Source organism: Hakea prostrata, chromosome 9, assembly GCF_041222555.1.
Source record: "Hakea prostrata isolate BN-2017 chromosome 9, UWA_Hpros_2, whole genome shotgun sequence".
Lineage (NCBI taxonomy): Eukaryota > Viridiplantae > Streptophyta > Magnoliopsida > Proteales > Proteaceae > Hakea > Hakea prostrata.
The window spans coordinates 63,180,756-63,252,844 of record NC_142608.1 but is presented as its reverse complement, the minus strand read 5'-3'; the positions used below and the strand labels follow the sequence as shown (position 1 = coordinate 63,252,844).

At 40.1% G+C, this 72,089-nt stretch overlaps 1 long non-coding RNA gene and 1 pseudogene across 2 annotated transcripts; both read left to right on the top strand.

The window, feature by feature from the left end:
- Positions 1 to 47,859: 47,859 nt before the first annotated feature.
- Positions 47,860 to 50,115, top strand: LOC149006060 (putative disease resistance protein At5g66900; annotated as a pseudogene).
- A 12,060-nt stretch (positions 50,116 to 62,175) lies between these two features.
- On the top strand, positions 62,176 to 63,974 carry LOC149006059 (uncharacterized). Of its 2 annotated transcripts, none has more exons than XR_016175721.1 (3): positions 62,176 to 62,536; positions 62,787 to 62,968; positions 63,799 to 63,974. It is a non-coding gene; the product is annotated as an uncharacterized LOC149006059 (long non-coding RNA). The 2 variants fall into 2 exon arrangements; XR_016175720.1 differs by lacking the exon at positions 63,799 to 63,974 and having other exon boundaries at positions 62,787 to 62,849; positions 62,928 to 63,166.
- The last annotated feature ends 8,115 nt before the right edge of the window (positions 63,975 to 72,089 follow it).

Genomic DNA, 72,089 nt, shown 5'->3' with positions numbered 1-72,089 from the left:
AACCGGCTCGAAACCGTTAGGCCCAGCCCGAAACCGGCCCAACCCGAACCATTGACACCCCTAGGATATATGGTGATGGAAATTTGAAAAGGTGTTTTGAAAAATATTAAATCTTGGTTAAATAATATAGAGAAATTATAAATTGTAAACTTTCAAAATTATAAGTTGCATACTCCTAATATTCCATATAAGATTCTGTTAAGTCATGAGTAAAATGATCGTGTTATCCTCATTAGAATCAAATGACATAACTACACTCTTTTAAACTCTCTCATACTCAACCCTTAGGTGGGTAAAGAGATTCTCCCTTCACCCATCTTTTACTTACACCTCGCTGCCACCGTAAACCACCCATCGCCATCTTCGGAAACCACCCTAACCCCTACCCCTGCCGGTGACCATCGCCTTCACCTAAGATTATCTTTATTTTTTTTTGGATAGAATGTTAGAAATTTGCAACTTATAATTTTGAAAGTATGCAATTTGTAATTTAGGTCACTAAAGTGTACAACAAAGAGTTTAAACCCCACTAAAGTATGCAATTTGTAATTTTCTCAAGACCATATTCTCTTGATGTTACATGGCTTAGTATGAAGCTTTTCCTCTTGTCTCTGTAATTTTCCCATAACATATTCTCCTGATGTTACATGACTTTGTATGAAGCTTTTCCTATCATCAGTTGAAAGTGATGAAAATCTCCCCTATTGTGTCTCAAAGATTTGGCAATGAAATCATATCCACTATGTGGTTAATAGGAAATTGAAAAAGAAAAAAAAGTGAAAGGATGATCCTTGTTTTTTATTTCACCTAAACCTAAAAGTGCTTTCATGCTTAACTTTATAAGGTGGATGAAAGAAATATCCCTTCAATCATATTCTATTTTTTTCTTCTCAAACCCAAAACAAAATGTACGACTACCCTATTGTGGAGACATACCATCACCATATTAGTACAAATGTGCTAAAATGATTTATTTGGACCATCTAACCAAATTTCAAAATTATATAAGACTGCTTCCTCCCATAAATCATCCCAAATGATTTAAATAGCATCAAATAGAAATATATAAGATCTAAGGTTAAAAACCTTTATGAGGGAAGTTTCTTCTCTACCATTCTCACGATAGGAAGTATCTTATTTATATTGGAATTTAGGGAGAGTTACAAGTGTATTACAATTTAGGGAAATTCAGTTGAGTTTGATTGAGACTCAAATTTGTGAACTTGGTGGTTGAGTTTTTAACGTGTCTGACTCTGTCAATGGAACGTTCAAATTTTGAATTTTTGAATGTTCCGTTACAGGTCCTGAGCATTTCTTACTCGCCAAGGCCTAGAGGTTTCACATATTTTGCAGAATGAGTGGCTTGGCTTTGTTTGTTTGTCTCCTTCTCTTTTATTTCCCCCTTTTTTCTTTTCTTTTTCCTCGGTTCTAGGTTCCAACTCCTATTCGAGCTAGAAAATGACTCTTGAAACATCAGATTGGGAAAATTTTAGGAGGTGGACTTTGCAAGAGATTGTGGTTTTCGTAGGGATTTTGCTTGATTAGTTATCGTGTGTTCCTTTGAAACTCAACTTTTTTTTTCTACTTCTGTTTCTTTTTGATGTCCATCATTTATAGTTTAACACCAAGGACTGAGGAAGTTCAGGGCAATGCAAGCCCTGACTGGCAACGGTGATGATTATCGCTCAATCACCTCATGCAATGGTGTCCCTCAGTTGATCTAGTGGGATCTTCTCCACCCAATCTGCCCCTCCACTCATCCATTCACACTTATATGAAGTAGTGTGACTCACACTACATGTGAATGTGAATGAATAAGTGGAAAAATAGACTAGGTGGAGAAGATCTAGACTCCAGTTGATTGCTATACCACTACTAATGTTGACCTAACAGTTTCTTGCGGAGCGACAGATGGTTTAGGAGTGAATTCAATTAAAAATATTTCAAACCATTTGGGATCACTAAATTCATTGACTTGGTCTCATCCTACTTATGTGACATCCGGTTGGTTTGCAACTTCCACTTCTCCTGCCCCAAACCATAATTCACGTGAGCCACTCGGACGATGAGTTGTTATTGTTGTGATGCCGACATCAAGCCATGTTTCGTGCATGGAGGTTTGGGATTAGCATTGATGTTACCTGATATGGGAAAAATATCGTTGAACAGGGTCCATTCTTGGTTCAACCCTTGACCCTGGTCGGGGACGAACAGACCGACTCGTACGAACCGGGTTTGAAGATAGCGTGCTAAGGAAGAAACCTTACATGATCAGCAGGCAAGCACTAGTCCGAGATTCTCGGGATGGATAGCTCGTCAGGAGACGGTTATCAGCACTCATGGGAGCAGACGATCGTGCAAACTTGGATAACTGCCACACCTGCAGCAAAAGATCGTGTGATCAAGGGAAGTTGTCCATCACCCCACTAATGGGTCTAACCGCCAAGACCTAACGGTCACCAGAAGAAGGCTCGAACGAGTTCAATGGACAGGATTAGAAGGTACACACTATATAAGTCATAATGTACGTACGAAGAAGGTAACTGAATCGTATTCCCAGTAATCGTATTCATACTTTAGCTTTGCAATTAGCCAGAGCCTTTGTGATTAGTTCATTAACTGACTTAGCCATCGGAGGTGGACTCCCGAACCCACGGTCGGGCCACATCTGACGATTATTTTGCAGGTCATTCATCAGTGATTTAAGGGCTGAGTAGATTTTGGACGCATAATTTGGCGCCGTCTGTGGGAAGTGCTTCAGAAAGTCATGGTTACCAGGTCAGCAGCAACAGCTGCGGCGGCACAGCGAGAGCCTGGCATTCGACTTCTAGAAGGGAACACTCCAAAAGATATCCCTGATGGAAGTCGTGCTCGTGAGGTACGTGAAGATGAAGGATTGGGCAGTAATGAATGTTTGAACCCTCCAAATCCTCTCCAACAGCAGTTGGATCAAATGCAACTCCAATTTTTGGAGATGAACCAGACGCTTCGTACACTAGTCAGAAGAGTGGTGGCTCCCCAGGCTCCTGACCATCAGGAGGCCAAAAGGCATGCGGGAGACACAGAGACGCTCATACCGCTGCTGTGAGGGCATTCCCCACAAGGAGATAGGCAATCGGCAGGAGGCCAAAATTATGGCCCAAATCTATGAGGGGATTCCTGAGAGCGAGACAGAGATCAGAGAACTGGGTAACTAACCAGAAGGAACAATCAGCGTGAATGGCCACAAACAAGCCGAACCCGGTCAGTGACGAGATTGGGCAGAGGAGTATGCACTCACTCGCCAACCTCAAAACGTTCGGGGTGTGAAAGCTATCAGACAGGTGGGGTACGTTCGGTCCACATCGGTCAGGAGCTTGCCGATATCAATCAAAGGTTGGGATTTCTCTCCCGAGGGAGGATGGCCGGTGACATCTATTCAGTCATCAGAAAGACCCCTTTCGTTGAGGCAATAGCTGGATTTGTATTTCCTCACAATTTCCGGCTCCCAACTTTCTCTTCGTTTGACGGTTTAGGAGATCCCATCACCCTTATCAGTTATTATCAGCAGACTATGGCTGTAGTCGGTAATTCTGATGAAATCCTTTGCAGGGTGTTTGGTTCCTCTTTGACTGGAGTGGCACAAAAGTGGTTTTCAAATCTTCCTTCGAGAAGAATTGTTGATTTCGAGGAATTGGCGCGGAAGTTTATTGGTCGTTTCTAGAGTGGGATTCAGATCAAGAAGACGAAGGAGACCCTATTCACCATAAAGCAAGGGAAGAATGAGTCAATTTGGGAGTACTTGAAAAGATTCAACAAGGTTACTATGGAGATTGAGAATCTGGATGAATAGGTAGCTAAAACTGCTCTATTCACTAGACTCACAAACCGGAGACTCTTGGAGTTATTACTTCAAGGCATGCCAACCACCTATGCCGAACTGGTGCAAAGGTGTCAAAAGCAAGCGGAGGTGACCGAGATTCTAGATGAGCGTCAGGGAGAAACGAAGGCCTCCACCAAAGAACGGAAGGCTCCTGAAATAAAGCAGAAGCCTAGGCAGCCCAACCATGATCGAGCAAGAAAGCCCCGTTTGGCATGGAGGCAGCATTCTCTAGATCAAAGCAAGTACACACCATTGAATACTTCTCGATCGGAGATTCTGAATATCATCAAAAGGCAATATATTTTGAAATGGCCACCGAAGGTCATATCCAAACTTGGAGAGTGTAACATGGAGAAGTATTGCCATTTTCACAAAGATTACGGGCATTACACCAATGATTGCAAGGCACTGAAGGCCGACATTGAAAGATTGATATCTTAGAGCCATCTCTCTAGTTTCATTAAAGGGCGACAAATGGAGCCAAGAGCTGCTGTCGAGAAGAGGGACCGTTCGGGAAGTCGAGAATGACAGGTCGAGGTTCCCAAATCAAAGAAGGGAAAGGAGGTGGTTGATGCTAGTTGGTCTCCTATCCTAACTATATGTGAGTGACCCGAACCGGAGTCCCTCCGAAAGCTAAAGGCCAAATCTAAGTTCGTTGGAACTGGAGAGGCGCAGAAACAGAAGAGACCGAATGGTGAAAGTTCGATCACTGTCGATGATGAGTATGAAAGAGGTATTTGCACACCTCACGATGATGCCATAGTAATCAAGGTGGAGATTGGATGACAGGAGGTGCATAGAGTACTGGTCGATACAGGCTCTTCCGTAGATGTTTTGTCCTATGAAGCTTATCAGAAACTAAAGATCGAGAAGGACTTGATGGAGCCATCATCCACGCACTTATATGGATTTGTTGGGTTGTCGGCCATAGCCGAAGGATCAGTTCAACTGGACCTTTCGATGGAAATTTCCCCAAGGAAACTACCCTTCGGGTGAATTTCCTGGTGGTTTGGGAGCTTCCAGCTTACAATGTTATCCTCGGCAGGCTATCCCTAACAAAGCTAGGAGCAGTAGTCTCAACGAAGCATATGAAGATCAAGTTCCCAACTGATAAGGGAATTGGTCAGGTATCTTCCAATCAAGAGAATCTCCCAGAGTGATATGTAGCGTATTTGAAGGACAAGGATGGCCCGAAGAAGGCCACGACATTACCGATTGAGATACGTGACGATCGGAATGAGGAAGAGATGCAAAGACCTGAGACAGTATAGAAATTGGAATGAATCCAGCTAGATCCCGATGATGAAAAAAGAACAACTTATATTGGATCCGAACAACTGGAGGAGTTCAAGTCAGAATTGAAGATTTTCCTTCAGGAAAACAAAGATGTATTCGCATGGTCTGCTGAAGACATGCCTGGAATAAATCGACAAGTAGCAGAGCACAGGCTTTGGATAGATCCGAAGGCCAAACCAGTGATCCAGAGGAGAAGAAACTTTTCAATAGAAAAGCACGAGGCTATCAAAAGTGAAGTTGAGAAGTTAAAGAATTCAGGGTTCATTGAGCCTATTGAATGCTTGACCTGGTTGGCCAATGTGGTAATGGTCAAGAAGGCCAATGGAAAATGGAGAATGTGTATTGATTACACAGACCTCAACAAATCTTGTCTAAAAGACTGTTATCCATTGCCTCGAATAGATGCCACAACTAGATATGAAACTTTGAGTTTCATGGATGCTTATTCGGGGTACAACCAGATTCTCATGAATCAAGAAGATGAAAAGTTCACTACTTTCATGACCGATCGTGAAAGTTTCTATTACAAAGTCATGCCGTTCGGCTTGAAGAATGCAAGAGAAACCTATCAGAGGGCAGTGAACAAGATTTTCAAGTATCTGATCGGGAAGAATATGGAGGCTTATGTGGATGATATGCTAGTAAAGAGCGTGGCATGTTTGGGGCAAATTGCTGATCTAGCAGAGGTATTTTCGGTGCTACGAAAATACCAAATGAAGCTGAACCCGGAGAAGTGCGCGTTCAGCGTATCCTAGAGAAAGTTCTTGGGTTTCATGGTATCTTAAAGAGGTATAGAGGGTAACCCAGCCAAAATACAAGCTTTGATTAACATGGAACCTCCAAAGACTGTTCGGGATGTGCAATGTTTAACAGGGAGAGTAGCTGCGCTAAACCGCTTTATCTCACAGTCGGGAGAGAAGTGTCTCCCTTTCTTCAAAGCTTTGTAGGATCTAAGGGGGAGCAAAGAGGCCCGATGCACTGACGAGTGCCAAAAAGTGTTCGAGAACCTGAAAGAAACTCTCGGCAAGGCACCTCTCTTATCCCGACCGGAGAAAGGAGAAACTTTGCAAGTCTATTTGGCCACATCACGCTCGGCCATAAGTGCAATTCTCGTTTGGGAGAAGGAAAGAAAGCAATGGCCAATCTATTATGTTAGCCATGTGCTCCTTGAAGCAGAAACGCAGTACTCCCAGGTCGAGAAGTAGGCTTTGGCCCTCATGATGGCAGCCAGGAAACTAAGACCATACTTCCAGGCACATCCAATAGAGGTATTAACTATTTTTCCTTTGAAAAAAGTTCTTTATAAGCCTGATTTGTCTGGAAGAATGGTGGCATGGTCGGTTGAGCTGGGTGAATTCCAAGTAAATTTCAAGTCTCGTGCGATGATTAAGGCTCATGCGCTAGCAGATTTTGTCGTGGAAACCACGACTCCGATGGAAGAAGAAACTGAGCCGAGTATCCCAACCATGTGGGAGGTATATGTTGACGGTTCGAGCAGTAAGCATGGGGCTGAAGTAGGAGTTTTACTTAAGAGTCCAACAGGTTTTATCATTCGGTATGCCTTGAGATTCGCCTTTGAAGCAAGCAACAACGAGGCTGAATATGAAGCTTTGATAGTCGGACTCCGCTTGGCTAAAGCCCTGGCGATAGCTGATGTAAATATCTTCAGTGACTCGCAGCTGATTGTTAATTAGGTGCAAGGAGAGTATGGCGTCAAGGAACCTCAATTACAAAAATACCAAGAAATCGTGCGGGCATTACAAAAGGGATTCAAATATCTGAAAGTATACCAGATCCTGAGGAAGGAGAATACAATGGCAGACGAATTCTTAAGATTGGCTAACACCAAGGAAAAGACGCTTGAGCCTTCGGTTTATGTAGAAGAGTTAGCACTCCCGAGAAATCAGGAAAAGGAGGTATACTATATCGAAGCTGAGCGTTGTTGGATGGACCCGATTGTGGAATACCTTTGGGATGAAAAATTGCAAGAGGACGCGAAGGAGGCCCCGGATGGTTCGGTACGAGCGTCAAGATTCACTATGCAAAATGGAAGGTTGTACCGAAGGTCTTATGTTGGACCACTCCTCAGATGCTTGGGCCTAGAAGGATCAAAAATCGCTTTAGCGGAAGTTCATGAAAGGATTTGTGGGGCACACATGGGCGGTCGGGCCCTGGCTCACAAGATCCTCAGGCTCGAGCTATACTGGCCAAAAATTCAAGAGGCTGTAATGGAATATGTTCGCCACTGCAACAATTGTCAAATTCATGCAATAGTGTCAAAAAGGCCCGCTGAAACCTTAACGTCAATTCTTGATCCTATCCCATTTGCGATGTGGGGAATTGACATTATGGGTAGTTCACCAAGACATCTAGCGGACGAGAATACCTTATTGTGGCAATTGATTATTTCACAGAGTGGGTAGAGGCAAACCCTGTAGCAACAATCACTGAGAAGAAGGTGGAGAAGTTCATGCTGGAATCTATAATTATAGGTTCGGGATCCAAAAAATCATTGTTACCGATCACGGTACACAATTCGACAATCCACAGTTTGAGCAATTCTGTAGCACTTAGAAGATCGAACATCTAATGTCATTAGTGGCGTATCCACAGAGCAATGGCCAAGTGGAAGTCACGAACTGAATGCTACTAGACGGAATAAAGAAAAGACTCGAGTTTGACAAAGCTTTGTGGGTCGAAGAGTTACAAAACGTTCTTTGGGCGTACCGAACCATGGTTCGAACTCCCACTGGAGAAACTCCCATCAAATTGGCGTATGGATCTGAAGCATTAGCACTCGTGAAAATAATGTCAGGGACACTTCGAGAGAGAGTTCGAGGAAAAAGCGAATGAACAGGGACTACTGGACAGTCTCGACTTATTAGATGAAGTTTGAACAAGAGAAATTGCCCAAACTCAACAATACCAACGAAGGATAGCATCGCACTATAACTCTCGAGTTAAGCGTCGCCAGTACTGAACGGGAGATTTGGTTCTGAGGAACACGTTAGCTTCGGATCCACGCCACCAAAAGAAGTTAGATCCTTCATGGGAAGGACCATACATGATAGTCAAGCCGGTCGGTTCGGGAGCATACAAGCTAAAGAATATAGCCACTGGGCGTGAACTAGATCGGTCGTGGAATGCGAGGCACTTGAAGAAATACTATCCCTAGGGATTTACCATTTTCGTTTTTTATGTAGAGTCTTCTGCTTATTCAATGCAATTTCCAGTTTCAAACAACAAATCTTTTAATTGGGGGCTATACATCAGTACTTGAACGATGTTGATGTTAAATCAAAAGGCTTTGGTTTAAAACCTGAGTGAGGCCTTCGAACGCCTATAAAAATTTTACGGAATTTATAAAGGTAAAAGGCTTTGGTTTAAAACCCAAGTGAGACCTTCGAAAGCTTAAAGAATTTCTAAGGAAATTCTTAAGTATGCTAATTACAGGGAATTGCCTGAATAAGACCTCTGAAAGCTTAGAAGAATTCTCAGGAATCTCTAAGTAAAGGCATTGGCTTAAAACCTGACTGGGACCTTCAAAAGCTTAGAAGAATTCTCAGGAATCTCTAAGCAAAGGCATTGGCTTAAAACCTGACTGGGACCTTCAAAAGCTTAGAAGAATTCTCAGGAATCTCTAAGTAAAGGCATCAGCTTAAAACCTGAGTGGGACCTTCGAAAGCTTAGAAGAATTCTCAGGAATCTCTAAGTAAAGGCATTGGTTTAAAACCCAAGTGGGACCTTCAAAAGCTTAGAGGAATTTTTAGGAATCCCTAAGTAGAGGCTTCGGTTACGACCGAATAAAATTTTCTACAACAACGGTTCCAATCGACTCAAAGAAAAAATTCTAAGGAATTTTGAAGAAAGATTCGGTGAAAAACCCGAACAAGATCTCCAAGAATCGAGAAAGTGGAAGGATAAAGTTAATTCTTTATTTCTTTAATGACCAGAAGGGGCCAACCTTTACAGTATCAAAAAGCTTTCCTTAGAAAGGATACATGTGAGACAATAGCTGTCAAGGCCAGTTTCTTCATTCGGTCAACAAAAAAAAAAAAGGTAAATTCTGAGTATTAGCATCGGTGATTGCGAAGAGTTCCGTAAGCTTCCATTTGTCGAAGGAGAGTCAGGAAGAAAAATCAAAGCAGCTTCCTTTTGTCGAAGGAGAGTTGGGAAGAAAAACCAAAGCAGCTTCCTTTTGTCGAAGGAGAGTCGGGAAGAAAAACCAAAGCAGCTTCCTTTTGTCGAAGGAGTTTTGGGAAGAAAAACCAAAGCAAGACCCTCGTCCTCGGCGATTGAGAAGAGTTCCGTAAGCTCCACCTACAAAAGGTTGGGAAAAACTCCACAATTCCATACCCTTCGTCTAGCTTTTCCAGGGAAGATTGCAAAGAGTTCCGTAAGCTTCCCAAGTAAAAGCAAGAAGAATGAAGAACGGGAGGAACGACAAACTCTAGGCTTCGTCCTTTTTTCCCTTTTCGACTGATATGGAAGCTTGATCCATAGCCTGGTTGACGTTCGGGACAAGCTCTTCGTAGACCACATCTCTAAAGGGGGACAGACGAGGAGAATTGTCAAGATGTAGTAGTATATCCGGATTCGGAGTAAGCAGGTCCTCCAAGTCTTCAGCCTAGTCGGGAAGAGGGAGTTGTAGCTCTCCAAATACTTCGGGATGGCAGTGCAGCTGGTAAGGAGCCGTATCAAAGCTTCGATCCCTCTTCAAGATCAACTTCCAGACTTCATTATGCCCTTTTTGATAAGCCTGCAAATGATAGATATCCAACATATCATCAAAAGGCTTACCATGCAAGTATTTGAAGATGCAAACCCTTCGGACTTCAATGGGAATATGTTCGGGTTTAGAAGGAGATGCCTGCCTTTGGAGTTCGGTGATCTTCGCTCCAGATTCCTTCAGCTCTCTCGAGAGTTTCTCAACTTCTCGCTCTAGGCTACGAATGCTCCCTTTAGCAACATCCAAAGCCGAGGAAAGTTGCTTGATCTTGGTATTCTTCACTCTGACCACGTCCCAGAGCCTGTCCCGAAGGCTTCAATCTCAGCGTCTTTGGCTTTGGCTTCTTCTTTAAGCTTGGAAAGATCGGAATGTAATCTCTCGATCCGAAAAGCTGACTCCACTTGTTTGTGGAAGTTATCAGCAGTACTCCTGCAACATTACGAAAGTTATTCAGAACTTAAGCACGTTCCAGAAAGAAAGAAGATGAAAAGACAAGACTCACATTACTAATGAGTTCATGAAGGCTTCATCGGGAATAGAGTTGAAGGCTCTGCTTTCGGCGGGCATCTGGGCAAAGGTACACCATTCCAACGCCTTTTCAAAGTTTCCCGTCACAAAGTCAGACCTCTTCAATGACCAAGAGGGCTTGTACACTTCATCGTCGGAACGAGGACATTTTTTCTTAGAAGCAACACCCTCAGCTTCCTAGAAAACTACTCGATCCTCCGTCATTGGGGTAGGGACCTCCATGGCCAAGGGAGACTTGGAGGAAGATGCCAACGAGGCGGCAGCTGGTGCTTCCGGGATCTGAACGTTGGGAGAGGGAACCATGCTTTCCTCTTCAGACCGAACGATCTTTTTCTCTGAGGAAGATGCCAATGAGGCGGCGGCTGGTGCCTTCGGGATCTGAACATTGGAAGAGGGAACCACGTCTACCTCTTCAGTCCAAATACCTTTTTCTCTGCCGAGGTAGTCTTCTTGGCAACCCTTGCCCGAACAGCATCCGGATTAAACCTTGGAGGCACTAAAAAGAAAGAACAAGCACTCTTTTCAAAATACAGGATAAAAAACCTTAAGAGTCTACAAGGCGGTCAAAAAGGAAACCAAAATCAATTGTTGGTCTTCTCCTAAGAACGCTCAGGAATACTCTTTGACGTCAGAAAAACGAATTCCAATGCCAAGACGGTGATTCTAGTGCTAGCTGCCCCAAGTAATCCACTTCGAAGTTTCTTAGAGAGAAGAAACCAGAAAATCAAAACAAAAGAACGAGAAGAAGGAGAAACTTACTTGTTCAGAGTTCTGCTACAGATCTTCAGACAAGAAATACGAAAGCAAAGAGAATGGCAAGGAAGGAACTTTCAGACTTCGGACACTGCTACGTTCGCAAAGGATGAAAATAAGGTTCATAGTAAGTTGAAGGGGTTTAAATAACCTCAGGAAGTGATGTGAAGAGGTATGACTCAGACAAATCAAGGGCCAAGGAAGAGCGACGGTTCGAGTACCAAGCGTTGGATCCAAGATCAACGGCTCTAGATCAATGACTCTTCAGATTTGACATAAAGGAGTTAGAGCCGTCGCAAGCTTCCACATGGAAGGTTAAACCCCAATTACGAAGGAGCGCAACTCGAGGAACAAACCGTCGCCCAAGTGCAATAAATGCGAAGGAATGTTATAATTTCTTGGGAAGGTTTACCTAGAAATAAATACGGGAAAATGTTTGGTCTTCTCCGGAAGGACTGGGCTGAACGCAGTACTTGGGAAGGACAACTCAAACGGGGCTTCGGGTGATACCGATTAAGACCCTTAGACGAAGCATCGGTTTTACCGAATGAGACTTCCAAAGGACGAAGCATCAGTTTTACCGAGTGAGACTTCACGGACAAAGCCTAGGCTTGTCCCGAATGCTGGTCCTTGTCAAGATTCTACAATGCACCAAAGGAAGCATAAGCTATACCCGACGGAGTCAGGCTATCATATTCTGGATATTCCCGAAAAGGATATCCCATAAATCAACTATGGCTATGAGTACAAAATTCTGAAGACAAGAAATCAAGGTCTATCTATTAATTCTTGAAGCGGCCATAGGGGGCCAACCCTTACAAAAAAAAGAAGAAAAAGAAAAAACTTTCATTCTGGTGCAGGTTTATGGACTGGTGTGGTTGAAGGATCCACAGCTGAGGCCTGCTCCCGAAGGTTCTGATTCTCGCCGACAGCTTCAGTATCGGGAAGGGGCGGAGAGTCACTAAGATACAAATCAAGATCCGGATCAGCCGGATAAGGATCATCATCTTCCTGAGCCCACTTGGGAAGAGGCATTTCAAGCTTCTCAAAAACTTCAGAATGACAAACCTCCTGGAAGGAAGTAGTGTCAAAAGAAGGATCAGCCGAGAGAATGGTCTTCCACACATCATTCTGCCCCTCCCGATAGGCTTGATTGTTGTAGGGGATCATCAACTTGCTGAAAGGAACACTGTTCAGATATTTACGAACACAAGAGGGGATGACCATCTTCTGAAGATCTTCCTTTTCTTTGGCCAGGACATCGACCCTCCTACCATATTCAGCAGAGATTCCTTCATGATTCTTCAGCTCATGGGTTAAGGCTCCAATTCGGCTATTGGACAAGTCAAGATCCTTCTTAAGACGACCGACTGTGGCGTTCTCCTCTTCAAGCGCAACCGCCTCCTCCTTCAATTGGGCAATGTCTGAATGTGCCACCCTCAGTTGCTCATCATAATATTGAAGTCGGGAACCGCTGTGACCCACTCAATTCAGGGCCTCAATCTGTTGGTGAAAATTCTCCACGGCGGTCCTAAGAAGATAAAGAATTGTCAATGAATTCCAAAGGACCCGTGATCAAGAAATTAATAAACCACGAAATCAATTACCTGGTAGAAATGTGGACAAGTGCATCATCATTGAGGGACTCGAAGGCCTGACGATCGGCCGGCATCAGGCAAAGCGAACTCCATTCGGAAGCCTTCTCAGGATCTTGAGTGACCTGATCGGATACGTTCAGAGTCCATTGGGAACGAAGATCTCCTCCTATCCTTGGACCTTCCGTTGCTTCTTCGGGACAGTGGCGTCGGTCGAGTCATGTTTCCTTTTAGTTCGGACAAGAGGAGGGACAACTTCTTCCTCCTTGATTGGCTTTTTTCCTTTCCTCGAGCCTTCACCCTCGGGTCTCAGTATTCTAATGCTCTTGGTGGAAGGCTTCGAGGTGGGGGAGGCAGCTTTCTCAGCCTGTGTTATCGTGCTAGGCGACCTTTTCTCCGCAGCCTCAACTCCCTTGATTGCATTTTCCTGAATAGCTTTTGGATTAACCCTTAGAGGCATTGCACAAAAGATGGAGTTAGATAAATCGATGAAGTAACATAATGATCGGGAGAAGCACAAAGATTAGAAAGCTCACACTTAGCCAGCCCCCAGTATTGAAGGATAGCTGTATATTCCATCTTCAAACCATGAATCTCTTGGAACCACGGAATTGACTTGCTCTTTTTGGCAGCAGCTTGTTTGGCGTCGTTCAACGGAAGAACGCGGTTAACCTCGGTATAAGACACAAGCTGGTTACAGCCGATCAGGAAGTTTAAATCTTTTTGGGGCGCTCAGCAAAAAAAGTACTGTTTGCGCCACCCTTTGTGGTTAGAAGGACAGGTACCCCAGGCTAGGATACTGCCCGACCATCCAAGCTCAGTCTTGTTACGCTTGGATAGGAAAAACCAACCTGGAGGGATGGATTGAGATAGAGCATAAAAATGTACAAAAAGAGCAAGAGAAGGTTCAATGCTAAGTTCGAAGCATAAACCAAGAAAGCCGACGATATGATGCCAGCTGTTGGGGAGGAGCATTTTGGGACAAATCTCCCAGTGGTTCAGAACTGCAAAAAACAAAGGATTGAAAAAGGGAAAACAAACCCCACTTTCTAGGGTGTCCAAGTACAACGAAAATTCATCAGGAGGATTCAAATTGGATTGGGAATTCGAAGAAAATAGTCAGGAGGAAAATCGAAGTGTTCGGTTATATTCAGAGACAAAAGAACTTGGGCCTTCTTTAGGTCTGTTGGATTGCCGAGGGGCCTTGGCGGCTGCTTTCGAAGTTTTGGATGGTCTGGAATAGGGAGGCAGGGTTGGAACCTCAATCTCTTTCTTTTGGCTCACCTCTTCAAACTCACGCCAAACATCAGTTAAATTTTGCCCCTCATTACCCAATTGTTCAACAGAGATGGAGACAATGGCCTCGTCACCAGAATCGCCCTGACCGGCGTTATGATAAGAGGAACCCTCGTCAGAGGTATTACCGCTTCCCATTGCAAGGAAAGTCTGGTTGTGGTTTTTAAATCAGAAAGAAAACGAATGCGAAAGTGAAAGGAGTAACTAAAGTAAGTAAAGAAGGCAAGAAAGTTACTGAACTTACTTGTTCACCGGAGTAAAGAGCTTGAAAGCGGGAAGGCAGTTAGGGCGCAGAGAAGACGAGGAGGAGTTTCAAGTTGCAGATGAGAATGAAATTTGAAAAAAGCAACGAATGGTTTTTAAATAAGCAAGTCAGTAAGTACGTGTACGATCAAGATCAGTTCACATCAATGATTGTGATCGGGAGACGTTTCGAAAGAGCGTAAATGAATCAAATCAAAGTTGACGTTTTGAGGAACTGTCGTTTCAAGTTAAAAAACAATGATGGTTTCGGCTGTGACAGACAAGTAGCGACTCCCGCGTGAAAGCCGAAGACGTTTGAGTAACTCAAGGAAAACGATGATGCAGCAGCAATAAATGTGACTTGACATTCAAGAGAACAAGTAGTCGTTCGGATTCCTTGTTCGGTTTAAATCAAACCAAGCCCTCGGCGTTCGCGAACGCTTGGCCTGGGGGGCTCGTGATACGGGAAAAATATCGTTGAACAGGGTCCATTCTTGGTTCAATCCTTGACCACGGTTGGGGACGAACCGACTGACTTAGGTTCGTACGATCCGGGTTGAAGATAGCGTGCTAAGGAAGAAACCTTACACGATCAGCAAGCAAGCACGACTCCGAGATTCTCAGGATGGATAGCTCGTCAGGAGACGGTTATTAGCACTCACGGGAGTAGACAATCGTGCAAACTTGGATAATTGCCACACCCGCAGCAAAAGATCGTGTGATCAAGGGAAGTTGTCCATCACCCCACTAATGGGTCTAACCGCCAAGATCTGACGGTCACCAGAAGAAGGCTCGAACGAGTTCAACAGACAGGATTAGAAGGTACACACTATATAAGTCATAACCTACGTACGAAGAAGGTAACTGAATCGTATTCCTGGTAATCGTATTCATACTTTAGCTCTGCAATTAGCCAGAGCCTTTGTGATCAGTTCATTAACTGACTTAGCCGTTGGAGGTGGACTCCCGACCTCCACGGCCAGTCCACATCTAACGATTGTTTTGCAGATCATTCATCAGTGATCTAAGGGCTGAGCAGATTTTGGACGCATCATACCTAATAGTTTCACTTACCCAAAACTTTACAACAATTTTGGTGGGCGAAGAATTGAGTGTTCAGTTGTCAATCCTAGAAGCATCTTGTCAACAATTCTACCAATAAGTTGGGGTTCTCATGGTATTTTGTAGTACATGGAAAGTTTATTTGGTACTCCTAGATTCCTCGCTGGACATAGATGTACTCCTAGCACTGTGGTGATAAACTCCTACTTAAAAGTGACTATACCAAGGATGTGCCCCTAACAAAGTGTTGACAGCCTCCTCTGTGCTCCTTGGTTGTCATCTTGATATTGAAAAAATGGATCATAACCGTTTAGAGCCCAATGGCTGTGCAAGCCTATATAACGAATCCATGGTAGACATAAGGAGTATGGTCATAAATGTTAGTATTGTTAAATCAAATTGACTTGTATAGGGCGGTTTCAAAAGAAAAAAAGAAGTTAGTTTGCATTAACCGACTGCTTCTTAGAGTTACGAGGTAGGTGTTTTAGAAAATAAATTTATTTAATAGAGGTAGGCAGTTTTGGCTAGACTTATTAATATCCCAATAAATAGGGAAGGGTGCTGCCCATTGAATGTATGGGGTAATAAAAGTGAGAAGTAGAAGTAACAGAGAGAGATAGTGGAGCAGACATAGAGAAAGAAATCAGAGAACGTTTGGAGAGAAGGTGTTGCAACACCACCTTATTCTGTAAGGTTTCTACTTTGTTTTTCAGTGAAGATTTATTGCGATTAATCTTTTTTCTTTTGTGAGTGCTATTATACATTTGTCTTGAGAGTGTATTATCTATCATTACCTAGCTGCGCCAACATGTGGTATCGGAGCCTTGTTTGATTCTAGTTGGTTAGGAGGATCAAATTGGTTTGGGATAGGGAATATGATCCTGCCACCAATTTTGAAATATACGAAGTCAAATTATGATAATTGGAACATTTGGATGAAGGTATTGCTCAAATCACAAGATCGACGGAAGATTGTCGATGAAGGATATATAGAACCAGTTGTAGAAGCATCTCTGTGTAATGCACAAAGTAGTATGATAAAGGATGCAAGAAAGAAAGATAAGAAGGCTCTCTTCCTTATCTATCAAAGTGTTGAAGAATCGACATTCGAGAAAATTTCAAATGCCCAATTAGCAAAGTAAGTATGGGATATTCTACAAAAATCTTATCAAGGCATCGATAAAGCGAAAATGGTATGTCTCCAAACTTTAGGAGCTGAGTTTGAAACTCTTAAAGTTTGAGTCTATTGGTAATTATTTTAGTCGAGTACAAATAATTACTAATCAAATGAGAAGAAATGGAGAAGTATTAGATGATGTCCTGGGTATGAAAAAGATCCTTATATCCTTATTTCCTAAATTTGAGCATGTTGTGGTGATAATCGAGGAATCTAAGGATCTATCTATGATCTGTATGTTGTGCTGACAATCGAGGAATCTATGATCTCTATAGTTGAGCTTATGGGCTTTCTCCAAGCTCATGAGAAGAGGAAAATAGATTCCAAAACTCTGGTGAAAGTTTGAATCACACTCTATAGAGTAAATTATTCATCAAAGATGAAGATTCAAGTAGTAGAGTTGATGGATGAGGAAGTCACGGACAAGGAACATTCAGAGGCAACAACTATAATAATTGTGGTAGTCATGGAGGATGGAGAGATCAAAATAATTATGATCATTAATGATCAAACATAAGAGATCGAGGTTGGAGGACAAGGTCCTTACTCTCAGAAAAGTGAAAGATCCCACTATCAATGCTATAACTGCAAGAGGTATGGACATCTCAACTATGAATGCTAGGAAAAGCTAGATGCAAAGATTGAAGAAAAGACTCACTTTGCTACAAAAAGAAGAGGTAAATAATCAATCTATAGTGTTGTCGACCTACAAAGGAGATGGAAAAGAGCGAATGCATACTTGGTTCCTTGACACCGACACTAGTAATCTCATGTGTTGCATCAATGAGTTCTTCACAGAGTTGAATGAGATAGTCTAAGGACAAATCATATTTGGTGACTCATAAAAAATTCCAGTGAAAGTAAAAGCCAAGATAATGTCCAAGCAAAGAATGGAGATAAAAAATTTATCACTGATGTTTCCTATGTTCTAGGACTACACAACAACGTAATAACTCTTGAGCAACTCCCAGAGAAAGGGTATAGCATCTATCTCTAGAATTTCACACTCACCATTATGAACAAGGTTGGAGAATTGATTGCAAAGTAAATATGTCTAAGAATAGACTAGATATCAAAGAAGAAAATGTGAAGTGCTTGAACTCCATAAAAAACAATTCATGGTAATGACATTTGTGGTTTGGGCGTCTTGGCTTTACTGGCTTAAAATTACTATGGAACTGTGGAAGTCAAAGCTGTCAATTGATTTTCTAAAAATTGACCACCCATGCCAAAGTTGTGAAGGATGCATCTGAGGAAAGTCACACAAGAAAAGCTTCGTTGTTGAAAAGTCAAGAAGAGCAACAAGACCATTGTAGATTCATAGTGATACAATAGGAACACTTGAGATTGCATGCATCAAGTGGAGGTCACAGGTATTTTATTGCATTTGCTGATGTTGGGTATATTTTACTAAAGAAAAATCTGATACTTTAAACAAATATAGAGTTTGAAGCATTGGTTGAAAAACAAGGTGGTTACTATATCAAGACTCTTAGATCAAAATAGAGTACGCAGAGTATATTTCATCTCTATTGATCACTGGTGTAAGATATCATTGAATGTAAGTTGTTCATCCTAGGACCAATATTCCCCATCTGATAACCGAAGCTTTAGGATTCTATTTTAGGTCCGGCTTTGCAAAGTAATAGCTTGCAAAATGTTGGTGTTACGATAATTACATTGTAAGCATAGGGTTCTCTGCCTTTTGAACCCAAAGTCAAGGTTTAAAGTATCGGTATCGCATAGCATATCGGTAAGGTGATTTTAAGAGATGTATCGTCTTGTATCGAGTATTGTATCGCTTTGACTAATGTATTTTAGTATAATTCAATGGAGAGACGTATGGATATGTATTGTATCGGTTATGTCAATATGGATACGTATCGGCTAGTATCGTATGGTATCGTGGGATACTTTAAACCTTGCACACAGTTCCTCCCTTTGGACACCTCATGATCTTATAGTGCTTGCATCTCATCTTCTCTCTCTAAAGTCCAATCGTTAAGAGAATCCCAATCTTTTTTCATGAGTCTGGGTGTGCTTTCTTCATGTTCTTCCACTATACATTTAGAAGAGAAGCCTACCTTGAGCATTGATAAAATGAACCTCCCTCTTAAATATGTGATTGAAAAGTATAAAAGAAATATAGTAATTAAAAAATCACAAACTTTCTTTTCCCATGCACCCAAAGCATCTTTCAGGAATATTCTTCGAAATAAACCGAGTTTTCAATCTATGATGTCTAGGCTCTAGAAAAATAGTTTGACGAGTCTACTATTAATAATACGAGGAAGTATTACCATGTTTTGATCGTGTCTCACATTATCATCAGCGTTTGATCGAAACAACAATTTCAAGTTGATTGCATAGTTCGAAATTTCGAACCGTGTCGCCGTGTCGCTCCTTGGCGACACGGCGACACGGCCGAAATTTCGCCAAAAGTCGGGCGACTTTTGGTAGGGGTTCGATGAAAAATCAAACCCCTGTTTCGATGGGTTTTTTTGGTCATTTTGACCTGAAATTTGATGTGTAGCCTAATTTGAGGCCAATAAACACATTGGTAGTGTTATTTTGATCTAAAACATTACCTAAACTAATGTTCTTAATCGACCCATGTCCTACTATACGCGGACGAAAGCCCCGAAACTAAAAACCTAAAAACTCATAAAACCAAATCATATAAAGTCTACAATTCATTGTACAAATACTGTAATACATAAAGTCATCCAACCATATAAAATCTGAAACTCTCAGTACCAAGTACTGTGCCTAGGTGGATCGAACTCCTCTGACTCAGACTGTCTCCAGTGATGCCCCCCCAACAAATTCACATACTCATCCCATCTCACACGATATTGAAAATGGTCTAAGTAATCATTAACTGCAGTTCTATAGCGGTCATCTTCCGCTGCCATGAGAACTCCAATTTGAGGGAAGTGAGAATAGGGCCAAGGAACGTACTGCATGCCATCAGATGCCCTTGTTGGTACGAATGACTCTGATTGTGAAAGAGGGAGAGGGACACCATAGCTCCCATGATACGAAGAACTAGAGGGGACACCATAGCTCCCATGATACGAAGAACTAGAGGGGTTACTAATTCCCATATCATACTTGTCCATCGAAGGAGGGAGAGGGACACCATAATTACCCGTAGGCCAATAACCTGGTGTGGAGCCTACAGACTCATCCAAGCTCATGGACCCCATTGACGCAATCGCCGCATCCCAAGGATTAACATAGTCATGGCCAGCTCCCCTCTGATGGTGGCTCGGCCTCGTATCAGGATATTGACGACCACGCTCGATAATCACCACCATGATCATAATCCTGAGTGGCATGATCAAAATGACTCTCCCCAGTGTATCTTGGTGGGGGCTGCTGTGTCTCTGGTAGTGGAACATGTATACGCTCTCCAATGCCTCCACCACCACCACCACCACTACCACCACGACCACTACCACTACCACCACCACCACCACCATCATCTCCACCAGTCTGACTAGGCGAGAGTGTGTCATCGGGATTGTCGTCCTACGGCTCCTCCGTGCCTGGTGCCATCATCCAATCCTCATCAGCGGTGGCATGGCTGCCTGCCTCCGCATGTGCCTCGACCCTCTTCGGTGGCCATATACTCACCCACATTAACCCCCGCAGCTTGAGCTAGTTCTGGGTCAGGCCTCCCTCCAGGTTGGTCCAATACCGGCTCACCCCTGTCCAACATCCACAGAGTGAGGGGATCTTGGTCATCTTCGGCAACATCAAATATATCATCGAGATTGATGTATTGCCTTTCATTCCCGAGCCTGCTCCCGGCATATTGCGGCTTCAACCTCATATTATAGTGAATAAATACGAGGTCATTTAGACGCTGGCTTCCCAACCGGTTCCTCCTCTGGGAGTGGATCATGCTGAATATACTCCAATTCCTCTCACATCCAGAGGCAGAGCAAGTCTGAGACAAGATCATGATTGCCAATCTTCGCAAGTTTGATGCACTATTGCCATAGAGATACCACCATTCAGCTGCATTATCACAAAAACATTAAGTTAGAAACTCAAAAGTCAAAAGACTCAAAACATTTATGCATCTAAGCCCTAAGGATCTAATTATATAAGTATCTAACCTGGATCCATGGTTTCTCCCGCACAAAGCTGACACCAGCTCCACTAAAAGACCCAAATGCATCTTTAAACAATTTGATCTGCAATAATACAATCATTAGTATTGATTGGTTATCTAAATTATTTAAACAATTAATACAACTCACTAATCGTTTGAAATTCCCAATGTCTCACCTCATTGTGGCAAAATGATTGGACCATCTCATCTGGCTCCAACTTCGTTATCACCTGTATCAGGGCATCCAATAGGTTTGTGTCCAACCCTAAATGTTGACTATATTGATACTTAAGGTTTAGAAAATATGCTGCATAATTAAAAAGCTTAAAATTAGTACCAACTACCAAAGTACCAATACCTACAATGCTACAAGCCCACAAGTCTACAAGACTACAAGTCTACAACTACAAATCAACAACCCAGAATATTTACTTACCGGCCCTATGAAGAGGATGCATCAGATGAGTTGTCCATCGTGCATCGACAATATCTAAGAAAGCCCGATGTCCTCTAGGGTTTGCTGCCTTTATAGCATCCTTCATACGCTCAAGGGATGCATACAAGTGGGGCATAGTGGGTCCCCTCAAGGAAGAGTCCACCATACGTAAGACCTTTACTATAGGATCTATGGTCTGCAACACTACAAGTAACACATCTCCGGAAATCATCGAGATGATATTGTGTCTTTGTGCGGCGCGCCCATTGGTCTTGCTGAATTATCACAAACTCATTAAGTCAATAGACAATAAATATCATACAAGATAATCATAAACTCATAATATAAATATAATAATTTATAAGATGAAATAGTAGATAGTTATCTTACTTGGATCCAGCCCAATCAAACCACTCTGCGATGCAAACATGGATCCGAGGCCCGACTTCTTATCTTGCATGTTGCTCAAGGCGACGAAATTTGTCGCAAATCTTGTCGGACCAGGTCGCACCAACTCACCTCCACATGATCTCCGCATCATTGCCAAAGCAACGCTATGATTGTAGATGAAGTTGGTTACCTGTCTTGCACTCTCAACGGTGTTGTGGACAATGCTGATTTTTCCAATGTCCTTCAAGATTAGGTCAATTGAATGTGCAGCACAAGGTGTCCACATAAGGTTATAATCAGGTGAAGCCATCAACACTTCACCGGCCTTCTTATAGTTGGAGCCATTGTCAGTGACAATTTGCACCACGTTTTTCCTACCAACCTGGTCGATCACATCCTGCAGGAGACCCATAATATATCTGTGGTCTTTCGTATGACCAGTAGCATCCACTGATTTCAAGAAGAAAGTTCTCCAATCACAGTATACCATGAAGTTGATGATGGACTTTCTCGTCGGGCCGGTCCATCCATCAGACATGATGGTGCATCCATAAGTATCCCAAAAGGGTTTCATACTATCAATATACTCCTGCAGCCTCTTGCTTCTCCTCTTGAAGGAGGGTGGTCATCAACTCTGTAGGGTTGGGACCACTATATCCAGGGCCTGCCGCTGCAATAGTATCAATCATATTCGTATAATATGGACCATGTGCTGTGTTTGCTGGGATGTGATTGTAATAAATCCACTTTGACATTGCTTTCTTTACCTTCTTTGCCATGCCTTTCCATGCACCAGATATCTTGGGCTGCTTGGCCCCTTTTCTCCTGAATGTATCAGGATCCTGCTCCATGGTCGGGTCTGGACGGCGTGGATAATCAAATGGTTGCCGTGGTAGTGGAACTGAACGGTCTGAACCTGATGTATGAGGGGCCCGCTGACTCTGTGATCTGCCAAACATGCCAAATACACCACCCCTCCCCCCAGAATCAGAAGGTCTAGCCCCTGTATGCCTAGATGGACCAGCTCTTGTAGCTCTAGCTCTGGCCATATCCTGCTCTTGATGGTGCAATCGTCTACTCTCTGCCATGGCCCGCCGCATATCCCTCTCCTCCTGATCTCTATCCACATCAACAGGATCAACATCCCTATCATCATCTGAATCATCCACATATGATGACGGTCCCCGCACTGCATCATCTAGTGCTCTGTTGACTTTCCTCCGATCATCTTTCTTCTTCCCCTTTTGTTTTTGTAAATCCTTAAGTAACTTGATTACATCTGGATGGGCCTCTGTGCATTTAGTCACATCCTTTGAACTCCCAAAGTGATGTGACCCTTGAACCTACTGATGCCACCTGAGTATATTCTTTTGTGACAAAAATTACACTCAGTTTTATTTTTGTCTCCATCAATAGCCGTACAATATTGCCATGTTGGGTCAGTCCTCCCTCCTATTGCTGATCTCTCAGGTTGTCCCTGACCCTGTCCCTGTCCCTGTCCCCGTCCACCCTGGGAAGACCCAGTTCCCCTCTGACTCCCACCAGCAGACATGATGACTGTTGCATTCAAATAACATTAACAAATAACAACATCATTATAATTGTTTATACACATATAAACAATCATATATATGAAATTATGAATATTGCATGTATGATATAATTATAAAAATAGCTGCCCATATCAAAACCGGCGATGAAGCCACATGGGCAACACAACCAACAGTTGAAAAATACTTATATAATTATTCCATAATTTTTAAAACATTTTCCCCTATTTTTTGCATTTTTCATAATTATTGATATTTTTATTAATATCAAGATATTTTTTGAAAAATAAAATAACTTATTTTTGGGGCAAAAAATATTTCGACTCCGTGAGTCCGTAGATCGGCTCACGGAGTTCCACATATGTTTTTTCTATCATCATACAACCACTGTATCACTTAAAAAGTAATCATACAAGATAATCAAAATATCATTTTTTACCCACAAAAATAAAAAAATAAAATACTTTGCGGAAAAAAATTCCGACTCCGTGAAATCGTAGATCGGCACATGGTATTCAACATATATTAATTTCAAAATCATCGAACATCATATAGCATGCATTTTGTGAAAAATTACTTGGATAAGAATGGTTACCTGTTTGACGAAAAAACTCTCAGATCTGTGCGAAACGGCTACTGATCGACAGAAACAACGTGATATCCGGCAACAAGGATGCAAGATGTACCCGTAGATGTCGAAGATCGGACCAAAGTATAGTGAAAAGTGCGAAAAATGAGAGAGAGAAGCTCTGGAGAAGAGAGAGAAATTTAAAAAAATTCGAACGAAATTCGGGAATTTCGCCCTTTTATCGCGAGAAGTCGGCGATTTATCGACCGACTTATCGCGATGTCGGTGTCGCTGGGGGGTGTCGTGTCGCCCCCCAGCGACATGGCGACATATCGCCCTGTGTCGGCGATATGTCGCCGACATTTTGTACCATGACTCGATTGTAGATGAGGCCCATGCCAGGATTTATTTAGCAGATGAGAATGAATTAATGCCAACCAATTAGGTGAACTTACTAATAAATAAATCATTGGGGGCGAGCTACCAGACAACAACAAAAATTGGTCAATATATTTAATTATGAAATAAAAGCACTAAGAAGTTCACTGTTTGCCCTGCGGATCTTCATTGTCCCTAATCAACCTCTGCCGGAGTGTCCAAACTTCCTAGTTTAAGACTTTTTTTCTTTGATTACCATCTAGTTTTCATATGGTTGATCAATACTGTTTTTGGGAATTGTTTAGGATTTTTTTTTTCTCGCTAAAAGGGTCATTTGTATTAAAAAGTAAAAAGAAAAATAACAAACATACTATTAAAGTGTCATCCCTCAAACCCGCAACATCAGTTGCCCTCAAATACACCCAACCTCACTGGATCCAACTCACATAATCATAGATAATGAATCAAAATCTGAAATGAGAGCAACCAACATCCTCTAAATCAAGTTCTATCCTTATCAATGCTGTCTAGGGTATATTAACATCAGTTTACTCTAAACTTCTTATTTTTCCTTGGGCGACCAGGCTCACGATGGAGAGAGCCACCCTCCACTTGATTAGGAAGAGAGCCTGAAGGAAGAACTACTTCCAAAAGCTGCTGCTCATCCATACTGGAGTGAACGACCAAAAAGAGCTTTCAAAATCATCCGAATTTTGTTGGCCCCACTTAATCCCACTTGATGCTCAACTAATGGCTCATTATTCGAATTTTGCTGGACCAACGGATCATTAACTCCATCCGAATTTTGTTGGGCCTCACATGGTCACACGTGATGCTCAACCAACTGATCATTATCTCCATTCAAATTTCAAATTTCATTGGGTCCCACTTGTTCCAGGCTTCCAGCAGAGCAATCCACGCTACTTGAAGGAGTTGTAACAAACTTCGAATTCAATTCTGAATTTTTTTTGCCAACAAATCATTATTTCCAACCGAATTTTGCTGGCCCCCACATGGTCCCACTTAATGCTCAACCAATTGATCATGATCTCCATTCAAATCTTGCTGGGCCCCACTTGTTCCATCAGAGCAGTCCACCCTATTTAAAAGAGTTGTAACCAACTTCGAATTCAATTCTGAAAATTATTTGGCCAACTGATCATTATCTCCAACTGAATTTTGTTGGGCCCCACATAGTCCCACTTGATGCTCAACCAACTGATCATTATCTCCATTCAAATTTTGTTGGGCCACACTTGTTCCAACAAAGCAGTCCATGCTACTTGAAGGACTTGTAACCAACTTCGAATTCAATTCCTTATTCAAAATCTTTTGAATTTGAAAAGGATCCGTTCCTAGAGAGAGAAAGATCAGGGGAGGAACTCTTACCCGACTCAGCATGCTTACTATTGCTGCACAATCCTGTTCGTCCCTTCAGCCGGTTGAACCTGCAAGGATGAGCTCGACTGTGGAAGTCGAGTTTTCACCTCCGACGATCTAGTTAGGAATCCGACTAAGGAAGACAAAAAAGTAATGAACAATAATAATACGAATAATGATCATTCTATTCATCGTACCTTTCTCTTGTGTTCTCATACCTTTTTATAGCTTTTCTAAGTATGAGTTTGAGTGGGACTCAAACCTTAGTTAGGTTGCAATCTGAATCTTAGTCATTGAGTCCTACTCGAACATGAGTAGTTGAGTCTTGACTGAATACTGTTTCTTTGGCTAGAATCTTATTCAGATTTGCCTTATTATTCAGCCTTTGTACTTATTCGACCAACCTTGACTTGGTCGGTCCAACTTGATCCGAGCTAGTCGGACTAGGCTCAAAACGAACTGGTTTGATTCCGATCTAGTCGGACTGGGCTCACACTGGACTGGTTTAAGCTTATTTATTCTTTCCTTATCACTTACGATGTTAAATTATAATTAGTAGTTGATTTGATTTTTAAAGCAAAATATTAAAAATTAATAGATTATTATATTGTATGATTAATTGTCACTCTTGTACGTAGTTAGTGCAAGAAAAATCTTGAGTTGAGCAATTTGTCGAAGAGAATGGATTACTATATCACATGATTAATTAATTGTCTTCTCTTGTAATTAGTGTTCCAAGATTTTGAATTAAGTATGTTGATATGGAATCCTGCTTGTTCTTCCCTACCAAGTTCTTGCAAAACACGTGCTTGACCTTGTGGGGTCGAGGTACGTCTCCAACGTACGAAGAGTATATGAACTCAATTACTCAATAAGAAATTCAAGTAACTAATCACATAGAATATGAACACCTACCTTCTTATGCCTGCTTGAGGTGTTTATATAGCTTAAGATCATAGAGTTAGATTCGGAATATAACTCTAGAAAGAATATAATGACTGATTTGAAGAAAGCTGAAGAAAGAGATTGTGGAAAAAGAAACCGTGGAAATGAATAGTGAAAATGGGGGAGAAACTATAGGAGAAATCAATGTTTTTCTAATATTGAGTTTTAATTATGATTATTGGATAACTAGTTGCTACATGTCACAATCCTAAACCCTAATTACAGTGAAATTGTTGGGAGATAAATTGTAGAGAATGTGGATACGGTGGTGGTGGGAATCAGTAGTGAAAATCTGAAGGGGTGTTTTAAAAAAAATACCAAATCTCGGGTAACTGAATTAATAGAGTATTATATTGCATGATTAATTGTCTTCTCTTGTAGTTAGTGCCCCAAAAATCTTGAGTTGAGCAATTTGTGGAAGAGAATGGATTACTATATTGCATGATTAATTATTTGTCTTATCTTGTAATTAATGTTCCAAGATTTCGAGTTAAGTAATTAATTTGTGAAAGACACCTATTGCAAATTTGTCTTTTTTGTTTTGAAATATAAACAAAGGGACTTCTCTATTCCACCGAGTCCCTTTTCCACCATTTGACTCTGAATCCGTCCACCATGGCTTGTGGGTGTGATTGGATTTCTCTTTAATTCCTGTAAGTAGGGTATAGGACTATGACATGAGACATCTAATTATCCAAGGATCAAACCCAATATTATGAAAACATTGATCTCTTACAGTTTCTATCCTATTTTCTCTTCAAATATAAAACGAAATTTAAGAAAACCCTATAATTTCTTTCAAATTTTAAATTCTTTTGCTTTTTCTTCACAGTGGGTTATCAGACTAGGAGAGAGGAGACATATTAATGGCAAATCCTATTTTTACATGTTAAGACAAGGTCATCACATTCTTAATGTCTGAATTGAAGAAAAATAATGAAAGGAATTGAAGAATATATATGAGAATATAATGGTTGATTTGAAGAAAGCTGAGGAAAGAGATTGTGGAAAGAGAAATTAACGCGGAAATGAAGAGTGAAAATATGGGAGAAACTATCGGAGATGTTTTCCTAATATTGAGTTTTTATGATTATTGGATAACTACTTGCCACATATAACAATCCTAAACGTGTTAGGAGCAAGGTCCGATGCGTCAACTGAAGTCGCCGTGTTGGTGGTGTCGCCAGCCACCGACACGGCAACAATCGTCGAAATGTCGATCGACTTTTCGAATGAATGTCGGCCAACGACCATGGGGTGATTTTGAGAGTGGTCTGAACTCTGAAGACCAAAAATCTTGAAATGGGTTTTCAGTCTTTCGATATGGTGCTTCGTTCGAGCCGATGGATCCAATTCATTTCTTCTTCAGTTCTTCCGCCGGAATCTGCAGGTGCTGCGTGCTGGTGGAGGAGCAGGAGCTAGAGGAGGTGGAGGTTTGGTGGTGCCATGGTGGTGGGGAAGGTGGATTGGGTGGTGGAGTTGGTGCAGGAGGTGGTGTTGGTGGCGCAGGTGCTGCCATGCTGGTGGCTGGTTCTGGATTTCCCAGATGTATGATATGGCAAGGTGCAAAGGGGGTATCAAGCTATCAGCAAAAGGGTTACGGTCAAAGACCTCAAGAATATAAGAATCTTGCTTGAGTAATTCATAAAAGAGATGTAGATCTCCTACCTAAGCTGCATGGATCAACCTTAGATGTGGAATTCTCCTGAGTGTTTCATATGTGAGCTCAACATCTCCCAACTGACCTACGTTTATCAAGCTTTCACTCATGGGAACAAGCAACAAGATAAAGTGCAGTAACACTTTTGAGGAAATTTAGAGTGAAGAGAATTCCTGTTAGCAAAACAAGGCGAGCTACAATTTTGATCATGCTGGCACTTCTATGCCCTTAAGTTGACTGAAGTGAATCAACAGAATGGTGCCGGAAGGCCCAGAACCGATCGCTGCATCTTCGAGACTTCGCCCATGCTTCGAAAATGTCGACTGTCGGCGATATATCGCCGATAAAATGTTAAAGTTGGGTCGCTGGGGGATGTCATGTCGCCCCCCAACGACACCTCGATATTTCCCCCTGTGTCGGCGATTTATCGCCGACATGAGGTACCATGGTTAGGAGACAAATCTTGGATAACTGATATTTTCGTCCAGTGTTACATGACTTAATGTGAAGTTTTTCCCCTAGTAATTTGAAATTGATAGAAACCTTCGCTACTATATATTGATGATTTGAAAATGATTGAAAAATAGAAAGAAATGATAATCATATCTGTTAAGATGAGGATCGACTAACTGTAAGTAGGTTCAAAATTCAATCTAATGCTATCTTATTTAACAGTTTATTGATGCCGAATGACAAAGAACAAGTTCAAATAAAAGATTCGATAGCAAATGGAGAACTATGTCTCTCAAAAGTTTTTTCAGAAACAACAATATTCAGCTGCTCTCCAAAAGACTCACAAAACGTGGTTTTATAGTGCCAAGAAATCCTAAAACGAAAATAAAGAAATACAAAAATGCCACTGAAGACAATAAGATGCCCTCAAAACAAGCTGAAATGCGAAAAAATGCCACTGTGTCCTTCTCACGGACTCGTTCGAATCAAAATGACAAATTTCAGTCCTTTGGGACCCCGAGATACCTCATGGGCCACCCCATATGCATCATTTCTCACTACGCACACTTGAAAGCATGCACAACTTGTTTAAAATTCATCAACTTCCTTCTTTACAATACTGCAATCCTTTGATGTCCGGAAAGATTGTTTAAACGACTTTAAGTATGGATGAGATGATCCTCAAGAAAGGAGCATCATAATGTTATTCTGGTGTCCGGAAAGATTGCATTGGTTGTCATCTAGACAATGAGAAGATGGATCATAACCTGTTTGATGCCCCTAGCCGGTCTCTGCAAGCATTCCATCATTAGTCCTCATTGTCTATTCTGGTTGGATTCTTACGTGGGATAATAGCACTAACCTGAATTTTAAAATAAAATAATATTATAATATAATATACTATTTAGATAAGTTTCAAAACATTAAAACTCTATCTCCCTAGTTTTGTTTTAGGACTCTTGTTTATTCTTACTCTATAGGACTCTTCTGGATGTATGGATTCCAATCAAAGGGTTTTGGCAATTCGGCATATATATTAGGTAATTTAGATTACCATATGTGTTTAGTCCCACATCGGATGGAGCTAATGATTATATGATTTATATATACATATATAACTCCTAAGTGGGGTGTATGCCGGTAGAGAGCTAAGTGTGGATCACACGCATGCACAGAGCTGGACCGAGTCGGGCATGGTTGCGGTAGTAGTCCGTAGACCCTAGTCTAACCAGGCCATGGGGCACTATAATATTATATAAATAATATTAAGTGTCTATGATGGGACTTGGGACTTGGGGTCGTGGATCCAGAAAACCCGGTTTTGGGTTTTGCAGTAGGAAGGTGACTGATCACACAGTCACAACTCTTTGAAGGTGACCTTACGTACATATGTAGCTCTCTGAAGGTGTCCATATGAGCCTATAAATAGAGGTGAAGCTATGAACAAAGGGTTACTCGGTTTTTTGGTGAAAAAACATAAATTCGAATTCTAGAGTTAGAAAAATTCCATTTTGTTTTCTTCATTCCTGTGTTGTGTATTACCTTCGTATCTCCTTTGCAAGTAGACTCTGTTGGAGTGCTGCCTTCAGATCTAGGAGTTGTTATATCTTGGAGGTGAGAACGTCAAGGTCAAACCCAGTCAGCATAAAAGGGGGCGTTCAAATACCTTAAGGAAAAGTACTGTACGTACACCTCAACTCACCCTGTTCGAGTTCGTACTGATTTTCCTTCGTTTCTTATACTACATTCGGGTAAGTGATTCTGACATAAAGTATACTTTAAATATTCGTTTCTCCTTGATTCTATTATTGGTCTGTCTATACTGTGTCTCTGGTCTTCTGGTTCTAACAATATTGAGGAGCGGCAAAGACTACACCAATCATGATGTACGACTGTATGTATATGTGCATTATCGGGGTCTGATGGGATTGAGGGATGCAAGTGAGAATGCTCAAACCATGACAGACATAAGGACTAGTGTCTTAAATGTCTTACATGTTAGTATGCCTAAGAGTTGCTAAATCCTTATGTGAAGATATCTTGTTAGAAATATAAAGCACACAAAGAGAACTCCAATCTTTCTAATTAGATATACTCGCAAAGCTTCTGTAGGGAATATTATTCGGAACTAGCCAAATCTTCAATCTATAATAGTTTAACGACTAACTCTATTATAAATAATACAAGGAAGCTTCGTCATGTTCGGATCTTGTCTAACCTTACCATGCCTTTAATCCACGAAGCAATTCGCAAGTCAATGAATGAAAGTCAGTCAATCAATATAGTTAATTCTTCTCTGAAACCACTGGGAAGCATGTATCCTGGCAAGGTAGGGAAAGAGAGGTATCCTACCTTGAAATTGCTGAGGAGAGAACAGGAGTGCTGCTGCTGGAAAGTAGCTAGAGAAACAACCATGGCAAATGCAAATGATGCAAGCTTGCGTGACACAGCTAGAGAGCTGCATCATAGAGCTCAAGAGCTTTTGCTTGAACTACTAGATGTGAAGGTTAAGCCCGGGAATTTTCTGCAAAGAACTTAACCAACTCCAAGAAATTTTGGACTTAAGTAAACATATGTTAGAAAATTTGAGGATATGTGGTCGTAAGCAAGAGGAGCTCAAGGACTTTGTTAAGAAATTGAGAGAAGGAAAACGGGACGTGAAGAATTGCTACGAGTTCCAGAGTTGGAACAGCACCACTCTGAAGGATCGTTACTCGAGCAAGGTCATCGTTCTGAAGAATGATATTGTCCATTTCTACCAAAAGGAAAAAAAATGAAACAGGATAAGGCGAACGGCATCATCTTTCGTGCCACAGCTGTAGAGCTTTTGCTTGTGGTATTAAAAATGAAAGTTAAGGGGGGCCATTTCAGGGAAGATCTGAAAATGCTTCAACGTACTTTGGAATTAGTGGTTCCTCAGTTTCAGGATTTTAAGGTACCTAATTCTGTTGGCGCAGCAAGGTGATAGTATAACCCACTCACAAGACAGTTGGAGATGGGATTCACATCCTCTGTAATTCCTTTCCCTGCAATTCCCTACAATTCCTTCTTAGGATTGTGCCATGTGGCATTTAAGTAATCCAACAGTCACCCAACAAACTAGAGTTTAAATAAAATTCAAATTTATGGATGGGTTTAAATAAAATTCAAATTTAATTTGAACTGGGTAACCGTTGGATTACTTAAATGCCACATGGCACAATCCTAAAAGGGAATTGTAGGGAATTGCAAGGAGAGGAATTACAGAGGATGTGAATCCATTGGAGATGCCTCTCACAAGAAAGAGGTCTAAATACAATACAAAAACACTTTTACAAAAGGATAAAATACTAACAAATAAGAAGTGTTACAGCGGATTCACATCCTCCGTAATTCCCTTCCCTACAATTCCCTGCAATTCCCATCTAGGATTGTGCCATGTGGCACTAAGTAATCCTACAGTCACCCAATTCAAACTAAATCTGACTTTTATTTAATCCCACCCATATTTTCCTCTCTCCTCTCTCTTCCTAAAATTTAGAAAAATCCCTAAATCTAGCGATCTCACTTTCCCTCTATGCTCATGGCTCTCACCTCTCTCTTCACAATATTCAGGAAAAAAAACCCGGATTTGCAGCAGTTTTCTCTCTTCTATGCTCACGGCTATGTCCTCTCTCTCCTCGCGAAATTTAGAATACCCTAGAATTGCAGTGAGGATAGAGGTTGAATTGGAGATTAATTTAAATGAGGCGACGAAAAGCTTTGCAATTCGTATAGATCGTACAGATGAGGGTTTCATTTACATATCATCTGTTGTTGATGATAAAAACAATAAACTTACATCTACACGAGCAGGACTTGGAGATCTGTATTTTTTTTTTTTTTTTTTCTTTTTGGCCAGCACTTGGAGATCTATACAGAGAGGCAGAGAAAGCATTAGTGTGACATCCAGCCCAAACCTAGCCCGGGATACCCTATTTGTTTTGGGATAAAGAAAGACTTGTTTAATGTTAGACCTTGAAGTTGGACCTTGATTTCAATGTTGTTATCCTTGAAAGCCTTAGGAGGCCATATCCGACCTTATCCTTACCCTGACCCGGCCCGGAATTTGTATTGTCTGTTGATCCAATGACCCGAAGTGGTGGGAAAAGTCCTTGTATACCCTTTTGGTTGATGATTTGGTGTCGGAGCCCAAGCCCATGGACATTGACGATGATGCCCCTCACTTGAGAGTGTTGTCAGTGTTAGTTTTGAATCTGCGCACCGAAGAGGGGTGAATTAGTTGGTAGACCTAATGAACACCTGTGCACAATCCAAAAGTATTTCCCGAAACTAGACTTCTTGATGGACTTGTAGGAGAAAACCCCACCCAATTTGACCCCATATAGCCCTCCAAATCCCTGTCCGAAGTTGCTGAACTATGTCTGGCAAATCCTGCTTGCGCATCGAAGAAGGTGAGCTTATTTGGTAGACCTAATGAACTCCCATGCTTGATCCAAAGGTATTTCTGAAAACTAGACTTCTTTATTGACTTGTAGGAGAAAACCTCACTCAATTTGACCTTGTATAGCCTTCCGAATCCCTATTCGAAGTTGCTGAACTATTCCTGAGAATTCTGTTGAAACTGCTGTTGGTCGATACTATCAACCAAAGGTATCGACCAAAACAAGCCCAGAATCGTGAAAAAGATGCTGTTTGGATATTCCTTTGTCCTTTTAAGTGAAACCTCGAACCTAAATCATTATTTCACTCATTTCAACATCTGAGAACGTGGGAAAGCTCCTCTAAGCCTCCTCCTTGGCTTGGGTGATGATCTTCTACAAGAATTTATGTTTCTCTTCTCTAATCTCTTCTCCAAGGTATGTAATCTCTCACTCTCTCTCTAATCTACTTCTACCTCATCTTGTTCTTGCTACTGAGTTCGTGGAGAAGGTGCTGCAACCTTGCAACCACCTCTTCTACAAGCTCTCTTGGGTTGATTAAACCTCTCTTCATTCTTTCCATGCTATGATTCTCATACATGATGTTCTTGCTTTCTTATTTTGATTTTCCTCTTCTTTACAACATGAATTCATCTCTTAATCTGATTTTCTCTTTCAATTAGGTCTGATTATATGTTAGTAATTGTCTATATTCTGCTGCTCATCATTCTATTGATTAAATTCCTAAGTTCTCTTGCAATTGTAATGGTTTTCATTGAAGAACATGGGTCTTGCAAGTTTGAACCTAGGACCTCAAATTGGGGGTTTTCAATCCGACCATTGGATCATGTTAATTCTTTCTACGTAGTCTCCTCGCTACTGTTCTTAAGCATCCCTCCAAGTTTCATATCGATCCGAGACCCGGAAGACCCATTTTGAGCCAAAACCCAAAAATCCCATTTCTTTGTCCAAGACTCTGTTGGTCGATACTATTGGTCGATACCATCAACCCAATGTATCAACCAACAAGGTTGCTTGTCGAGAAACTTTTGCCCCGTTTTTGATCCGTTCGATCTCCGATTGTTTTGATTTCTTCTCTAATCCTTCATATATGTTTGTTTAGGGTTTTAAGACTATAATTGGACCATTCTCTTGTGACTTCGGATCATCTTCTTCACAATTTGAGGTAAGGACGGTTATTGCCATATAACATAGACCGTATGACTTTTACATCTTGCTGTTGGTAACTTAGTAGACTTAACCTATTAATTGATTTTAGACATCATATGACTACCGTAGTTACCTTATGACAAGTAACACCATGCTTAATTACTTGATTTATCATGTTTACTTATTCTTGTCATTTATTTATATCTTGTATTATGAGATGTTATGACATGTTTTCAATATGATAATGTATTGTTGATATGTAATGGATGGAAATAAGCATGTGATTGCTTAGGTATGATTTGGGATTGGGGAGTGCCCTACTGGTACTTCTGTCCTTGGACATCGGAGGGAATAGTATGGGATGTTCTCCAAAGATGCCCATCGACGCTTTCTGGATCATTGGATGACATACATAGGACTTGTCTAGATGTATGGCTAGGATGCCCCCTGTCATATCAGACCCGAATCGGAAGGGCATTGAGACCGAACGACCCGTGGTAGTAGTGTGGATTTGTGGGCGCTCAAGATCGGTAACCACTCCATGAGAGGACATAAATTGCATTGCGGATACCCGGAAGGGGCCATTTATTGGTAGGGTTGCAAATGGCTAGACTTGGGCTCACGGGCACTCAAGACCGGTGAAATGATCCGTGAGGGGACGTGAGAGCTTCCCGTTTACCATTTGTGGATGACCAATAGGGTTGATGAGTCCGGTGAGTAATATCCGTGACTCTAGTGTGAAGGATACCGGAAAGGATCCCGAGAGGGGAGGAATGGACGTATCTGGAACTGACATGATATGACTAAGTAGATGACTTGCATTGGGCTAGGCTTTACTTTGACATGCGCCAATACTTAGACCAAATGGTGATGTGAGAGAGTGGTGACTGAAACCCCCAACTATGGATTTGTCCGAGAGGGATGCAGGACCCAACTTCCCCCCGATGATGAGTGACTGAGACTACCTAAAGAAGTATGGTGCTATGACTTAAAGCATGTCTACCATAGAGACCAGCATACTTAGAGTTAGAATCATATTTGCATCTTATGTCTCATATCATCTGCATCAGTTCATGATTGATATCATATGGCTTATGTATTATGGAATAACTTTCCTTGCTGAGTTCTTTTGAACTCACTCCTTTTTGCAACATATTTTGTTAGACTTTTCTGCAGGTACTCCTCCTTTGTTGGACTGTGACGGTCAACACTTTGAGGACTAAGTTGGTGACTCATACCACTTTGGCTACGGTGACTACATCGGTGAAGGCTATCAGTTCAAGACTCATATTTGTCAGGAGTAGATCCGGCCTGGCTTAGTTTCTTATGATTATGTTATTGAGGAGACATTGTATAAGTTAGAAGAAACTGTAACTTAGTTGCTTACCTTTTTATTTTCCTTCTTTGGAGATTTGGTTGTAACCTTTACCTTATTTCGATCTACCTTCCACACAGTTGTCTTTTGATTTGGTACTTGTTATTCCGCACTCTGATGTTCGTTGTGATCCTTCTGTGATCATTTCTTAACTTTTATTATTAGATTACTTGAATACTATAAATTGTTCTTGCTTTTGATTATATTATTGTGATAAGTGGATATGATCGTTCCTAAACTGGATCTGTTGGGCTGTGGATCACTCCCGAGTAACCCAGATAGGGTACCCCCTGGGTGGATTTAGGGCGGGATGTGACAATTAGAGCTCCCGGAGATCTCAAGTGTATCAAACCAGAAAATCCTTCCATGGATGGTTTCCTTAGCAGGAGCAAAACATTGCTTTGACACAGTTTCACTCAGTCACAAGTTATCACTGAGGAGAGAGAATCTCTGCAAATTCAGGGGTTTTTTCCAATTTTGTGAAAAGAAATGAGAGAGCCGTGAGCATGGAAGAGTCGAGAGAGTGAGAGACGAGAAGATCACAGAGATTCAGGGATTTTTATAAATAATTCCTAAATTTCGGGAAGAGAGAGGAGAGAGGAAATATGGGTGGGTATAAATATAAATCAGATTTAGTTTGAATTGAGTGACCGTAAGATTACTTAATGCCACATGGCACAATCCTAGATGGGAATTGCAGGGAAGGGAATTACAGAGGATGTGAATCCGTGTTACAGCACTTCTCTCTCTCTTCAATCTCCCTCTTTCTCTCTCTTTTATCTCTTCCTCTCATACACGTTTTGTTCACGTGTACTCAAACAAGGTGTTTCAACACCTTTCTTTCTTCTCTTACTCTCCTTCTCTCCTTCCACTAACTCTCTTTCTTCTCTAATTGCATTTATTACATACCACCAGTACCTATTCTATTTATATAGATTGTTAATCGACGTTGCTCAGCCGCCTCTGCATCTTCTACAATCCCCTTGAAAATTCTGTATGATTCTAAAACTTTCTTTGAGTTTTCCGACCTTCCAAGTCGGTGTTTGAATTCAACACTCCCCCTCAAACTCGACTTGTCATGCCAAGTTGTGCTTTTAATCTCTTGAATACTTCAGTCTTGAGTGACTTTGTAAAAATGTCTGCAATTTGATTGTCAGTTTGACAATATGCTAACTTCACATTGTTGTCTTTCACATGCTGTCATATAAAGTGGTACTTCGTATCAATGTGCTTGGTTCTGCTATGAGCCACTGGATTCTTTGCGAGAGAAAGTGCTAATTTATTGTCAATGTATATGGTTGTAGGATCCTCTTGTGGATGACGCATCTCTTGCATAAGATTCCTCAACCATATTGCTTGGCACGTACATAATACTGCTGCAATATATTCAGCTTCACATGATGAAAGCGCCACAGTTGATTGCTTCTTTGATGACCATGAAACTGCTACAGATCCAATAAGAAATACATACCCAGAAGTACTTTTTCTTGTATCTAGGTCTCCCCCATAATCACTGTCGGTGTAGCCAACTAGTCTTGGATTATTTGACTAAGAGTAAAACAGACCTTGAGAAGTAGTTGTACCTCTTATGTACCTTAGAATCCTCTTTGTTGCGATGAAGTGACTCTGCTTTAGTTCTTCCATGTATCTACTGACGACACCTACTATATACATGATGTTTGGTCTTGTGAAAGTTAAGTACCTTAGGCTTCCAATTAGGCTTCTGTAAAAAGTAGGATTGACAGGCTCTTCTTCTGAATCATGTCTCAGCTTCACATTTGCATCTGCTAGTGTTTCTATTGCCTTGCAATGATTCATCTTGAACTTCTTGAGTACTTGTTCTGCATACTTCTTCTGTGAAATGAAGATTCCTTCATCTGCTTGGGTAACCTCTATTCCAAGAAAAAAATGACATCTTTCCAAAATTTTGTCATCTAAAATTCTCGTGTCATGGCCTTCTTAAACTCTTTGAACATACCTGGATTATTTCCTGTGGAAATCATATCATCCACATAGAGACAAATGAACATGATATCTCCATCTCCATTTATCTTTGTATACAAGGTGTGTCCATATGGACTCTTTATGAAGCCATTTTGCTAGAAATATGCATCAATCCTCATGTTCCAAGCCCTTGGTGCTTTCTTTAAGCCATACAATGCTTTCTTTAGCTTGTATACTTTATCTTCTTGGCCTTTCTTCACATATCCTTGGGGTCGCTCAATGCATACTTCTTCTTCCGAGTATCCATTGAGAAAATCTGACTTTACATCCATCTTATAGATTCTCCACTTGTTCTGAGCTGCCAAAGCAATCAGAAGTCTGATGGTGTCAATCCTTGCAACTGGTGCAAATACTTCATCATAATCCATAACTTGTTGTTTGTAGCCTTTTGCAACAAGTCTTGCCTTGTATTTCTCAACTTTTCCTTCTTGATTTGTCTTCGTCTTGTACACCCACTTTACTCCAATTATCTTGTGTCCTTCTAGCAAATCAGTGAGCACCCACGTATCATTTTTCTTGATTGCTTCTATTTCTTCATCCATGGCTTTTTGCCATTTCTTTTCACGAGCAGCTTCTTCATATGTGATTGGATCACATTCTGCTAAAAAGCAAAACAATGTAAAATCATCTGCCATTTGTATTGGTTCAGTAGTGTTGTAGATATCACTAAGCCATCGAGTTCTTGTAGGAGCTTCTGTTGAGGAGCTGCTGCTGCCTGGAGTTATTGGAACTGGACTTGGTGGAGGAGTGTAACAACCCCCGTATTTCTAACCCGAGATCCATATTGCAGGTCCGAGAACCCGAAGGTCTAGTTGGGTAAATTTGTGGAGTGTCCGGATAGAAGTCCATGATCCATACCCTGAACCCATGGATATGGATTCTCTTGTTGAAGAGCCTGCCTTGCTTGGTAGTTGGACTTTTGGAAGGCAAGTGATGTCTGGAGATGTCTGGAATGAAGGTAAGATCTCCCCCATGTGTTCATTAGGTTAGGTTGTTCTTGGACTTCAACCCCCTGAGCAAAGCACCCTTGTATAGCAATATCCTAGGGGGCGGTTGCTAGTGGCGGTTGATTGGACCAAGCGACCGCCTGATCCTGGTTGCGGGGTTTTGCCCTATTTTGCCCCCAGACTTCTATAAATAGTAGCCCTCGTCTATTTTACGAATATTATATTCGGGATTGCTGTTTTTGGTGGTTAGGCGGCTATGGAGACATGTTGGAAGGTGATCTGAAGTGATGTTAGTGTTCCAAAAGCTTCTACTATTTTATCTAGATGATCTGGTTGAGGTAAGTAATTCCCTGTTCACTCATACTCTACCTTTGGCTATGATTAAAGTAGATTTGTTTTCCTCTTTGGTTGTTCATGATCTTTCTATTACAGTACCTACCTTTTTAATGATCTTGATGAGATTCAGTCCGAAAATGAAACCCTGCTTTCGTGAAAAGGACTAATCTAATCAAGGAGAGGATTCTGGATAACCAATTTGGTGTCAACTATTAGGTTTCGTATTACCCTTGGTTGTAGGAGTGTTAGATGGGAAATTCAAACTATGATCATTCAAAAATCAAATTGAAAACAGATGATCAAAAGCCTGAGTTTAGGATTTGAAACTCACTATTTTTGGGGCGGTCATTAGTGGCGGTCGCTCAGCCTAAGCGACCGGCCCATGAGACCGGCTAGTTTCCACTGACCAAGTAACTTTTGGATTTTGTCCGATTTGATTCATTTGACTTACATATTATTGAACCCTGTTTATAGGTGTCCTCTGTTTCAAGTAAAAGTTTTATAATTGTTTCTGGTTTGCAATCTAGAGGAATTCTACTTATTTACAAGTAAGGACATACAACCTCATCTTTATGTAATGACTTGAACATGCTAGTCCAGTGTCTTTCAATACTGTTCTTTCACTTTATATACTGATGTAACCATGAATAGCTTGCTAATCCTATTGTATGGTTCCTGTTTGTATTGTCTTTGCATATACTTTATCAATTATGAATGTGGTATGATGATGATTGATGTATTGTGGTTCTGATGGAAAGGGTATTCCATTGGGATATCTTGGCTTGAGATATCAGAGGGCTGTGGTATGGGACACATGCTCGCTGATGTCTCCATCACTGTCATAACTACTGGATGACATACCTAGGTAGGGTCTAGAGTTGCATGGCTAGGTACCCCACATACTACTACCCTTTCGGTAGGGGCATTGAAGCCGGATGATCCAAGACGACGGTGATGTGTCTCTGTTTCATCCTACAGCTGTAATATCCAGCCCTATTCTCACATTGACCCTAACCCGGATCCACTGTTGTATTCAGGTCCGAAGACCCGAAGCGGTGGTAGAAGAGACCTATGGACCATTCTGATTGATGATCATGATTCGGAGACTGAGCCTATGGACATTGATGATGATACCCCTTGCTTAAATGCATTATCAGTGTTTAAGGAAAGTCTGCGCATCGGAGAAGATTAATCTAGTTGATGTACCTAATGACCTCCTATGCACAATCCGAAGGTATTCCCCGAAACTAGATTTCTTGATTGAATTGTGGAAGAAAACCTCACTCAAATTGACCTTTTATAGCCTTTCAAATCCCTACTTGAAGTTGCTGAACTAAACCTGTTTTTCTGCTGAGAAACATTTTGGTCGATACTTTTGGTCGATAGTTTTGGTCGATGCCATCAACCAAAACCATCGACCAAAGTTTCCCAATCTGCCAAGTTAAAGATTCCATGGAATATTCCTATTATGTTTATTATGACCTCGAGCCTTGAGCCTTGTGCAATCATTTTCTCACCTAAAATCGTGGGGAGAGCTTCCCAAGGCACCTCCTTGGCTAATGTGAAGGGCACCTCATCAAAAACTCATTGTTTACTATTGATTCTTGTCTACTTCTTCCACATTAAGGTATGAATCACCATTCCACTCTCTATCCTACCATTTTCTATTCCTTTCTATTCATTTCTTGCTGGTGAGACATTGGAAATGGTGCTGCAACCTTGCAACCACCACTCCAAGTGTCTACACATGATTAACCTATGAGTTTCTTAGCCATCCATTGATGCTATGCCTCCACCTCATGCCTAGCATATGTATTCCTTCATTTTTCTTTTAACATCATGTCATTTTGTACCAAACTGAGTTGTAGGGCATGCTATGTTCATGTTTATCACTTCTATATGATTCCTATCACATCCACCCAGCCGGTACCCCATTTGGAATACCCGGGATGTGATCCACAGTCCAAGGATCAATGATCTGAGGTCCATGCCTCCCACATACACGGTAACACAATCATGAACAGTAATAATCAATGGTAAAAACAGTTAATACTAAATATCATGAATAAGATAAGACTAAATAAATCAGAGTGCGGAAGGCAATAACATTAAAGCATAATCATAAGGGTGAGAGAAGGTATGATAACCACTCTCTCAGAACAGCGGAAAAGAAGTGTGATAACGTCAAATACATGTCTAAGTGTCAAAAGATAATCTCAAAGATAAGTTAGTTACAAGACCAATGGTTCCACAAATACACCAGGGAAATGGGGCACTATGCTAGGGTTTCTTCTATACTAATGGTAGTCTCCTCAACAGTACGAATGAAGTAAACCCAGCGCTGCCGCCTCCCGCACAACTCGTGGGGCTAACCCTGGTGCGAATAATAATCCTCCTCGGCTCCAATATACGAATCCTCACCGACGCCACTACCCGGAGGGTAGTATGTGGAATCATAGTCCGCCTCATAGGAGGTGCCATCGTAATCTTCGGTACCTAGAATGTAATCTAAAACATTTGCACAAAAGGAATGAGTTCGAAGAACTCAAGCAAGGAAGTTATTCCATAATTAGAAATCATACACATACAGAACATACATAATGCAATGTGATATGGAACATATGATGCAGATATGAGCCTAACTCTATGAATGCTAGTCTCTAAGGTAGACATGCTTTAAGTCATAGCACCGTACTTCTCTGGGTCGTCAGTCACTCTCCCATTTCCATATCTTGGGAATGCCCTGGGAAGATCGGTAAAGTCATCAAAAACCATGGTAAGGGGAATCGGTCACCGCTCTCTCACATCACCATTTGGTCAAATCTTGGCGCATGTCACAAGTAAAGCCTAGCCCAATGCAAGTCATCTACTCGGTCGGTCAAGTCGATTCAGATACGTCCATTCCTCGCCCCGGCGATCCTTTCCGGTATCCTTCACACTAGAGTCGGCGAAATCCCGGATTTCGGACTCATCAACCCTATTGGTCATCCACATATAGTAAACGGGAAGCTCTCACGTCCTCTCACGGATTGGTTATCGGTCTTGAGCGCCCGTGAGCCCAAGTCTATCCATATACAACTCTACCAATAAATGTCCCCTTTCAGGTATCCGTAGCATGGTTTATGTCCCCTACCGGATTGGCTACCGGTCTAGAGTGCCCATCCAACCATACACTACCACGGGTTGTTCGGTCTCAATGCCCTTCCGATTCGGGTCTGACACGACAAGGATGAACCTAGCCACACAACTAGACACTCCTATGTATGTCATCCAATAACTCGAGAAAGTGTCGATAGGCACCATCGGAGAACATCCCATACTATTCCCTCCGATGCCCAAGGACAGAAGTGTCAGTAGGACACCCTCCAATCCCAAGTCATACGTAAACAATCACACATCAAATCTCATCATTTCTCCTGCATCCAATGCATATTCATAATAGTACTCAAATCATGATATTGAAACGAATCATTATAAACATAAGCAAATCAAAATGATAGAGTAACACAACAAAGGTATAAAGATTTAAATGTTACTGTTCTAACACATATGTATCAGTATCATAATGATTGAAAGAAATTTAGGGATTTCATTCTTTGAATAAAGCATAGTTAAATATTTGATGACTTATATGTTTATGGATATAACCATCCTTACCTTGGATGAGTTGATGATGAATTGAGAATACCAAGAATAGTCCAATAGAAGTGTTAAGGCCCTAAACAAACATCAATAATAAGTTAGAAAAGAAGTCGGGAAGATCGGATGTCATTTGAGTCAAAACTGACCAAGGTTGTTGTCAGCAACAACTTTGGTCGATGGTTTTGGTCGATGGTATCGACCAAAATGATCGACCAAAATAATCCTCGGGCAGAATAGTGGATTTTGGGGATTTTGGTCTGAAATGAGTCTTCCGGTGTTCGGATCAATCGAAACTTGGAGGCATACTTAACAACAGTAGTAGGACACTATAAATCAAGGAATTAACCCAATCCAATGGTCTAATTAAAAAGCCCCAATTTGAGCTATCAAGTTCAAGTGATAAACATCATGGCATGAGTTGGAATTGATTGCATTGATGAGAAATAGCATGCAATAGCTAGAGGAACTAATAGAAATTCGATTGGAATCATATGGCAATGTTAAACATGAACATAATACACTTTATAGCTCAGTTTGATATCAAATGGTATGATGTTAATAGGTAAATCATGAAATACATATGCTAGGCATGAGATATAAGCATTAGCATCAATGAATGGCTAAGGGAATCATGGATTGAGCATGAGTAGGCACTTGGAGTGGTGGTTGCAAGGTTGCAGCACCATTCCAAATGTCCCATCAGCAAGATGACAATAGAAAAGAGTAGAAAATGGTAGGATAGAGAGTGGAATGAAGAGTCATACCTTAGTGTAGAAGATGAAGGCAAGAATCAATGATAAACTAAGTGTCTTTGATGAGATACCCTTCACACTAACCAAGGAGCTGCTTTGGGAAGCTCTCCCCACGTTCCCAGGTGAGAAAAATGATTGTAAAAGGCTCAAGGCTCGAGGTCATATTAAATAGAAAAGGAATATTCCATGGAATCATTAACTTGGCAGGATCGGGACATTTTGGTCGATGGTCCTTGGTCGATGGTATCGACCAAAATGATCGACCAAAATGTTTTCAACAGAAAACTCAGGTTTAGAACAGCAACTTCAAGTAGGGATTTGAAAGGCTATACAAGGTCAAATTGAGTGAGGTTTTCTTCCACAATTCAATCAAGAAGTCTAGTTTCGGGGAATACCTTCGGATTGTGCACAGGAAGTCATTTGGTACATCAACCATATTAATCTTTTCCGATGCGCAGACTTTCCTTAAACACTGACAATGCATTTAAGCAAGGGGTATCATTGTCAATGTCCATGGCCTCGGTCTCCGAATCATGATCATCAATCAGGATGGTCCATAAATCTCTTCTCCCACCGCTTCGGGTCCTCGGACCTGAATACAACAGTGGATCCGGGTCAGGGTCAAGGTTAGAATAGGGCTGGATATTACAATTCCAATCGAAATTCTATTAGTTCCCCTAGCTATTACATGCCATTTCCATGACAATGCAATCAATCCCAACTCATGCCATGATGTTTGTCACTTGAACTTGTTAGCTCAATTTGGGGCTTTTTGTTTGGACCATTGGATTGGGTAAATTTATTGACTTATAGTGTCCTACTACTGTTGTTAAATGTTCCTCCAAGTTTCAGATTGATCCGAACACCGGAAAACCAATTTCGGATGAAAACACCCAAAATCCATCATTCTGTCCCGAAGGAAATTTTGGTCGATCCTTATCGACCAAAACCATCGACCAAAGTTGTTGCTGACAGCAACCTTGGCCAGTTTTGATCCAATTGATATCCAATCTTCCTAATTTCTTCTCTAACTTATTATTGATGTTTATTTAGGGCCTTAACAATTATTTTGGACTATTTCTTGGTACTCTCAATTCATCATCAATTCAACCCAAGGTAAGGATGGTTATTTCCGTAATCATATAGATCACCAACTTATGATTTCTGTTCTTGTTTATGAATAGAACCTTTTGATTACTTTTAAATCTTTATAAGACTATTATATATGTGTTAGAACAGTAGTAATGACCTCTTTATACTCTTGTCATGTTACCTTACTATTCTTGTTTACTTATGTTTATGATGATTTATTTCAATATCATGATTTAAAGTTTATGATAAGATGCATTGGATGCATGAAAGATGATGAACTTGAATATGTGATTGCTTACATATTGACTTGGGATTGGGGAGTGTTCTATTGACACTTCTGTCCTTAGGCATCGGAGGGAATAGTATGGGATGTTCTCCGATGGTGCCTATCGACACTCTCTCGGGTTATTGGATGACATACATAGGACTGTCTAGTTGGTTGGCTAGGTTTATCCTTGTCGTGTCAGACCCGAATCGGAAGGGCATTGAGACCAAACAACCCGTGATAGTGTATGGTTGGATGGGCGCTCTAGGCCGGTAACCAATCCGGTAGGGGACATAAACCATACTACGGATACCCGAAAGGGGCCATTTATTGGTAGGGTTGCAAATGGCTAGACTTGGGCTCACGGGTGCTCAAGACCGGTAACCAATCCGTGAGAGGACGTGAGAGCTTCCTGTTTACTATTTGTAGATGACCAATAGGGTTGATGAGTCCGAAATCCGGGATTTCGCTGACTCTAGTGTGAAGGATACCGGAAAGGATCGCCAGGGGCGAGGAATGGACGTATCTAGATCTGACTTGACCGACTGAGTAGATGACTTGCATTGGGCTAGGCTTTACTGTGACATGCACCAGTACTTATACCAAATGGTGATGTGAGAGAGTGGTGACCTATTCCCTTACCATGGTTTTTGAGATGACTTTATCGAACTTCCCTGGCAAACCCAAGATATCTTGTATGATTGAGCAGGAGTGACTGACCACCCAAAGAAGTATGGTGCTATGACTTAAAGCATGTCTACCTTAGAGACTAGCATTTATAGAGTTAGAATCATACTGCATCATATGTTCCATATCACATTGCATTATGTATGTTCTGTATGTGTATCATTTCTAATTATGGAATAACTGCCTTGCTGAGTTCTTCGAACTCATTCCTTTTGTACAAATGTTTTTAGATTATCCTACAGGTACCGAAGACTACGATGGCACCCCCTTCGAGACGGACTATGATTCCGCATACTACCCTTCGGGTAGTGGCACCTGTGAAGATCCGAGTGTTGGTGCCAAGGAGGATTACTATCCGCACCAGGGTTAGCCCCACGATTGTGAGGGAGCGGCAAAGCTGGGTTTACTTCATCCGTACCATTGAGGAGACTGTTATTAGAGTAGAGGAAACCCTAGCTTAGTGCCCCATTTCTCTAGTGTATTTATGGAACCTTTGGTCATGTAACTAACTTGTCTTTGGGATTATCTTTTGATACTTGAACTTGTAATTAACGTTATCACACTTCTTTTCCGCTGCTCTGAGAGAGTGGTTATCATACCTTCTCTCACCTTTATGATTATATTCATACTTTATTGTTATCTATCTTCCGCACTCTGATTTATTTAATCTTATCTTATTCATGATACTTAGTATTAAATGTTTTTACTTTGATTATCTTTGTTCATGATTATGTCATTGTGTATGTGGGAGGCATGGACCTACGAATCTTGATCCTTGGACTGTGGATCACATTCCCGGGTATTCCAAATGGGGTACCGGCTGGGTGGATGTGACAACAGCGGTAACCAGTCTGTGCATAGACTCAGTGGTCCATTGTTGGTCATACAATGGTAGGGTTGCATATGTTAGGGTTGGGCTCATGGACGTCCAAGGAACGGACCGGGTGTTGTGAGGAGTCATGAGAGCATTCCGCCCCAACAATATGTGGATGACCATAGGGTTATGGAATGGAGCCCAATAGCGGTAGCCAGTCCTTGAGGGTTCTCATTCCTAGGTTGTGAAGGATATTGAATTGAGTTGTTTGGTGCCATAGGGGATGTATCTGGACTTCATGTAGTATGTTACCATTATGACTTGCATTGGATTAGAAACCCCGACATGAGCCAATACTCATGCCAATGGTCGTGGTGAGAGAGTGTTGACTTAACCCCAGCCATGGTTTGAGAGCCAGGTATGTACTTTCCATTTTACCCAGGATCCCTACAAAGGTAACCAGTCCTTGCCGGATCAGAGTGACTAGACCTACCCAGAGGAGGGCTGGTGTATATCTTAAAGCATGTCAACTGTTAGAGACTTGCACAGTTAGATCTTAGCGGTATTCATACTTGCACTTCATACATATCATATATGCATTTCTGATGGTTTGACATATGGATGATAATTATTGTTGTTCTTACTGAGTTCGTCAGAACTTATTCCTATATTTGTCTATGTATATTACCCTGTACAGATGGAGGATATATTCCAGAAGATGGATTGGTTTCCCATTAAGGAGCCTTCTCGTATGAAGAAGATGTGGCACCGGCAATGGGAAATGGAGATAGCCTGTGCGAGAGCTCTTGCGAGTGCATGGAGTGCACTTATAGCACCCATTGATGGGCAGAGGAGACAGGTTGCCAGGCAGTTAGCCCATCGTATGGAGAAGAATTGGAGAACCCCTTTTCTTGAAATACATGAGAAACATTATCTAACTTTAGAGAAAGAAACTGGAAAAGAAAATCATTTAATTCTTTTTATTGCTTCTGTTGAATTCATATTCTTTTTGATCATTTATTCTTTCCTTGATTATTTTATTGGAGTATTTGGACTCTTTTAATCCTTTTATTTAATTATTGAACTTATTCTTGCTCATGCTTGTCTTTACTTGCATTTATTATTATTGATGGACAAAAACCGTGGACCTGTGATGGATCACTCCCACTGGTTCTCGGGCGGGTAACCGGGACCGGCGGGTGGGGTGTGATAGAGGTGGTATCAAAGTTAGGTTTTACGAAGTCAATAATAGTTAATACAAGTGTTAGATGAGCAATCTAAGTCATAGATCTAAAAGTGACTCAAAAGAACTAGAGTGAATAATAGGAAAATATTTCGTCAGAAACAAACTAAGAAAGTAAGTGAATTTTCTTTTGCATAAGTTAAGTGAAACATACTCTCACATTATAATTATCAAGAAAGTGCATAAGAAATAATAATGAAAATACAACAAGCATAACTGTACTTCATTAATAAGAAAAGTTTTACATAATTTGGAGCGTGGTCTACGCTTTACAAAAAGATAAGGAATAAACATGTGTTGAATAAAAACTACAATAAACATATCTAAATCCCAAAGTCAGTTTGTACTGAATTAAAAAGGATAAAATCCTAAGTCTAACTACTGCTGTGGTGGTGGTGGTGGTGGTGCTAGTCTCATCTGGCGGAGAATGTCAAGGCACTCTGCTATCTGGCTCCTCATCTCTACCTACCCCTGCTCAAACTGGTCCATCCGAGTGAACAGACCCCTAGTCCAAGGTGGTGCGACCTTCGAAGTATCCTGAGTCCCGAATGTGCCCCCTACCTTGAACTGAGATGGTGGTGGTGAGTCTGCATGAACTGCATCACCAGCCTCTACATCCATGTCTTCCGGCTCGGCTGGCATCTCTGGTGAATTTGGTCCGCCCAGTAAGTGCATCTGAGCTACGAATTTGTAACCAATCGTACCACCATGACTGACCGGAATAGCTTCCTCTCTCTCGAAGTCGACCCCGAAGTGCTCGAGGATTCGTGTAAGTAGTCTCCCGTATCCAAGGTTTGCTCCCCTCAGATGTGTCACTCGATAGATCATGGCATTCTGAATATTATATGCCAAGTCTACCTGATAGTGGGTGTACATTGAGAAGGTCATCAGGGCCTGCATGAGTGAAATCTCCTGCAGATAGTAAAACACTGAGATGGTTTCCCACTTGCTATTATCTTGATTGTCAAATCATTGACAGGCAGCCTGCAGAGATATGGAAAAACATGGCAAAAAAATTGTTGGAAGGTTCCTCCATTCTTGAAATTTCATGAGAAACTACGAGAATATTGTGCAAGTAACTTGGTTCCTTTGGATGATAACTTCGAAAGTGCTTTCTGGATTTCAGTTCCTTTCCTAAAGTCAAAAGGATCCGTGCCTCTGCTCTAATTGATATTTGGGGTGAGCTCTATGACCTAGAAAGAGAAGATAATGCATTTGTCAATCTTCTCAAAATTGCCTCTCAGAGTATTGTTAAATTGGTTGCAAGTAGTTATCTACGTGTTCTTTTTATATTTTGTAATGTGCCTAATCAGTAATTAAATTCCATTCCGCGTATTTGTTCTCCAGCATTGAAATTGATTTTTTCTCCATATAAAGCTCTATCAAGGATAGACTGATGTTATGTTCTATTGATTTCTTAGATTGAGATGGTAAAATGCAGCAACAATGCAACAAACGCTTGTAGCCCCCATGCAAAACCACCATCAGATCAAATTCAGCGTTTAAGTTCTAAAGCTAATTGAATCTCAATCCCCGAACCCCTCATAAATGAAACTCGTACTGCGTTGGTGGTCTGTCAGTTTATATGATTATAATCTTCAAAAAATGGAATTGATAGTGTTTACAAGACTAGCTTACTTGTATATATAATCTATAAGCACTAAATTCATTCTCAACAGGGAAATTGCACAAGGAGATTAATGCTAGCTTCATCAATAAGCTATTTGTTACCCAATATGGTCTATTTAGAGACTTGGCTATCTATCAGAGCCGGCAAGACAGAAAAAGAGTTATCATGGATATAACAAAGAAAACCCTTCCAGAGAGCTAGAAAGAGCAAGAGAAGCACTATGTGGATGCCCATCTTGTTTCTCTCAGCACAGGTTTCCTCTAGTAACCCTAGCACGCTGAATTGTTGTATTCCTTTTGTTTTTACTTTTTCCTTCTTCTCTGCATCATCAACAATTCACTGAATTTGGCAGGTGAAATGAGTCTGGAAAGTTGGTATGACTTGCAACTTCCTGGAACTGAGGTGCTGATTTTGAACTTATCTGCAAATAACTATGCCTTACCCCCATTTTTGCAGAAGATGAGAAAGCTAAAGGTTCTTATCATCGTAAATTCTGGATCAACCAATGCCAACCTAACCAACTTGAAGACACTTACTGAATTGGACAACTTAAGGAGGATTAGGTTGGAGAAAGCCTTGATTCCTTCCTTTCAGGAAATCACATTGCTGAGAATTTGCGGAAGGTATCCCTAGTTATGTGTACTTTTGATGAAGCTTGGAATAAATGCACCACCAGCATCCCTACCGTGTTACCTAATCTTGTTGAGATTGACATAAGTTATTGCCATGACCTGGTTGAATTGTCTGACTGGATTTGTAATATCATCAGTTTGCAGACGCTCAGTGTTACTTAATTGTCACAACTTCTCCGCACTCCCTGAGAGAATTGGATTGATAACAAACTTAGATTTGTTAAGGCTGCATGCATGTACTGGATTGCAGTCCTTACCAGAATCAAAAAAAGAACTCCAGAAGGTTCCTTGATATATCTGATTGTCAAGACTTAAGAATGTTGCCTAGCGGAATGGGTGAGTTACGTAGTTTAAAAAAGCTTGACATGAGTGGTTGCATTGAATTGTGGAAATTGCCATTTTCAGCTGAGACTGTTATTTATTTAGAGGAGGTGATCTGTGACAAAGACAATTAATGCTCATCTTTGGGAATCTCTATCATCTAATCTAAAAATAACTGTTTTGCATGAGAACAATGGTATTGGTGGATTGGTTAGGGTTTATCTACGACAACCAATTTCACTGAATTTTAATTTCAGGGGCAACCAGAGGATATATGGTTACAAGGAAATGGGGCTTCTGTCTCTCATCTCCCAATATATGTTGTCTTTTCCTTTATTGCGTTATTTATATCTACCTACTTTGTTTCAAGCAGCAAAATAGAATGTGTTCAGCATCACTGTCTAGTGGCGAAAAGTTTCAGTTTATGTTTTCATGTGAGTAGATTAGGTTATGCAGTAGTGTACTTTCAAGTTTGATGTTTGATGTTGTATAATTTTCTTCAGCAACCTGCATGTTACCCAAGTTTTATTGAAAAATAAATCAAATTCTTATTCAATATTCCATTTTTATAATAAGCTTGTTTATTTTTGTCTCGTATATGCCACATTAATACCTAACCCCATACAGAGAAACTTAGAAAAACAACATTAAGTTTTGACCATTCTTTTTCTCCCTTATTTTCTTTCGCACTCCCACTCCTGCTAATTAATGATGATAAATTTCAAAAACCCTTTGTGTCTGCTGCTTTCCTTCTCTTTTACTCTTGCAACCGCGCTTTCTTCTTTGGAAAGTAATATATTATTGAACTGCTATGTACTAATCCGATCTTCTATTTAGTTCTCCCACTTTTTTTAATTCTTTTTTTTTTTTGGTAAGACTTTTTCTAATTCAATACTGAATTCAAAAGTAAAACAAAAACAACAACCCAGAACCACAACTAAGAACACCGAAAAAAAAAACCAAATAAATAAGACTTCTTCTAACAAAACTCATTTTTTATTGAAACTATTCAAACTGCTTAGCTAAGTGCCGTCTACTCATCATTCTTGCGTTGGCAACAGTGTTTTTGGACAAGTGAAAAGATATTGAGGTCCTTAGATGGGCAGAAGAGGGAGGAATGAACAGCTGCTACTCAGGAAGATGGAGACAAAAAGAAAGAGGGAAAAATATTGTCTAGTTTAGGGATTTCACTGGATTTGGTAAAAAAATTTAGGCTTAATATTTGTGAGCTCTAGATATAATTGAAGTCGATGGATTTAGTAATTTTTCTTCAAATCATCAGAATGAAATTTTATTTGAAATAAAAAGAAAAACTTTCACTCAATACCTAAGATACAATTGCTAAATCAATAACATAGAAACCACATCATATAATCCACTGATGTCCTTATTACTAAATCCATACCATTGAAAACATAATATATAATCCATTTATATACTCACTTGTTTATTGGTTGTCCTCCCATGTCCTAAGCATAAGATATGAGATAACATCCACAATACTCAATCTTATCTACGGATAATTCCATTCCATGTGGGTGCATATTTGTTAGGAATTGTTATTTTATGTGGAAAGAAGAAGAAGACAAGTGTTTGATGCGGTTTGGTTGTGATGAACAATTTACTGTTAGGGATAACGGATGCACAACCACAAATAGAGAAGAACACAAGCAAAGCACACAAGAGAGATTTAACGTGGTTCGGCAAAACCATGCCTATGTCCACCAGAGAGAAAAGAAGTTCCACTATTTAAGAAAAACCTCACACCACTCTCACACCCACAAAGTGCTACCCTTTGCTTGCCCCCAATCCTTATCCTCAAGATGGGTTCCCCAATCCCCGTAGGGGATTGATTCCCCAATCTCCTACAGAGATTGATGCCAATAGGTTATCCCACAGAGACTATTTATAGGGAAACCAAAAACCCTAATCCCAATGTAATTACAATTTACTCCAATATTAATAATTGACCCAAACCCTGTTTCAATTACAAATACAACAAAAACTATAATTACATGGACCCACAGAATACAAGACACCCAAACCCAACACCTACATCCACGATGGTAAAGGAGTGCTGCATTTTGATCTATATTATTCCAATAGTGATAAGTACATGATATTTATAGAGGTGCTTTTGAGTTTCTTGCATTGTTACAATTCTGTGCACCTAAGCTATCTTGGACAAGGATCTCTCAGAAAGTCAATTGTTGAGAAGGTTTACATGCGTTCAAACTCTTCAAGTTTAAGATAAGATTTTTCATATTGATTAATTGGGGTCACTTCCATGTCGAACTGAATCTCTTTGAAGTGTTGCGCATAAGGTGGAAGACCAGAAGTTGGACTCTTTCGAATCACGTTGGAGTGTGGTGCATCAAGTAGAATAATTCAGTTTGGGCTCCTTTGACTACCTATGAGTGAGTTACTATGGGTATCGATTAGGTTACATGCCCCTCAAGCTCAACGGCAGATCTGAGACGTTGAAATTGCTCATGAGAAATTGAAACCGTTGATATGGAAGCAATTGGAGAAATATCTGCCAACTAATCCTTGGTGGAGATGAAATGAACTTCAAATTGGCATTTAGAGACCTTGTAACAAACAAAGGGGTAATCAATTTCCACATGTTTCGTGCAAGCGTGAAAGACTGGATTTGCGATTAGGTATGTGGCCCCCACATTATCATACCACAAGATTGGTGCATAGGACAAGTAAACCTTCAATTCCTTGAGTAAAGATTGAAGCTAGGTCACTTTAGTTGCTGCATTAGTTAGGGCTTTGTATTCGGATTTAGTGCCAGATCGGGCCACAGTAGCTTGCTTACAAGAACTGCTACTATTTGTTCACCAAAGCTTCAAGGAGGTTTAAACATTAAGAATTTGCACAAACTAAACCTAGCTCTTCTGCCTTGGAAGGCATGGGAATTGGCACAACCAACCTCTTCTCTTTGGAGTAAGATAATGAAAGAAAAATATTTCCCCAACTCAAGTTTCCTTGAAGCTATTGCAAGATCTAAAGTCTTGCGGGGGTGGAAATCTTTGCTTTAGGTAAGAACCCTCATCTTGGAAGGAATTTTTAAACAGGTAGGATCTGGACATACAATTAATCCATGAACATACCCTTGGATCCCAAATGTAAGAATGGCCAAAGGAAGCTTTACGTTTGTGGCTTTAGCTCCAACAATGGTTTCCGGTTTTATTCGTCCAATATCTTGAAGATGGGATCACTTGTTGGTACAAAAATGGTGGTCTCCAGAGGTGGCACAAATTATCATTAACATTCCACTTCCATCCTGGCTATAGAAGATCAAATAATTTGGAAACTAATTGCTTCAGGAGCATTTACGATCAAATTTGCACATGAGCTACAACGGTCCATGCAAAGAACAACATATCAATCAACATTGGAAAATGTTTTGGAGAATACCTTTACAACCACGAGTATTACATTTACATGGAAAGCATTGCTTCAAAAGCTAAAGATACCCACTCCCAATCCCAATCTTCTTTTAAGTAGAGGTCACATTCTATCCACTCTATGCTTGTTTTTTGGTCAACAAGAAGTTTCTGTTGAACATATTTTCTACAGTGTCAATTCATTTTCACTTGTGGAGCAAGTTAGCTCTCCCAACCATGAACCAGATAGTTAGTCTCTAGACTAATTTGTAGACAATTTTACAACAGTACACTCATTAAGACATCAACAAGGAACTATGTTTGAGAATTCTCATCACGTTCTGGCAATTGTGGTGATTCTACACTTCTCTAATTGATAATCCAACACTCCCCATGCCAAAACAAGTAGCAACTACCACCGTTAGATCCTGGGGATTGCTAATCAACAAAAGCGTTCAGCTTACAACACAAAGGCCAATGATAGTTCGACAGATACGTTGGTTACCATCAAATCATCCTTTTATAAAGGTGAATGTCAATGGATCATCCTTTGCAAAGACGCATCTCTCAAGTTTTGGAGGAGTAGCTAGAGACACTCAAGGTCATTTCCTATTCGCACTTCGAGAAGGTTGTGATTATTAGGACTCTATATATACTAGCCAAAGCTCTAGCCATCAAAAAGCTCGATAGTGGTGTTCTAATCTAGCCTTTTCACATGTGCATATTGAGAGTAACAATCAAGCCATAATTAATATGCTCACAAAGTCCTTAGAAATACCTTTGAAGGTATTTCATATACTGAATGATGTACAAGATAAGATATCCACTTTCACAGGTATCTGCTGGTCCCATGTTCATCAGGAAACCAAATTTTCAATGGACTCTTTTGCTAAGAAGGCAACGATAACACATGAATGCTATCTTTCCTTCTCAGCCACGTTAAAATAAATAAATAAATAAATAAAATATGAGGCTACTCTTGTGAAAGGAAACCCAAAAAAATAGCTAACCATGTGATGTTTCCTAACTTTTTGGGATATCAGAACTAGCCCAAATCAATAAAAGCAAAGAATGGTGAAAGTAATAGCATACTCCTAGGTTATGGACATTTTGAAAAGAATGAAAAACAGCCAAGTCATTAGTTAATTAACGGTCCTAAACAGCAAACGACAATTGTAAGGTAACCCAATTACAAGGATAAATTAATAATTTCTAATAATACATAAGAGATAATATTGGGGCACAACAACAATTTTCCCTTTATATATCTTCATACATATATTATTATTATTATTATTCACCTAATTATGTGGAGCATATTTTTTGTTATACAATATATTATATGTAGTAGTAATATAAGGATTATTACTATTTACTATCTATACCTATTATCGTAATTATTTATTTTTGTAAATAAATTATAAATACACAATATAAATTATGCTAAATTATATATCATACAACTATTATAAAAGCACGACCTAATCATATTCCTATTACAAAAGTATGAACTAAAGGGAGATGCGTACATTTTCTTACTTAAAAAAACCCTTTCTCGTTCAATTAATATATATGATGAAATGATGTCCAAAAATATAATTTTACATTTTACATTTAAATAATATAAATTAAACTAATATTAATTACATCCCTTTTTTAGAAGATCATAATTAATAATTTCAATTCATAATTAACTAATCAAATTTTAATAACTAAATAATATTAATAGATTCTTTTTTTTTTTTTTTTTTTTTTTTTTGAGCTGAGGTTCATCCGGATCAGCTTACACGTACCTTGACTACATCCTCAGGGGAGGTTTTATATAATTAATATAGGCAGGCTCATCCTGAGGGGTTTCAAACTCTGACCTCCTACATGGAAGCATTGGTCTTTTGCCAACTAAGCTACTCCTTGGGTTTAATAGATTCATTTTGCAGAGCCTTGAAAAATAATAGTTACCATCTTAACTCCCTCCCTTCTTTCTCTCAGATTAATTCTCAACAAATCTAACTCTTTGTATTCTAAAAGAAACATTTTATCTTATACCAAGGCTTCTCTTTCATTTTTCTTAAAAATCTCTCATCAATTTAGGGGGAAATAACAATGAAATCCTTATAAATTTATTTAGATCTTCTTTGTCTTCTAGAGTTTCCATGCATCGGTTAGAGTTGTTATTGACATGGGATTATCTAAAAGAAACTATTCATATGATTTACTCACTTTATCAATTCATAATCCTTCCATCTTCATTTCTCTCATTTATATCCTATTATAAAGTATGAAGAGAAAAATATTAGTTTCTAAGTTCCATCCTTTCTCTTTCTCACATGATAAAGAACAACACAACATGCTTTTGCAACTACCAAACTAAAATCCTCCTCCACCAGGAATGATCAGAATCTACCGACAACGATGACCCTAGAGTGTCCCTACAACGAGTGCAGTCCTACCTCATGCGAGAAGTTCTCCGTAGTTTCTCTTGACACTAATAATCATTCTACCGCTAGCCCTAATGCTATCTTCAAGTCCTTATTCTCAACTTTACAAAGAAAAGCCTCAAAACATCTTTGTCATCAGTTCCATCATCCAACTTTGCCATAGAAGAATAGTGGAAGCCAGCCGTCACCAAACTCTTTCACAAACTCATTTAGACCAGACGAAAGGGAGATGAAGCTATTTTCAAAGCATCCAGGCTCAAACAATCCATGGCAGAATTGGAGAAGAAGCTCAACAGGATCACATCTACTACTGTAGTTTGAAATTAGGTCTCTAAGTATGCTTCAAATAATGTATAAAACCTATTAGTTCTTATTTTTATTTGTTATTGTTGTTCCATTGACCTAAAATGAAGGTCTTGTCATTGTTGGCAACTTAAGTGGGCTTTGATATGGTACAGCAACACAAAAAAAGGTTCCGAGAGAAACAATCCAATTCAAATAAAGAAAACTCAAGAATCCCGTTTTTGAGGGTCTCTGTACAGTTTTGATCAACCTCTTCATCGGATGGTTATCCAGTGTCCGATTCACCCGATTTTTGGAGGAGAGCTTCACGACTTCTTGATATTCAAATCCAACGGTGGGATTGTTCATTGGAGATCTCTAAGTTAGTCCGATTTGTACGTCAAAACACTCCTTGTTTAAGTCAGATAGGAACTCTGAGTTTGATTCAAACTCTGAGTCCAGTTTTGATCAACCTCTTCATCGGATGGTCATCCAATGTCCGATTGAGCCGATTTTTTGAGGAGAGCTTCACGACTTCTTGATCTTCAAATCCAACGGTGGGATTGTTCATTGGAGATCTCTAAGTTAGTCCGATTTGTACGTTAAAACACTCATTGTTTAAGTCAGATAGGAACTCTGAGTTTGATTCAAACTCTGAGTTTAATTAATCTATAAAAGGAGAGAAAACTCCAGCAAAAAAAAAAAAGGACGTTTTGAGGAGCTTGGGAAGTGCATGGAGGTCGAACCAGAAGACGTTGTCGCTGTTGAAGGAAGTCTTTTGTTTTGCTGAACAAGAAAGAAAGTGAAAGAGAAGGAAGAAGAAGCAGCTGAAGAAAAGAAGGGAACATGGTTATATGGTTTTTTTAAAGAGAGAAAACTGAAAAAGATTGAAAAGAAAAAAAAAAAAAAAAAAAAAAGAGTTGGAGAAAAAGAGAAACAAGTATTGTTACCATGCATCTTACACAAGTTGAGGTAACCCGTATTCACAAGTTATTGTCTATTATTTTCTAGGTTATGTTTAGTGATGAAGAACCTAGATCATGAATGTAATTTGGGGAACTTGAATTATTGGTTTACATTGTGACCTAGCAAGTTGGAGCTTGTCTAGGGGGTTGGGGTTGGTGCCCTTGTCTGAATTGCATTTTAGACTAAAGTAGGGATTGGTGTTCCTGGACTGTTGTAGCAGTCAAAATATCTAGGAGTGTATTGAGTAATATACGAAACCCTAGGTAGGGTATTACTCCATGGATGTAGGCAATTTGGCCGAACCACGTAAATTCTGGTGCATTGCGTTTTTTGTTTATTTTTCTTTGTTGCACATATTGGAGTGCCTTGATTGCAGAGTGGTGGTACACTATCTGGTAGACCCAGCCACATTGTGGTGTGTGGTGGACGTGTCCTTGTGCAGTTGATAGCTACGAGTGGTACACTGTCTGGTAGACCCAACCACATTGTGGTGAATTTTTGAAGACACTGATTCACCCCCCCCCTCTCAGTGTCAATCTGGGAATAACAGTTATTGATAAACATTCTCTTGGTATCATCCAGAAACACCACCTACATTCCACTTGCCACTCATGCATTGTGTGTGGAAGTTTACTAGTTACTTCTTAAAAGTAGAAATGGGGATTGTAAGGGTAGAAGAGATGGAAAGAAGGATACACAAAGGTATTCTTGAAATTTTCATCTTTAAGTAGCAGGTGTGGGAGTACGAAAGAGAATAAACAAGAAAAAGAATGGTTAGAACATATGTTGTTTTCTAAGTTCCTCTATATGAGGTTAGGTATTGTAGCATATATCATACATAAAAGTAAACAAGCTTATGTTAATAAAAATGGAATACTGAATAAGAATTCGATTTATTTTTTTAATACAAAGTGATTAAAGATAACATGCAGATTGCCCGGAATTCACATTAGGGGATTCCACGTAACAGGGGAAATGAACAGCTGTCCATGCTTCAGAATCTCTGCTAGCTTCAGATGGTTTCCTTTGTGCTTCCCTCTGTTGTCAAATGTTTTTGCAGCTTGACCATCAGTGTCACTAATCTTTCGCTTCTCAGAAACAGCAGTTGGTAATCAATTATAGTTCCACATCAAAGATTAGATGGCAAATGATCTTGTTACAAATTTTAATCAAAAGAAAAAGTTTGAATCCAATAACAGCTACTGAACTCATGTACAACGCTAACTAAAATACTAAACTCCTAACTCTTATCAACAAAGGAAAAAGAAAGAAGAACACCGAAAGTTTTAAGGCACTATAGAAGTCCAAAGAAAGAAGGTAGCCGTTTATGACTATCTGCGAACGACTTTCCATTCAATGTCTTAAACCAGGTCGTGTATACATAGCCTATTTATCTGTTGTGGCCTTATAAATTTCTCTTCTAGGCTTTTTTTATTAGCACAAGAACTTGTGAGCACTTGAGATAGTGCCTGGAGAGAGCGTTTGGGAGGTAAAGAAACAAAGTTGCAGAGATGCAGTAGGAGAGATCTGATAAAGAAAAGGTCACTTTCAGAACCAGTTGCTGATCTTGTGGCTTCATGAAGCAAATATCCCAAGCTACAGAAGAAAACCCATGAAAGAAGATCAAACTGTTCGATCCTCCTAACCCTCTTTCTCCCGTGAAATCCACCTCCCACGACAACTTTTCCTTTAACAGGCCTCCTACTTTCCATCAATCTCAGTGTTCCTGCAACCCAAACACAATCAATCAAGACGATTGGGAACAACCCATCACAGCACAAGGTACTTGAACTTGCTCGCTAGGGTTTGTTTGTTGATTCCTCCCTAAACATTATAAAGAAACCACTAGAATTCATCAATCCTGCAACATCCCCTCCCCTGTTCCTTTTTGACCCAGTGAGAGCCCTCATCACCTAATGCAGCAGCTAAGCTTTTCCTGCTTTTCTGTTGTTTGAGTGATCGACAGAGAGAACTGCGAGAGTGTGAAACACGGGAGGTAAGAGAACGAGGAAGAAAAAATGAAGGAAAACATACAAGTTTGAAGTTTTTTAAAAGAATGTAAATTACTGTTTTAACCTCACTCATAGCCATTAGGATCACAAGCGTTTATTACAGAAACACACATGAAAGTGATTTTTATAGAAAAATCAAAAATAGGTTGAGACCTGTTTTCTACTTTTGATTTTTTAGAAATAGGCTGTTAAAGTTATTCCAAACGCTACAATTTCCATTTATTTGGTAAAAATAAAAAATAAAGATCTTGCCAAACACCGCCCAAGTTATGCGTAAATTCTGATATGGCTTTTGTCTCAGTGGAGATATCATAGGTTCAACTCACACATATCCCTATCCCTATATATAATATAAAAAATACCTTTGTACCAAAAAAAAAAAAAAAACCGAATGGTTTAATGTTAGCTTTTTTTTTTCTTCATTTCCTTAAGACTTTTATCCAAAAACAAGAGAAATTATAGAAAAACAACAGACGTCAGAAAGGCAGAAGGCGTCAGATTCAAAGGAGAAGAAAATCCAATAAGAGATGGCGAAGAGGGGAGAGAAAATTATGGTGGTATAATCGGTGCCTGAGTTTTTTCTCCCTTTTAAAGATAACCTGTGCTAGAGCGGATGACGAAGAAATGCATGAAAGAATCTTTGGGAGTTGGAAGTAAGGAACGAAATATTGCCGACACCATGGGTTTCGCCCCCTGACAAAACGGGAAAAACCCCGATATGTCAACAATATGTCACCGACATCTGAATGGGGTTTGGCCGGTGAGAGGGATGAATGGAGTAGCAGCTGCAAAATTACTTCGGAATCATTTCGCTACTCTAAAGGAATATTTGCAAATTGCTTCAGAATTTCAACTTTTTGCAAACATAATCACATAAAACCTTGACCAGCCTTCATTATCGTCATCGCCATCATCTACAGCCAAGAGACTCAAACCAAACAAGGAGAAGACCGCTCGCAAATGAGCAAAATGATCCACGAACCTCACGGTGGTTCTCCATGGAAGAGTGGAGACTTGCCCGATTAACCGTTGCAAACCTATGACTGCTGCCAGAAAGGATTTGGGGTTCCAAAGTCCACAACATTCCTTGGGTAGTCAACGTTGCAGCTAGTGGCTTCTGGGTTCAAAGGTTTGGGAGGAAGAAGAGAAGGATCGATACAAAAGGAAGGTTTTCAACAAGCAAGATTTTTTATGGGATTGCGTAGGTAATTTCTACTGCTTGCTACCTCCATTACTCTACAACTCAGAGGACAGTTGGTCCGCTCCTAAGATTAAAAAGTCAAGAAAATAAAGATGAGAAACAGAGAAAATCGAAGAGAGCAGATCTGGATTCAAAATCTTTGGTGATATTTTTGCAATTTATCGCGATATTTTTAAGTTCGTTGGTGATATATTGCGATATTTTCGCCTATTTATTGCCCATGTTGGTAAATCTCATATCGTTGTCCCATAGCTATTTTTGGCAACTCTCTATTGTGAATGAATTTGACAATTATTGGAATGATTTTCAGTTCGCCCTTTGGCTTTAGAAGGAGTAATTTTCATCCTGGACCCCCGAGGTTTGATCTATGTCATTTTTAGTTCAAATAAATGGACACTTTGCATCTGCCTCCCTATGGTATCTAATAAGATTAATTAAGGACAAATTATAATTTTTATGACCAAAATACCCTCATGCCTATTCTTCCACGTTGTTCTACTCCGGCGATCAATTAGAAAAATTCCTTCGAGACCCTTCGGTCCAAATCCTAATCCAAGCCAGGTTCAATACTAAGGAGCATAACATTTTTACTGGACAACCCAACCCTTATTAATTTCCTCTGAAGCTATTATTCCGGCGACTGCTGCAATACCGATTGCTTCATCTCTCACCAAATCAGCGAAAGAATGAAGAAGGGTCGGACTGGAACAAATGAAAGCTAAAACCTGGAGTGAAGAAGAGAAAGTTAATGTGGCTTTAGCTATTGAGATGGAGTAAAGAGAATTAGATAGATGAGAATGAAAGAAAACGATGTTGGAGAAGAAGTTTGGTGGTAGGGCAATTAGCCGGTGATTGACCCATTTTTAAAATTTGGATAATTGGTGAAATTCTTTCCAAATTTATCTGGTTGCTGCTATTTTTACTAAACTTTAATAAGAGATTTCTTAGGTTTCACGACTGAAAATGAACTGGAAATAGAATTGTCCTTCAAGAGGAGAAGAAGAGAGAGAGTCGAAGTAGCAGAGAAGTAGATAATTACCTAAAATTACGGGGCCCATTTCAAGATTGCAGCTCGAATTTGTGGGGCTTGGATCGCTCACAAGCTTCATTCTCTCGAAAAATACCGACCCAGAAATAAGGGTATCGGTAAAATAGCTGAAACTCTGCTACCATTGTTTCTGAGGAAGACCAAGTTTCCAATATTGTCCTGCAATTTCAAGGTAGTAACCCCTTGGTATTGTGTATCTGTATACCAAACTATAATATCGTCTGCTTCCAAATAAGCACTCTCGTGATTTTAGGTAAGTGGGGCAGAGATTTAGGTGATTATCTACAGCGGGTTTTAGCAGAGAAGTGAAAACCTTCTTCATTTCCTCTAAAGCAGAGACGGTATTATAGCAAAGAAATGGAAATGAAGAGCAAACATAAGTGAAGAAGTGAAGAAGTGTTGGGTTGTCGAGCATAATACTGAAGCAAGGTTTGGATTAGAATTCGGACCGAAGGGTTTCGAAGGAATTTTTCGAATTGATCACCGGAGTAGAAGAACGTGGTAAAGGAAGAAGGAATTTTTCGAATTGATCACCGGAGTAGAAGAACGTGGTAAAAGAAGAATAGGTAGGAGGGTGTTTTGGTTATAAAAATTATAATTTGTCCTTAATTAATCTTATTGGATACCTCAGGGGAGGCAGATGCAAAGTGTCCATTTATTTGGACTAAAAATGGCATAGATCAAACCTTAGGGGGTCCAGATGAAAATTACCCGAAGGAGTTTTTATTTGACCAGTATGTGGGATTAAAAACCAATTTTGCTGAGGTCCTGCGTAATTAATGCGCAGGACCGTCAAGCCGGCCGTCCGATCTAATCGGACGGCTGGCTGCATACTTCTATTAAAAAAATATAAACCCACCTTTAATGCTTACTTTTTGCTGACAGTTTGGTCCAATGACAAACCAGCGGTTCGAGTTGGGCGGTTCGAGTGGTTTTTGTAATTGAAGTATTGGTATTTCATACAAGTTTGGTTAATAGGTTTTAAAAACACGGCATACATATAATTGTATTCATATATACAATTTGAAAATCACAAATACTTTTTCAAAATTTCATCAAAAGCAGGACAACATAAACTCGTTCATTTCAAAATCAAAAGCCCCAAATCCATCGATTTTACTCGCAGAGGAGAAGACGAAGACGACGAAGCTTGAGCAACATCCCAGAGGAGAAAAAGAAGACAACGAAGCTTCATTCCAGTGTTCTTGAAGAACAAGAAGCAAACCTAAAAGTTTCCCAGTTTTGATCGAAGCAAAAGAGTTATAGGTTGAAGCAGGAATACCAAGATTCAGTCACAGGTTTTCAACCCAGTTTTCGATCGAAGGAGAAGGAGGATCTTGAAGCAGAAGAAAGAAGAAATCCTCAAATCCCTCTTCGGTTCTTCAACCATAGCCGTTGCAGTTCTTACTTCGTGGTTCTTAAAACAGTTTTTATTCATAAGGAAGTGCAACTTTTACCAGGTAGAATATTCTCACTCTTGTCTGTGCTGCTTCGGTCCTTGCGGTTATCAGCAAATAGTCTTGTGTGATGAAAACAATACATACGTTTTCAAATCTGGGTTTTCGATCAGAAGCGCGCAATTTTCGTGTTTTGTAACAAAAGACCCAAAAACATCAAGTTTGAATCTATTTCTCCGTCCTCTCTTCTTCTTCGTTCTCTCACGATTCTCCCTCAGTTTGAGCCCCTAAATTTTGTTTTACTCATTTACAGTTTGAAGAATCGATTTGAATGAAATATGAAAGAGAGTCTCAGGAGTTGTTGGTGCAAGAAACGGTTAGAACCTCAAATTCGATTTTAGGGTTCCTGCTTCTCAAGCTTGTGTTTATGACGCAATTCTTCTGTTGATTACAGAGATGAAACTATTCAAACTTGGAACTTATCAAAGAGAAAAGGTACTACACCTTTTCAATTTTACCCATTTTATACCCTCTTTTAACCAAAATTGTTGACGTTCGCGGAGGTATATCTTTGCGTAGTTCTTTCAATAAATACTTTTTTTTTATTAAATCGAATCTAATTTTGGAGCTAGAAGCGTCATCCATCAGGTTCTGGTGTGTTTCACTATTGACTGCAATTTTTATTCATTTTTGTGATCTCTCCTTGTTGAAGTGCATTATATACTTGAAAAGTTGAAATGTGAGAGGAAGAAATTGAAATTCTGAATTACCCGTTACTCTGATATTCCTAATAGCTTCAATTGCATCTTTTTTTGCGCAAACTTCAATAGCATGGTTGTTAGGATCTGGTGGTTTCTTGTGTTTCGGTTTGAGTTAATTTTTTTGCTAAGGGTTAAGCGAAATTCTGTCCTTTTCCCTTTGTTTCCTGCAAATGGTCATCATATATGGGATGCATCTGGAATACAAGTACTCTAGTATTATAGTTAGCTATGAACCCTCAAAGAAAGTACTCTAGTATTATTTACCCCTCAAAGAAAAATTACATCAGGTTCTTTGTCTTCACATGCATATTTTGTGCCTCCAGTTGCAGTTGAGATTTAACATTGCTGCATATCGTTAAATGTGCTGGCAATGGTCCTCCATAAGCTAGCAAAAATTTGGATAAGAGATTTTTGAACATGTTAAGTTTGAGGAGTTTGAGATCTTGTAATAATTCTCTTGTTCTAATCAGATCTACATGTTCACTCTTCCTGGAGAGACTTATCTGGCAAAAAAAAAAAAAAAAAAAAAAAAAAGAGTTAATGACTATTTGCTTCATGTTGTAGGTCAGCAGATTAAGTTATGAGGTACCTGAAAGCAAGATTCAAGCTTCCTCAATTACTATAAAAGATGAAAGAGTGTGTGCAATGTGTGAGAAGTTCACTGCTCAGGCAATAGAGTATCTTAGTGAAAACAAGACCCAGCAACAGGTCATTGAGGATCTTTATCTTGCCTGCCATAAGTTGCCCACCTTCAGGCAGCAGGTTGCTATCAATCCCATTCCATTGTGGTTTTGTTGTGAAATAAACTATTTTATATGTGCTGCTGCATTTATTTTTTATTTTTATTTCTTTAGCTGTATATTGAAGCTTCTTCTACATATCTTGACAAATTGTTGCTTTGGATTCCTGAATGTTTGCCTGTCTGATTCAAATGGCCTATGCAAGTGGTAGGCTTGATACCACAGGGGGAGTTCATTGCTTAAATAGACAATGTTATTGGTAGGAATATGGGAAACAGAGATCTTGAACCAAAACTTTTGATTGTCTGAGTGATTCAGAAATGACCTTCACTTTCCCCTCTCCTTGTCCTGATTGTCATAGACACAAGTGGGATTCAATAGCATAGGAATTTTTTTCTAATGACTAGAAACATATGAGCATGCATATTGATTCGTTATGATGAATATATTACACAATATTAAGTTAACCTTGCCTCAATATGCCTTACATGGAATGGGTAAGTAAGGCAAATTTCATGTTATGGGAAAAAGTATGCTGCTTGTTGTGTGGCTTCTATGCCCAGACAGAAATTCAAGTAAAAGTACCACTTTGCCACCTGTGAAATAGAAATTGCATCTAAGATGATGGCCCCACATGCACTCTCACTGGCCTCCATGCTGGTTCAGGCACTACATGACCAGATAGTGATCTCTCTTGCCCATAAAAAGGATAATCTGCCTCAATGTATTCTTAGTAGGAGCTATAGCAGGCATCTATTTTTGCTGCTAGTGTTTTTGAAAATCTTATTAACAGGGAAGGGCCCCAGAGAAACTTGAACCTAGAACTTTTGATGTCTGTGGATGCTATGTGGAAATTCTGAAACCTAATCTTGCTGTTCACATTTAGTGACTTCATGGAACTATTTTACGTTCTATCTTTTATGTTAATCTATTTTTTAGGCAGTGCATCACGTTAGTGGACTATTATGCCCCACTTTTCTTCATGGAGCTTGGCACAATAAATCCAAAGGACTTCTGTGTGAAAATGGATCTTTGTGACCAAGAGTTAATTGCTTCTCCAGAACAGAAACAAGATAGTTGCACACTGTGTCATCATGCTGTTGAAGAAAACATGGGGAAGTGTGTGGGCCCCCACCAAAAAAAAGGGGAGAGGAGCCCGATATGTTTTGGGTGAAGTAGGGTTTGTTTAATGTTGACTTCGAAGTTTGACCGTGATTTCAGTTTTACTATCTTTGAAAATCTTAGGAAGATGTCTTTGTGGACCATCTCAGTAGAGGATATAGTGTTTGACCCAAAACCCATGGATATTGATGATGGTGTTTCCTTATGGAAACCTTATTTGATTTGGTGTTGAACTATTTATTTGTGAAGAAGAACTTGGTTGATGGACCTAAAGCTTAGTTGGACCTAGTTTGAAGACTTCCCTCCATACTAGGTAAGTAGTATGATGCATTGAAAGAAGCCCATCCAAAAATATTGAAGTTAGGCCCATTAAATCCCTATTTTTGAACAAGCTGTCCAGGCAGTGGCATTTTGGTAAATATCTGTTTTGAAGGTTTTCAAAAGCTTTATTTCTTTTAATTTCGTGGTAAACTATTCCCATTATGTTTCTAAACCTCTTGATGGCGTGTGATCGACCTTTGAACTTCCTCTTTGGCAACCAATCAACCAACAGGGTCAGTTTGGTGAAACCCTAGTAACTCTTGAACTCTTTATGCTATTTAAAAGGGAGAACTCCATGTGTTTCACTCTCATTCTGTTTCTAAGTCTTGGAGAACGTGGGAGGAGCCCTTGAACCTCTCCTTTGAAGCCAAGGAAGATCCTCAAGCATCTCTTCAGATTTCTTCAGCGGTTTCTCTTCTAAAAGGTTGGTATTCAATTCGCTTCTTCTTTAATTCATTATTTCTTCTCTACTTCTGATTTTCTGATCATGAGAAGGGTATTACCCTACTGTAATGACCTCTTCTTTAATTCTTTTAGCCCTAGAGTGAATCCCCCAATTCACTCTATGATCTTGAAGCCATATGGCGATGATCCTTGAATTTGATTCCACCAAAGCTCTTAATGATACTTTCCCTAATTTCCTACCTATCTTTATTATTGTGGGGAAGGTCTCATATTATTACCATGACCTTCCCTTGTGTCCTCATGATTGAGGAGTTGATCCTTGTTTTTCCTTGGAACAATTGGCAACCCTTCTATTTTCTATTAATTCATTGGACTCTTCCCAAAACCTTTCTTGATTGTAAATTCTTTGCCCTAAGGGTGAATCTTTATTTTCCTTAGTCTTTTCGTGGGATACACAGATTCTTGTTAGTAAATCCCTAATTGTATGATTTGAATTTATTTCCCTTCACTTTAATTGAGAACCTTATTTTCTCTCATTGGTAGACCCTTCCTAATTCCATTCTTTATTTTGAAATACTAATGAGATATTCCTTTATCTATCTTGGGTTGTTTTTGTGAGAATTAATTATGGGTAACTCTCATGGGAGGTAACCAACTCTCATGAGAGGTAACCATATCTGAAACCCTAATGTTCTTTTATCTGTTGGAAACTCCCCAACACCTTTTCAGATTGTGCATTCTTTGTTTCTCTTTCTCATGGGTGAATCTTGATTCGTTTTTTCTCTTTCCCTTGGGTGATATTTGTGTTAACCTAAACTTGATCACTATATTTTCTTCATGATCCATGTTTAAACTAATTAGGATTTCTAATTATTCTTTCTTCGTTCTTGATTGAGATCAGGAAAAAGATGATGCATCCTTGCAACCATTTATTCCATGATCTCATCCTATTCTTTGAGATCTATAATCATCATCATGATCTTAACCCTAGCCAAATAAATTCCTTGAAACCCTAATCCTTTTATAATCTTTCTGGAAACCTTTTGTAACCTTCCATGTGAGGGAAACCTCATGGGTAATGTTTCTATTAACCTAACTAGATTTCCTATGATTTCTTGTTATTTTCTTGATAACAATCATTCCCTCTCTTTCCATGTTCATAACCTTTTCATGAGCCATATGTTATGATGAAACCCTAACCCCTTTATTATTGACCTATTGAGATTGATTTTTCGGACTATGATCTCCCCCATGTCTTCATTTGGGTTAGGTTGTACTTGGTCTTCAACCCCATGAGCAAAGCACCCTTGTATAGCAATATACATGGGGGCGGTTGCTAGTGGCGATCGATTGAACCAAGCGACCGCCCGGTCTGTTTTCGGGGTTTTGCCCTATTTTTCCCCCTGTTCGTTATAAATAGCATCCCTCGCCCTATTAACGCATTATTATGTTCGGGATTGCTATTTTGGGCGATTAGGCGGCTGTGGAAACGTACAGGATTCAGGTCTGAAGTGCTGTTAATGATATGAAACCTTTTCTCTTCTATTCTTGGTGATTCTGATTAAGGTAATGAATCTCCATCTGCAATTCTCTTCTTTTTAACCTCTAATTGATATGAACCCATCTCCTTTTTGTTAGTGGTTACCCATTTGATTTGTTGTACTCCCTTTCCAATGTTCTTGATGAGATCCTGTCCAGAAACAAATCCCTGCATTTGTTAATGGATAGATCCAGTCAAGGGGAGTGTTTCTGGGTAATCCATTTATGATAATTGTTAGGTTTCTTTTCACCTAGTGTCTCTTGGAGTGTTAGATTCGAGACTTTGGCCATGATCACTCGAAATCCAGATTGAAAACGGATGATCAGAAGCCTGAGTTTCGGATCTGAAACTCTGTTTTGGGGCGGTCACTAGTGGCGGTCGCTCAACCTAAGCGACCGGCTCAAGCGCCGACCGGTTTTCGATGTCTGTGTAAGTTTGGTTTTGGATTTGTTTTGACTCTTGACTCTTATATATTCTTGTAACCCTATGCCTAGGTGTTCTCTGTTTCAAGTAAAAGTCTTATAATAGTTTCTGGAATTCAAGTTAGAGGAGTTTTACATAATTACAGGTAAGGACATGCATTCTTATTTATATGCAATTACATATACATGATGATTCTGTTGTTCTATTTACTATTCTTTGATCATGTAACTTGCTGTAATTGTATAAAGCATGTGAATCTTATTGTTCACTTGCTGTTTGTGGTATTCCTTGATGTACTTCATCTTTCATGATATTGCACAACTGTTCATGGTATGATAAAGAGTGATGTAGTGTAGTTGTGATGGAAGGGGTATTCCTTTGGGATATCTTAGCTTGGGATATCAGAAGGCTGTGGAATGGGACACATGCCTGCTGATGTCTCCAAAGACTATCATGATTACTTGATGACATACTTAGGGAGTCTAGAATTGCATGGCTAGGTACCCCACATGCTATTACCCTTTCGGCAGGGGAATTGAAGCCGGGTGACCCGTGACAATGGTGACGTGACTATGTTTCATCCAACAGCGGTAACCAGTCCGTGCGGAGACTCAGTGGTCCACTGTTGGTCATGTAATGGTAGGGTTGCATATGTTAGGGTTGGGCTCATGGACGTCCAAGGAGCGGACCGGGTGTCGCGAGGAGTCATGAGAGCATCCGCCCCAATAATATGTGGATGACCATAGGGTTAAGGAGTGGAGTCCAACAGAGGTATCCAGTCCGTGAGGATTCACACTCCTAGGTTGCGAAGGATACTGAACCGAGTTGGTTGGTGCCATAGGGGAAGTATCTGGACTTCATATAGTATGTTACCATTATGACCTTGCATTGGATTAGAAACCCCGACATGCGCCAGTACTCATTGCCAATGGTTGTGGTGAGAGAGTGTTGACTTAACCCCCCGCCACGGTTTGAGAGCCAGGTGTGGACTTACCCCTTTGCCCAGGATCCCTACAGAGGTAACCAGTCCTTGCCGGATCAGAGTGATGAGACTTACCCAAAGGAGGGCTGGTGTATATCTTAAAGCATGTCAGCCATTAGAGACTTGCATAGTTAGATCTTAGTAGCATTCATATTTCTGCATATCATCCATATCATTTTATCTGTGCATTCATGGATTGTATTGACATATATATGAGAATTGCTTGTTCCTTACTGAGTTCGTTGGAACTCATTCCTTTCATTGTATGTATTATATAAACTGTACAGATGGTTGCACAACGTCGAAAGTTGGAGATGATTCGTATGAAAGAGCCTTCTTGTTTGAAGCTGATGTGGCACAGACAGTGATACATGAACTTGCAGAGCATGAAGCCTCCTGAAGATGAAGATTATTTAGTTATTCTTTTTGCTTCCGCTGAACTCGATATTACATTTGATTCTTGATTCTTTCCTTTGATTATTTCTTGGATATTTATTGGAGTATTTGGACTCCTGTAACCTTTTTATTGATTATTGTACTATTTTTGCTCTTGATTCATGTATTTGTATTTATTATTATTGATAGACTAAAACCATGGATCGGGCCCCCCCCCCCCCCCCCCCCCGTGATGGACCGCCCCCCCGGGCGCGCGGGGGGGGACGGGGCCCCCGGGGGGGGGGGGGGGGTGGGAAGATGGCCCCCCCCCGCTTTCTCCTTTCCTCACTCTTTTACATAAATATTTCCCCCTCCCCCCTCCATTGTAGTTAGTTTTGGTTTTTCTTTTCCCCCCCCCCCCCCCCCTCCCCCCCCCCCCCCCCTTGTTCTCCTCCATAAAAAAAAAAAAAAAAAAAAATGCATTCCTGGGCTTCCACCAATATTTGACCTCATTTTGTGTCTGCTTGTGTGTGATTTCATTTGGTTCTAAGTCGTCATTTGTATATCGATACTGTATGAAACTCATAGTAGTGTTATAGTCTTTGCCATTCCATCATGTGAACCTTATACAAAGGCTATAGATATGATGCATGTTCAAATATTTGAAGCTGTTTGCCTTAGTTTGCAAAGGGACACTAGTTTCGTCTCTCAAACACCCATCAAACTACATCATCAGATGAGACTTTCAGAGTTAAACTCTTCTTGTTGGCTGCAGATGATCAGCTTTCCTTTCTGTGTGTACTGTATTTGCTTTTAAAAAGACATCTTACAGTGGAGGAGAAACGGAAAGAATTTCCTGTTGGGAAGTAATAATTAAGCTAATAACTGTTTTCAACATCGATGATATTCCGCTAGTTCAGAGTATGGTGTTTGGCTTAGGGGGATTTGAGATAGTTAGGTGTCAAGGTTATGTTATAGGAGCATGGAAGGGGATTATCATAAGCTTTTCTCCTTTTTTTCCCCCCTTTTTTGATAAGAAGGGATAATTATAAGTTAATTTGGTTCTAGAAAGGAATCTGATATATTGTTGGAGATGGTAGGAAGCACTTTTTCCATCTCTGAATAAACAACTTTGGATCTGTTGCATGATTGTGGCAAAAAAGTATTTGCAGAGCTCTTGCCAGATCTCATGAAGCCAAGGGATTAAAGGGTTCTGGTGTCAACTTTCTGGAGGAATCTGAACTATTGAGAGTCGGATGAGCTTTCTTTGATGCTGCAGGTTTTGGAAAATACACATAAGAAGGGCCTGCAAGATGTAAAGCTTATGGATCTCTTAGTGAAGTGGCATGTTTTCTGTGAGAGCTCATTCAACTTGTCATATTGGTGATTCTGTCCCTCCATTAGATTAGCTGGTAGTGAGTAAACATTTGTTTCTTAAAATCACCATTCTATGATACTCAATACCGTTTAAACCTCGCCAAGTACTCTTAGGGTTACTAATGGGGGACAGAATAGAGATGAAAGAAGGATAAAGAAGATAGGGGAAACAAGGGGAAACCTCAACAATCAGATGAAGCAGGGGAAGCTGGAGAAGACCACTCATAAGAAGAAGAAGAGAAGAGGATAGCGATCGCTGAACGAAGAGAGTGTAAATCTGTTTTATGAATTTTAGTCATATCTGTGTTTCTCTGTTGGAATAGTTAATTATCTAATCTGCATAGATTTTGTTTAGCAATGTATTTTCTTTATAGGCCTTGGGTTTAGCCTACATTCAAAATAAAATAGCAATTTGCATTTGGTTTGATGGTCAAGACTGAGGTATGTTGTATTAGACTATAGAGGGCTTTGTGGTCAAGTCCTTACAACAAATATTAACGTTTAGAGGATGGTTCCTTGGAAAAAATGGTAATGTCATTTGCAAAATGCATCCCACTTTGTCATTAAGGCTTAACTATGTAACATGGACCCGTTAAGAAAAAGGAAAGAAAAAAGCTATGTAGCATGCAGGCTTTAAGTTTGTGGTTGGCCGGAAATTCAAGTTACTATTTTGTTATAAAAGAGGCTTCACCGAGTGAAGCTCTTTCTGAAATAAGTTATGGATTACATTTTACGTGTCAATAAAATGAAAATTACTTACAATAAAAAATTTAATGGATGCGACTTATATGGTGGCTGTTTCTAATTGACGCTTTTACTTATCTTTGGTAATTATTGCAGTTGGATGTAATTGAGATTCTTCTAAAGGGATGTGATGCAGTGGAGAGCTATGTGAAGGAGGTGAAGACTTTTGTATCTTATTTTTTTTTACAGGTCATTGATTTGGTGTGATTGAGCTGTTTAAACTAATACATAGGACTCATATGCTTTCTTGTTTCCTTTAAGATTTGGGTCCTTATTCAACTACAAGTGCACCAATTTCTCATTTTTAAAGACACAATGAATTTCCATTATGTATCCATTCTGAAAACCTTCCCATAAACATTCACCTTTGTGGGCCATTTTTTTTTTAATATATTCCAATCCCAATAAGTTACCTCAACTAGGTTGTCTGTCCATCCATTAATTTAGAGGAATTTTTTGTACGACTTTCCAAAAATATGCAATGAACCAATTTTCCAGAAAAGCCAATTCATTTCTCTTGCTTATATCTGTTTGTGTGCTATTTCAATTTTTCTCGGTGCAAGAAGCTAGTTTTCGAATATGGACCTCTCGTTGATGGACAATGCAGAGCAATTCCTTGAAATGACAGATACCTGTACTATGCTCCATGCATGTACAACTTCAGATAATGGGGTTGGAGAAGCATATTCTGTTTGACCATGCTGTCTGAATCTTAAAGCTCAAAGCAAAGATTGGTCTGAAAGCAGAGGGAATATTTATTATTAAGCAACGGAAGCCATGCATTTGCTGATTTCAGAGTGTTTGCTTTCCTCTCTTGTAAATGTTC